General features: G+C 37.3%; 2 protein-coding genes, 1 long non-coding RNA gene and 5 other non-coding genes across 11 annotated transcripts; 1 reads left to right on the top strand and 7 right to left on the bottom strand.

The window, feature by feature from the left end:
- The first annotated feature begins 7,716 nt into the window (after window positions 1-7,716).
- Window positions 7,717-14,848, top strand: ddah2 (DDAH family member 2, ADMA-independent). 4 transcript variants are annotated; one of them, XM_067425404.1, is made up of 6 exons: window positions 7,717-7,829; window positions 9,136-9,649; window positions 9,718-9,906; window positions 12,053-12,172; window positions 12,287-12,430; window positions 14,477-14,848. In XM_067425404.1, the coding sequence occupies exons 2-6, from the start codon at window positions 9,359-9,361 to the stop codon at window positions 14,591-14,593; spliced, it is 861 nt and encodes a 286-aa protein (XP_067281505.1). In that variant the 5' UTR covers window positions 7,717-7,829; window positions 9,136-9,358; the 3' UTR covers window positions 14,594-14,848. The 4 variants fall into 4 exon arrangements, with proteins under 4 accessions (XP_067281505.1, XP_067281504.1, XP_067281502.1 ...); XM_067425403.1 differs by having other exon boundaries at window positions 7,777-7,932; XM_067425401.1 differs by lacking the exon at window positions 7,717-7,829 and adding an exon at window positions 7,932-8,020.
- Window positions 14,849-22,572: 7,724 nt separating this feature from the next.
- Window positions 22,573-38,010, bottom strand: LOC137047862 (uncharacterized). Its single transcript, XR_010899276.1, has 7 exons — window positions 37,928-38,010; window positions 36,171-36,376; window positions 35,821-35,901; window positions 28,595-28,658; window positions 25,114-25,172; window positions 24,737-24,827; window positions 22,573-22,943 (listed from the first exon to the last, which is right to left on the bottom strand). It is a non-coding gene; the product is annotated as an uncharacterized lncRNA (long non-coding RNA).
- LOC137048574 (small nucleolar RNA SNORA3/SNORA45 family) lies at window positions 23,019-23,148 on the bottom strand. The gene has a single exon (XR_010899459.1). It is a non-coding gene; the product is annotated as a small nucleolar RNA SNORA3/SNORA45 family (small nucleolar RNA).
- On the bottom strand, window positions 25,258-25,387 carry LOC137048578 (small nucleolar RNA SNORA3/SNORA45 family). Its single transcript, XR_010899463.1, has one exon. It is a non-coding gene; the product is annotated as a small nucleolar RNA SNORA3/SNORA45 family (small nucleolar RNA).
- On the bottom strand, window positions 32,984-33,113 carry LOC137048576 (small nucleolar RNA SNORA3/SNORA45 family). Its single transcript, XR_010899461.1, has one exon. It is a non-coding gene; the product is annotated as a small nucleolar RNA SNORA3/SNORA45 family (small nucleolar RNA).
- Window positions 35,984-36,113, bottom strand: LOC137048575 (small nucleolar RNA SNORA3/SNORA45 family). The gene has a single exon (XR_010899460.1). It is a non-coding gene; the product is annotated as a small nucleolar RNA SNORA3/SNORA45 family (small nucleolar RNA).
- On the bottom strand, window positions 36,625-36,754 carry LOC137048577 (small nucleolar RNA SNORA3/SNORA45 family). The gene has a single exon (XR_010899462.1). It is a non-coding gene; the product is annotated as a small nucleolar RNA SNORA3/SNORA45 family (small nucleolar RNA).
- A 3,912-nt stretch (window positions 38,011-41,922) lies between the features above and the next one.
- Window positions 41,923-60,651, bottom strand: ppt2b (palmitoyl-protein thioesterase 2b). Its single transcript, XM_067425765.1, has 8 exons — window positions 60,260-60,651; window positions 59,441-59,594; window positions 46,087-46,182; window positions 45,795-45,902; window positions 45,286-45,369; window positions 44,290-44,374; window positions 44,115-44,169; window positions 41,923-43,192 (listed from the first exon to the last, which is right to left on the bottom strand). Exons 1-8 carry the CDS (start codon window positions 60,392-60,394, stop codon window positions 43,049-43,051), a joined length of 861 nt encoding a protein of 286 aa, XP_067281866.1. The 5' UTR covers window positions 60,395-60,651; the 3' UTR covers window positions 41,923-43,048.
- Window positions 60,652-61,427: the final 776 nt, after the last annotated feature.

Below are 61,427 nucleotides of genomic sequence, written 5' to 3'. Positions count from 1 at the left end.
TAATAGGATAGTTAAGTGCAGTCTTTATTGGTCAGGTGGAAAAGATATGTCTTAAGATGTTTTTTGAAAATGGCTACAGACTCGGCTGCTTGAATTGAGATAGGGAGGTCGTTCCACCAGGTGGGAATGGTCCAGGAAAAGGCCAGTGAGAGTGATTTCATGCCTCTTTGGGATGGCAGCATGAGGTGTCGTTCACGTGGAGAACGCAAGCTTCTGGAGGGTGTGTAAGTCTGAACATTTGGAAAAGCAAATTGTGGTCTGCCGTTCACTGCCATCATAATGCTTGGATTAGCCAGGATATGTTTTAATATAACTTTTAAGAATTTTATATACATCTAGGATGGTGAGAAAATTATGGGATAATTTTCATTTTTGGGTGAACTATCCCTTTAAGAACTGAACTGAACTGAAAAAAGAATAGGAAAACATAATGTCTTCCTTTTTAAGACATAAGGCAAAGTAATATTTTAAGGCAAATAATATATTTCCATATTATTATAATTAGGGTGGTAATATGGTTTAACAAAGTGTGTGTTAACAAAGTGTGTGTTCTGTTAGAGAGAGCAGTGCTGCTGAAAAAACAAACAACATACAGCCTGTTTGCTCCAAATTACAGGCATGCAGAGGAGCAGGAAAATCAAATGACAGCAATCTTGTGACACAAGCGTGACACAGTCACGATAAACGGTTTACTAGTGATTATGCCACAGACACACAAACACACACTAATGCAAATCTCAGACACACGATAAACATATTTTATAATAGTGCGTTCGACTGATAATGCTCACTCACACATTGAATAAATAATGCACAAACATGTGGAGTGGAAAAGAAAATATATATATATATGTGTCACTTATGTGATTGTTTGGTGTTTTAGTGTGAGAAAAAAGCGGTGGACAGATGGTCTGTTGTTTAATCCTGTCTGTCCTCTGCTAGTCTATGTCTGTCTCTTTGTCTCAATCTCTTGCTCCATCCCCCAGTTGTCACATGTTTAGTTTCATCTGCTGCGTCCCAATTCAGAGGCTACATCCTCCGTAGGGCGCATTTGTAGGCCAATTACGTCACTGCGGTGCGACAAAGGCTGTCCTAATTTGAAGGCTCCTTCAAATGAGTCCTTTGTTTATAACATGAATATAACATATGGATTGCCGAATTACACTTTTAAACACAAGTACTAGGTTTTAATTTCAACTAGGTTTTCAATTAAATATCTAATGATACCAATACCAAAAATTAAAATAAATTAAATGCGGTTCAAATGTTTAATTATATCTTACTACGATATGATTATAGTTTATATTATTTATTATACACTGAAATGGACCATAGGGAATATATTTAGACTGACTGAAAACAAAAACTGTCACTCATCAATGCCAGGCATGCTAGGCGACAAGATCAGTGCTCTGTAGGCTAGACCATCATTTAAAGGAACTGTATGTAAGAAATGTATTTCAATGAATCATACAATGGCCCTAGACACTAAGAAACCATGTTAATTTCAAATACTTATATCACTAACAACAGTAGTCTGGCCAAGATATTGTTGTTACGTCACGGACACGAGGAAACAGGAAATTGGTGCGAGGACTCAAGTGCAGTGAGAAAATTATAATTTATTATAAAATAAAACAAACTCAACACAAAAACCCACAAGGGGGAAAAACACATAATCAGAACTGTAACATAACTCAAAAACATACCAACAGAGAAATCACGGGGAACCGGAAGACGCAGACATAACATACACAAGGATCCAACACAGACTGACAAACACAAGGAGATTATAAAGGGAACAAACAAGGCAGATAATGAGGGAGAACAGGTGGGGCAAATTAACCAATAATCAGATAATAAGGGGGAGGGAACTGACAGGGACACGAGCACATGCTCAACATAACAAAACCCACAAGTGCACACAAGACAGGACAGGCATGTGACATTACCCCCTCCTTAAGGAGCGGCTACCAGACGCTCCACTAGGGACGGGAGGGACAGACCCGGGCGGGACGGGAGGGACAGACCAGGGAGGGACGGGAGGGACAGACCAGGGAGGAACGGGAGGGACAGACCAGGGAGGAACGGGAGGGACAGACCAGGGAGGAACGGGAGGGACAGACCAGGGAGGAACGGGAGGGACAGACCAGGGAGGAACGGGAGGGACAGACCAAGGAGGGACGGGAGGGACAGACCAAGGAGGGACTGGAGGGACAGACCAGGGAGGGACGGGAGGGACAGACCAGGGAGGGACGGGAGGGACAGACCAGGGAGGGACGGGAGGGACAGACCAGGGAGGGACGGGAGGGACAGATCAGGGAGGGACGGGAGGGACAGACCAGGGAGGGACGGGAGGGACAGACCAGGGAGGGACGGGAGGGACAGACCAGGGGGGCACGGGAGGGACAGACAAAGAAGGTACAGACAAGGGAGGGGTAAACAAGGGAGGAACGAGGAAAACAAAAAGTTCAGGAGGCCATGGTGGCCCACAAAGTTCGAATGGCCAGGGCGGCCCACCGAGTTCGGGAGGCCCACCAAGTTCAAGCGGCCGGGGCGGCCCATAGAGTTCAGGCAGCCAGGGCAGTGCGGGTAGAGCAGGGCGCCAGGGAGGCGCGGTGAGAGCAGGGCGCCAGAGAGGCGCGGTGAGTGCAGGGGGCGCCAGGGAGGCGCGGTGAGAGCAGGACGCCTCAGCGGCGCGGTGAGAGCAGGACGCCTCAGCGGCGCGGTGAGAGCAGGACGCCTCAGCGGCGCGGTGAGAGCAGGACGCCTCAGCGGCGCGGTGAGAGCAGGACGCCTCAGCGGCGCGGTGAGAGCAGGACGCCTCAGCGGCGCGGTGAGAGCAGGACGCCTCAGCGGCGCGGTGAGAGCAGGACGCCTCAGCGGCGCGGTGAGAGCAGGACGCCTCAGCGGCGCGGTGAGAGCAGGACGCCTCAGCGGCGCGGTGAGAGCAGGACGCCTCAGCGGCGCGGTGAGAGCAGGACGCCTCAGCGGCGCGGTGAGAGCAGGACGCCTCAGCGGCGCGGTGAGAGCAGGACGCCTCAGCGGCGCGGTGAGAGCAGGACGCCTCAGCGGCGCGGTGAGAGCAGGACGCCTCAGCGGCGCGGTGAGAGCAGGACGCCTCAGCGGCGCGGTGAGAGCAGGACGCCTCAGCGGCGCGGTGAGAGCAGGACGCCTCAGCGGCGCGGTGAGAGCAGGACGCCTCAGCGGCGCGGTGAGAGCAGGACGCCTCAGCGGCGCGGTGAGAGCAGGACGCCTCAGCGGCGCACGGAGAGCAGGACGCCTCAGCGGCGCACGGAGAGCAGGACGCCTCAGCGGCGCACGGAGAGCAGGACGCCTCAGCGGCACAGGCCGGGCGTTGGGGAAACTTCTCCAGTCCAGCAGTATCCACCGGCACAGGGACCACCGGAACACGATCCACCGGCACAGGGACCACCGGAACACGATCCACCGGCACAGGGACCACCGGAACACGATCCACCGGCACAGGGACCACCGGAACACGATCCGCCGGAACTGAGACCACCGGCACACGATCCACCGGAACTGGGACCACCGGAACTGCCTCCGGGGCTTCGGATAAAGCCCTGTGCTCCTTCCACGCATGCAGGACTGCCACCACAAAGCATCCCATCACAGCCCTCCAGGCCGTTTCCGGACTCGGGACCACCGGAACGGAGTCCACCGGCACAGGGACCACCGGAACACGATCCACCGGCACAGGGACCACCGGAACACGATCCACCGGCACAGGGACCACCGGAACACGATCCACCGGCACAGGGACCACCGGAACACGATCCACCGGCACAGGGACCACCGGCGCACGATCCACCGGCACAGGGACCACCGGAGCACGATCCACCGGCACAGGGACCACCGGAGCACGATCCACCGGCACAGGGACCATCGGAGCATGATCCACTGGCACAGGGACCACCGGAGCACGATCCACCGGCACAGGGACCACCGGATCACGATCCACCGGCACAGGGACCACCGGAACATGATCCACCGGCACAGGGACCACCGGAGCACGATCCACCGGCACAGGGACCACCGGAGCACGATCCACCGGCACAGGGACCACCGGAACACGATCCATGGTTGGATCCTTCTGTCACGAACACACAAAGGAAATGGGTGCGAGGACTCAAGTGCAGAAAAGGATATATTTATTTATAACAAATAAAACAAACTCAAAACAAAACCCACGAGGGGGAAAAACACATAATAGAATAATAAAATATAAACTTAAACAAACCAACAGAATCACGGGGAGGACGGGAGACGCAGACATTACACACACAAGGATCCAACACAGACTGACAAACACAAGGAGATTATAAAGGGAACAAACAAGGCAGATAATGAGGGAGAACAGGTGGGGCAAATTAACCAATAATCAGATAATAAGGGGGAGGGAACTGACAGGGACACGAGCACATGCTCAACATAACAAAACCCACAAGTGCACACAAGACAGGACAGGCATGTGACAATTGTCAGTTAAAAGTTGTTGTTGCAGCCCTCAACTGATGTTGATGTTGACATGTTGTGTTTTGGCCTGAAGCGCCGCCCTCCACCTATCTACCAATCACAAAGTCAGTAGTGTTTCGGTATCCGGGTTCCCAGCTCTGCTTTAGTTACAGCTCATAGACCATAAAAACTTCAGCTACAAGCGTTCTTCTTGAATCCTGCAGCTTATCTGGCAACCTCGAGTCAGGGGGGAGGGGATACACCGCCTTAGAGTCATTTGAAAATGATTGCAGTACCAGTTTTGGCCACAATCACTTCCTTTAACACTGCTCAGCCCAACCTTTGCAGCCTTCGAAGGCATGGCCACTGAAGTCCCAATCCTTCGAAGGATGCAGCCATTGTGATTTGGTTTGGTTCTGTTTTTGTTCCCTGTCATTGTAAGTTGACCTAGTTCCCCAGTTTGTGCCAGTTTATTTCCATATGATTCGTTTCACCTGCATTTCATAGCGCCTTTTGTTTGCCCTGTGTATTTAAGCCTTTAGTTCCATTTTCAGATCTATGTTCAGTCTTGTTTAAGTTGGATGTGGTTATGTTTTGTTTCTCCTACGTGTTAGATTTGTGTTTAAAGACTGTGTGCTTGTATTCTCCATCGCCATGTACTTCATTACAGCCACATACATGTATCCTGTATGTTTGTATAATTTTTGAGCTGTTTAAGATATCAGTGGCCTCATGCCTATTGGCTAATAATAATCATGCTGCGATCTGATTATTGAATCTAAAGCTATGATCTAAAGTCATGCGTCACAGTTTCCGGTGTTATCAATCAACTTGAGATCATGCTAACTGGGGACATGCACATACACACAGATAAATTTAGCTGCTGTCCAGCAGATTTTATGGCGACAGATTCATATGTGCATACATTAAGAAACCTATTGTATATTGTTTATAAACATTGGTATAAATATTAGAACGCTTTAATTTCACTTTGTTCAAGTTTAACATGCTCTCCTGTCATGCTCACAAACCATGCATGCCCACATTAACATGGGACATTTGTTCTAAATTTTTCAGCACATTTTTGTAATTTCTTTGCAACACTGATATCTGTCTGTAATTTACTGTCATGTTCTAATCATAAATTAAAAATATATATATTTCATCCCTCACAAAATATATTTCAATCCCTCACAAAATGTAACAATGGTTTTATTATAGTAAAAATATAGTAATTCTATTGTAATTTTATCCCGGCTCGAGACAATAGGTAAATGGAAATGAATACTGTTATCCACATGGAGTACCAATCCCGAAAAGAAATGGACTGCCACACTGAGGGGAAGAGGCTGCTTAAATAAAGAGAGGGAAACCTGTGCGCCAGTCAGCTGTGGCTCATCTCTATGGGCAGAGCCCCACCAAAATATTCATCCAACCATTTATAGACCTCTATATATACTAAATTAATAATAAAGTGTAAATGTATTCAGAATTCTACAACAAATATTTTTAGTTTTTTCTAGATTAAGTTTTAAAGTGAGCAGGAAATATTAAAATTTCACGCATGGATTTGACAGGCATGTATTCATGATACTAGGTGGGGCAGCCGGTCTGTAAGGCCTCCATAGCTCTACAATGCCCCGCAAATTTCCAATGTAAATCTGTGGTGAAAAATGGAACTACAGCGCACTCTCGTAGAGAGCCATTGAGGCGGATTTCTGCCTGCCCCACCTGTTTTTACATGACCTCACGTAATAAACCTCATTCCAGACCAAGACGATATCCATCTGCTTCAGATGTGTCTGCATCTGTTCTTTCTATGTGGAGTGGTGTATCAAATTAATAAAAGTATAAATGCTTTATTTGAAATGTGCTCTTGTGAATACAATTTTACTCAAGTCGTATTGGAGTTAGTGACTTGTAATTTGTAATGGAGTCATTTTTGCTGTAAGGAATCTGTACTTTTACTCAAGTATGGTTTTCAGGTACTCTTTACACCTCTGCTGTGGCATGGATGAACTCACACTTTGCCAGGTTCACGGTGAGCTGAGCAACCACAAACAACTGAACAAACACAGAATCCATGTTAGATATTCATCCCACAAATCACATACACCCCCAAATCCTTCAAATAGACTGCAAATACTTCATTGGCTGCTGGAATGTGGCCAGAGCATTTTTTTTTAGGCTGACACTCACTCAATATAAAAATATACTCCAGAATTGTGTTTAGACATTTTATTGGCTGAAGCATTTAAAGCTTATAGTTTAAGTTTAAAATTTATAGTTTAAGCAGATACTTAACCTCAGGTTTCAGATGATTGTGTTTTTCCCACATACTTTATAAAAATTAAAAAAAACGTTGCGCATTGGGGTGGTCACCCGCATCAATATCATGTTGTAAAACATTACTTTAAATAGGAATGTCAGAAAATAAAAATGCATATGTATTAATGAAATGAATCAATTCCAAACATTTATCAATAGGAAGAGGTTCCAGGAATACAGGCAGATTATTCAGAATCTCAGAGATTATATACAATGAAAACAAAGCCTTCCTTGGGAGACATCACATTTAAAATGAACTATATGAATGCTTGTAAGACTAACAGAAAATCTCCTCTTTGACAAAAAAAAAAAAAAAAAAAAAAAAAGATTATTGTTGTCTGCAAAATCAAAAACAGAACAAAAATCTAAAAGCACTAAGGCCAAAATGTTAGCAGCATAATCGTTAGAATATCAGACCTTTAGGGGTGCAGACTTATGTGCTGTGTAAGGCTTTAAAACCAGACTAATAAAATTAATATTTAAATAATTGTGTAAATTAATAAGTACCCCCCCCCCCCCATTCCATTCTTTGTTTAGAAAAATCTAATCAGGCAAAAGATAATTGATAATTGATTTCATTTTCACCCAAAAATGAAAATTACCCCATTATTTGCACACCCTCAATTCATCCTAGGTGTACACTTGCAATTTTTACACTTTTAGAACTTTATCAGAATCTTGACTACATTTAGCCAACATACACATTTTTAAACCTGTTTCCAAGTCTATATTTCAACAAAATAGGCCTATCTACAAATACAATTGTAATCACAAATACATCAACAAAGAACTGTACAAAAGTTTTGTACCAGGGAGCAATGTCCATAATAACCACCACAGTCTCGCATGAGACAGGCCTACATTTCACAAATAATCTGCTATTTGATGAGAGAGTCACAGCTGAACTCGAGTCCCGACCTACATATTAAAAGAATAGGGAACAGCTTGAAGCATACAAAACAAACTAGGACTGGTTATGTGTCATAGCTCACAATTCACCAAACACGTCTTGTTTAGCCCGGGTAAGAACAGACAGCTACTTTGTTACCTTTAAATTTAGTCTAGCTATTCCTTAGAAGGGAGGAAATACAGCGCGTTGGAGGTGTGGCACTATCTCCCGGACGGGTAAGTGGAAAATCCTGAAATCGGGAATGCTTTTCATACGGATCAGAGTTAGGCAAATTTAAACAACTTCTTTGTCTTAGTCTCTGAGGTAAGTTAGGCATATTAAGCTCCTCTGGTTATCGGGTCTGTGCTGCGTTATAAGTAAATCCCCCTCACGCAGGCGAAAAGGGATTTCAGCAGGATGGATGGATTGAGGGGGAAGGGAAGCTGGACGTTATGATTAGGGAACGGGTTGTGTGTATGGCCGAGTGAGAGTCGATCAAAACATGCGCTGTATGCTAAAAGGAAACTGAGTAATAACGTGTTTCATTGTATTACAAGGTAGGATTTGTTTTACGACTTGTCTTATTCCACCAGGGCGTCAACTTTGGCAGCCGAGGCACTGTTGAACAAACTGGAACCGTTTATCAACGGTTTGCAAATAACGTTCAGTTTCTTCGAATCTTCTCGTGAAAGTCATCTAAAGTGGAATTAATTTATCTTTTAACTGCGTGTTTTTTTATTACTAGTTTTATGTTCGTTAATGTTTGGACCAGTACTTGTTTGTAAAGTCCGGCAGGCTAACTTGTTGTGACCTTACGTTACATCAAAACAGCCGATCCATCCTTGTTTGTTATAGGAGGCACTATATGTTTAGAAGCTTATGTTAGGTACTTGTTATTTTGATTGGTTTTGAAATTGTGGACTACACTTCTAGACTCGGCAGTTTGGCAGGGAAACTGAAAATACCATGCTCTTGCAAAAACATGCTAGAACTAAATACATTTTAGCTGCTTCTCAGTTATAGGTTATAAAGTATAAAGTAACACGTGTGTAAGTTGGCACTGTAATGAACCGTAACGTTTACTCCAAGCTCAAAGCGTTTCAAAACAAATAATGTGCTTTATCCACTGACAGGACTGTTCAAGATTCTGACGGATACGGAGATTGCTCAGTTATTAACACAATGGATTGAAGAAGCGGTGTTTTACCGTTGTGGCAGTGACCGCAAACTAATGTGAACTGATAAAATGACAACGCATCTCAAATCTGTCCTAAAGACTGCACTATGACAAATATACATCTACCTGGACTTAAAGTAGACTGAAACAAGACGATGCAAAGGCATTTTATATTTTGTTCAATTTATTTACTCAAAAAAAGAGGAAAAAAGATTTAACAGTTTGGTTGAAAGCTCATAATTGTTTTCTCTTTTTTTCTCAGGCAGTATTATTGGGGAAATCCCACTCTCAGGGGATTCAGGGATTCTAAGAATGATTTGCTGATCCAGTCGTTTGGAGATTCCTTTCACATTCAATCAAAGACTCTTTCATAGACTTAAACTTGACTTACAGTTTGTGAATCAGTCGCCCACAGACATACATACACCCATATACAGTCAAGCCCATAAAAACATTCAGCAGACACCTGTCATATACACGCCGTCATGGCCAATATTTATCCATACGGCTGCTTCACTCATGCTGTTGTCAGATGTATCCCAGAGTCTTTTGGGAAGTTGGCAGAGGGTGGCGAAGGGCTTCAGACGGACCTCGCCAAGGCCCAGCGTCAAATGGGGGTGCTGACAGGTGCACTGAGGCAAAAGGTGGGGCTGCAGTTGATTGAAATTCCAGCAGACTCTGAGCTGCCTGAGAGCTGGCGGATCGAAGACATTGCTGTGATCCAAGGCGACACAGCGCTCATCACACGACCCTTCAAACAGCAGAGACGCGTTGAGGTAAGGGGCACACACATGGCTATAGGAGATGTAGATGTTACTTGGCCTCATAAGTGAGTTTTCTTTAGGCAGATGCAGTGCGGCGAGTCCTAAATGAACTGAACCTGACAGTGGTGGAGATGGGCGATGAGGAGGGGAGGTCTGGTGGAGCTACTCTAGAAGGAAGTGATGTCCTCTTTACTGGAAAAGAGTTCTTTGTGGGCATTTCGAAACACACCAATCACAGAGGGGCAGAAGTTCTGGCTGACACCTTCAAGGCGAGTGGTGTGTTTCATTTGAATCGATTCTGTTAGCATTGGCTGATTAGAATACTGTAACATCGTGCCCTAACTACACACGACACAATAAGATTCCAGCGAAAAGCTTTTCTGTCCATACCAGACACGACACGACAACGAGATGCAACAAATCAATCAAAAAGAACAACCAATCAGAACAGCGTGTGGGCGGGCACTAGCGGCAAGTGCACAGCACCAAGGAGATTAATCTTGACAGCACTCGCAAGGAAATAAATAAGTGCATAATCAAATTCACAAATACTACACCATTTAAACTACCGTACAACAAATACGTACTGGGTTACTAAAACAATCGTTGTCATAGAATATACTTGTTTGTTCACAGTTCACAGTTGTTTAATTTCAATATCTAAGGTCAATTATCCGTTGCTGCTTTTAGAATGGGAGCGCTAAATGATATTTAAAGTAACATTACACACTTTTAACATTAAATAAAGCACATAAACACTACCTGAGTTAAAATTGCCATGTTTTGTGTTGTTGTTCCAGCTGCGACGTCGCACAAAAATAGAAACCGTTTCTTAAATAGATTAATCGCGTGTCGCGGCTGGTTAGGACAAAAAATCTAACTAACATGGAAAATATACCTTTTATCGCGTGACGCAGCGCGGCGCCGCGTGTAGTTCCGACACAGTGTAAGAATCATGCAAACAGATTTTATTAATGAATTTCATTTATCAAATCAAACTGAATTCTTGCTGTTGTGTCAGATAATCACAAGGTTATAAGCAGAGGTGGAAAGTAACGAATTACATTTACTCGCGTTACTGTAATTGAGTAGCTTTTCTGTGTACTTCTACTTTTTTAAGTAGTTTTAAAAATCTGTAATTTTACTTTTACTTAAGTACATTTTGATTAAAGTATTGTACTTTGCTACATTTTAAACCACATCCGTTACTGAGTAAAAATAAATCATTAATGCATTATGCAAAGAGGGGAGGGAAAAAAAACGCGATCCGGAAATGACTAATATTGAATAGAGGGCGCGGGAGAGAACATGCGCGCAAATTTCAGATGGAGACGAACAAGACAGACGTCAGTGACGCAGACCCAGGTCAAAGCGAAACGCCGTCGTGAACCCCTGGCTAGTATGGAAATACTTTGGATATAGAAAAAAATAATAATGTGGTGTTGTCCTGGAGGATATCAAATGTGCACAAAATGTGGATGCAAATGAAGAAACACATAGAACATGTTCGGGCACACATCCCTCTGTGCAAATAAAGGAATGTTTATAACTTAGGCTGATTGATTTCTGTGACGCAGAGGGAATCCCGGAATCCAGTCATGAACATTAACTTTACATTATAACGTAGAATTGGCGTAATACACGCAAACTGATGGATGAACGAAAAACTCGAATGTAGAGCTGCAGGCCTTAGAAATAAATCAAATCGCGACATGGTCTGTGAACATTAAAGCACAAAACATTGCTATATGAATATATGATCTGCTTGTTCTCTCTCTGTGAATGAGCTGCTCCGTCTACTACATATTGACTCTATTATTTTTAAACATTTTTACGAATTAATGATAAAAATAAGTTGTTAATCTAATTCATAATAATTTTAATTTTAATAATAATGTTTTATTGAAATTTTAATAAACAAAATAAACAAATGGTTTTAAGTTTGTTATAATAAAGCATTTGTTCAACCAAATAAAAAAAAAAGACCAATCTTCATCATTCATTTCACATCATTTTAACTAGTGATAATAACCATCATTTAATAATAGGTACAGTAAATGTTTAATTGATGTTTTCTGAGACAGTTGTCATATCGTGAAAATCTCATTCTATCACAACCCTACAGGGGAGAGTCCCCCACCCCCACTGTTAAAAAAGTAACTAAGTAACTTTTACTCTGAGTACATTTTAAATGACCTACTTTTTTACTTTTACTTGAGTAAATTTTTAGACCAGTAATTGTACTTGTACTTAAATAAAATTTCATTGAAGTAACAGTACTTTTACTTGAGTAGAATATTTTGTTACTCTTTCCTCCTCTGGTTATAAGCATCTGACTGTACAATCTTTGCCTGTGTAATTGCCAGCAAAAATAAAATAACAAAGGTTTGATTCTGCTTTGTGCTGTATGTTCAGGACTTTGCTGTGTCCACTGTGCCTGTGTGTGGAGGCTCTCGTCTGAAGAGCATCTGCTCCATGGGCGGCCCCGATACCATCATCATCAGTAACAGCGATGGAGCTAAAAAAACACTCAGAGTGAGTGTGCACAAGTTATATAAATGTATATAGATGTATGCATTTTTCTGAGGCGCACTATCAACTAATTAATCACATTATCAACAAGTATGTTGTTGTTTTTTTGTTTTGCAGGTGATGGAGCAGCTGACTGACCATCACTATGAGATCTTGTCAGTACCTGAGGAAGTTGCTGCTAACTGCATATACATCAGAGGTCCTGCAAAAGTGGACTACCTCCTGCATCCCACAGTGGAGGAGTGTCCCAACAGTATTCCTGTGAGTGAAGGAGGATGTGCAGTACATCAAAGAGAATAATCAACAACATAGGCTAATCCTGTAATGCTGTCAAAAGTACCGACTTCAGTACCAAATCGGTACCCAAAAAAGTTTGTTGGTTTCTTTTTAGTCTGCTTGTCAATCAGTGTTGTCAAAAGTACCGACTTCGATACTGAAATTTAAAAAATGTGAGCATTGTTGAGCGGAATCGTAAAGGCCTCTGATTGCCCATTGTGCTCACGCTCATTAAATATGTCTGTGATTGGCTACAATTTGGGATGTCACAAGTACCGGTACTTCTGTACCAAGTCGGTACTGAAATTAAAACAATGTGATGATACCAGCATTTATGTAATACCGGTAGTACAGACTCCTGTGGTTCCCGAAGTGAATATATACTAGTGTCTGTGAATATTCAATTGCAAAATACTATTTAAATAGTACTCCTGCATGTTCTGCGTCTCTGTGAATGAAGTTGGGCGCAGATGCGCGCACACACACACTGCCTGTCTTTGTTGTCGCTGCCATGTGTCAATATGGACACAAACATATAACTGTCTGTTAATGAGAATTTACGGTTTCATTTGAGAACACTTGTCATATCATAACCACAGACACTCAAAGCTCTTTTCACAGCAACCCATCAAAATAAAAGTGCGGTTTATTTATTTTTTAATTGACAGAATATATTAGGCTACTGTTGTACAGTATTTAGCCACGTCTCTATGTAATAATAATACTTTACTACTAATAATAATAATTATGCCTAGATGGTTGATTATTTTTCACTTGATCCTTTTTTTTTATAAAAGTATTTGTATATTTACTTTTAAACAGGATACAGCCTTTAAATGTTCGTATTATTTATTTATAATGATTATCATAAATAATAAACTTAATACATTTCTTCTTCTTTTTTAAATATAAAAAAAACCAACAAAAAAAAACTTTTAGCTGTGGTACCGAAATTGGTACAGAGTACCTTAAAATTGTATGGTATTGGTACCGACTGCTGGAATTGTGCACTGTGACATCACTGGTTACAATGATCAGCATTTCAAAAACATGTTGTAGTAGATATACATCAATGACACCAATTGCTTACACAGATTACACACAGGGTGTTTGAAAGCAGACCGGTCCACTAATAGTCGCCTGCTCGTGCTTTCAAACATCACTAAATATTTTTCAGGTTGGTCTTTGTAATTCGTGGAGAAAATAAAAAGATTATTCAAACTATCTTGTTAAAATTTCAATTGAATTTTGCACTTTCCTACATCTTGAATTCAGAGTAAACGCGCTGTAAAACCATGAACCAATAATCTGTGCATCACTGTCAAATGAGGAGATTCTGAAATGCCCACTTGTAAGCTAGATACTGCAGATGTAGGTCTGATGTAGACAGACAAACAACCATTTAATGTGTTCCAGTGACGTTTGCTAGAAATTAAATATTGAAATAATGAAATTCCTGGTTCCAACAGTGCCTTCAGAACTCCTTATTGCAGCTTTGATGTTGCATACTATTTGTAGTACATTTGTCTTATTGGCAGTATATTATACTACATGGGCTGGTTGATTTTGATTGTGAATTATATCACAATATCTTTACTGATGATATGAAATTGTGTATATTGCTATAATGTTAAACGTTTGGCTTTTTATCACTTTCTTTTTTTTTTTGTCTCATGACTGACAGCTGATTGGTACTGCTTTCAAAAGCTGCTGTTCATAATTTTGCAAGCTTTTGCAGCATTGTCAATCGCAATTTTAGTCAATCACAGACATGTCTATTGATCAAATTAACAAAATGGCCAATCAGGGAGATTGCACATTTTATATATAATTTTACTGCTTGGCATCACAGGATCATAATGCATCCTTGGGACTGGTGAATAGTGTACCTTTTAATGGTACTGCATCCATTTAAATTCTTCTGAATGTTTTAATTGTTTCAAAGTCAATAAAAAAAAAAAAAAGCAGATTACTCTATATGAAAGCATGGCAAAACTTGTTTTGACATATTTACTTAATTCTCATTTTCAGGCCTTCCAGCGTTTGACAGATTACACCTTACTGCCCACAGCCTGCAGTGAAGCCTCCAAACTTGGGGGATCACTGTCCTCCCACTGCCTTCTTATCAACAAGAAATCCAACTATTAAGACACTCCAGTACAATCTCAGCATAATCAGATTCTCATTTACCTTTTTACAGTGTGGTTTTAGGCACAGATATGTAGCCCAGTTAGAACTGGTTTGCTACCCAATTGTTTTCATGTTCATCCTATGTATTCATCCTTACCTCTAATCTGCTTAGATTCTTAGAATGGACACATTATGAGAGTATTATAAATTGGTTTGCAATAATCAATGGATTAACTGGTCACTTATTAAAGTTTAAAAAAAGTTATTTCATTATTTACTCACTCTCATGTCATTCTCAACCTGTTTTTGTTCTAATTCAGGGGTTCTCAATTCCAGCCCTTAAGATCCACTTTCCTGCACAATTTAGTTCCAACCTTGATCAAACTCAGCTGTAACTTTAGTAATCCTGAACACCTTAGGTGTTTCTCATTTCTTAATTATGCATCCTCATTTCCTCTTATCTGTGGCTTTCTTTGAATAGTTTCCAGGTTACCGGCTGGATGAGGGAGAAATGAGGAAGCATCAATTTGAGCATTGAGAAGCACCCCTTAATTAGTTTGTTCAGGGGCCATACCAGGAAGGTTGACAAACTCAGGTTTACAGGATTCATTTCAAGTTGACAACCAATCCAGTCCAGTAAGGCTTTGTTGGTAGTGTGACACTGATCATTATCTTTCTGTCAACTCAGACTTTGATCCTGACTTCATGAAAAACTGGTGTGCGTCCACATGAAGCATCAGTAGCGAAAAGCCAATCGCATGATGTATAAACAAAAACTGATTCACTTATTCAGTAATCCATTTATTTATTTTGCCAAAGAGAATTTAAATGCATTTACATAGCAAGAAAAAGAGTTGTCCGTACAAGAGAACAAATAAGAAAAATAGATGAAATGGATGAAAAAAAAAACATCTTTCTTTATCTCAGTACAAGTTTATAAATACTATAACCCCAAAATTTTGAAGTTAAGTAATGCAGTGTAAGTAAACAGAACTGGCACATTTTTAGTTGCTGAAAATTGAAATATTTGAGTAAGCTAATTAATACTTTTCATTTAAACATTTACAATGATCATAAAATCAGCTTACTGGTAATTATTTTTAGTAGACACATTTAACTAGCTGATTCAATAAATGCTAACTTGATAATTGTTAACAAATTTTTAGCATTATATAGCAATATTTTAACAATTGCTGAATGAGTACAGCAATATCAAACATTTAATAATAATTATACATTTTATTTGTCAACATTCCTGTTCTCAAACCAAGTGCATGCCCCCAAAACCCAACATAGCAGAAACTCTTCTAAATTAGCATGTGTTTTTAGTCTAGATTTAAACTGACAGAGTGTGTCTGCTTCCCGAAACAATGCTAGGCAGACTATTCCAGAGTTTAGGTGCTAAATAGGAAAAGGATCGACTGCCTGCAGTTGATTTAGTTATTCTAGATCATAGGCCGTAAAAAAATATGGACGACTCGACATCATCCATTTCCGCTTGCCATATTTGAAGCTTTTAGGCGGCCTGCACGGCGTGGACATCTTGGGGCCGAGTCTGCGCAGTAGCGATTTCGGGACTAGGACTGGCCCACACTCTTGCAGATGCAGAACAATTCATTATGTTGGTGTGAAATAAACAGTTATGGAAATGTAGAAATTAAAGCTAAAGCACCAATCTGCTCCCAAAAATTCCGAAAAAATTCACTCAGAGAAGACGTCAGTCTCAGCTGTCAATCATGACGTCACACCCCCTGTTTTTAAAGCGTCAGATAACTAACTAAAACTAAACTCATTTTAAAAACGAACACTTGAAATGAAATCATTGTGATGATAACTGCCTTCAATGACATAAACTAACTTTGGGGAAAAAATATTTGAAGTGTAATTTTATTGTTTAGTTTGTCTCGCATCCATTAGAAAACCCAGAGGGGTGGCTATACTGGGACCGGTCACCGGGGGGTGATCGAGGTGCGAAAGCTTCAGTAAATTAGAGGGAGACTGCAGGCTTGTTCTAGATATTATCAACTGGCCAGAGTTTTGAGACCACAATAGACGTGATGAAGTATACTGGGTTAAGAGCTCATTTAAGTACTGGGGAGTTAAACCATTTAGTGTTTTACAAGTAATAAGCAGGATTTTAAAATGTATGCGATTGTTTAATAGGGAGCCAGTGCAGTGTTGACAGAACTGGGCTAATATGATCATACTTCCTGGTTCTTGTAAGAACTCTAGCTGCTGCATTTTGGACTAGTTGGAGTTTGTTTATTAAGCGAGCAGGGCAGCCACCCAGTAGAGCGTTACAATAATCTAGCCTTGAGCTCATGAACGCATGTACTAACTGTTCAGCATTTTGCATTGAAAGCATGTGCCGTAATTTAGATATATTTTTAAGATGGTAGAATGCGGTTTTACAGATGCTAGAAACGTGGCTTTCAAATGAAAGATTGGTATCAAAGAGCACACCCAGGTTCCTCACTGACGACGAGGGCTTGACAGAGCAGTCATCAAGTGTTAGACAGTATTCTAGGTTACTACTTGTGGAGCTTTTCTGTCCAATAATTTAAAATCAGTTTTATCTGAATTAAGTTGCAGGAAATTACTATTCATCCAATTTTTTTATATCAGCTATGCCTTCCGTTAATCTTGTGAATTGGTCGGTTTCGTCAGGGCGTGAGGAAATATAGAGCTGAGTATCGTCAGCATAACAATGAAAACTAACGCCATGCTTCCTAATGTTATCTCCCAGTGGTAGCATATACAGGGTGAAGAGCAAAGGCCCTAACACTGAGCCTTGCAGTACCCTATACTGAACTTGTGTAACATCTCTTCATTTACTGCTACAAACTGATAACGGTCAAACAAGTACGATTTAAACCATGCCAATGCAGTTCCACTAATGCCAACATAATTTTCGAGTCTATTCAAAAGAATATTGTGATCGGTATTATCGAATGCAGGGCTAAGATCGAGTAACACTAATAGAGAGATACAACCACGATCAGATGATAAGAGTAAATCATTTGTAACTCTGATGAGAGCAGTCTCAGTACTATGATACGGTCTAAATCCTGACTGGAAATCCTCACATATACCATTTCTTTCTAAAAAGGAACATAATTGTGAAGACACAGCCTTTTCTACTATTTTAGACAGAAACAGTAGATTCGAGATTGGCCTGTAATTGACTAATTCTTTAGGATCAAGTTGCGCTTTTAATAAGTGGTTTAATTATAGCCAACTTAAAAGTTTCCGTTACATATCCTAATGTCAAAGATGAATTAATAATATTAAGCAGACGATCTATGACCTCTGGAAGTATCTCTTTTAATAGTCTTGAGTACCTATAGAGTAGTATTGCATCCTTCATATCTCCGAAAAGTCTTTAGTTTTATTATATTTATAAAAGAAGGTAGGCTGTACCGAGTCTTTCCGGAAAAAAAAAAAACAGAGCGCCTGGAGGCGTATCTTGTGGGCGGAGCTAAAGAATGACGAGTGTGCACAAAGCGGTGACGTCCTCAAGCGTGGAGAAGAAAACGCTACCCTAAATAAACCATGGCTATCAATCAGATTCAACTAATACATATATGATCCAGAATCAGATCCGGAGGCTGAAATAAATTGAACAGGAGAAGCAACAACAGCAGAACGTCCGTCTCTGTGGTATGTACTGTATTTAGTGGCCTGTCAACATTTGTGTGTGTTTACTTGCAGTTTATGAGGACATGATTTGGTTTATGGACTATTGTATGTGACTAAAACGTTTTTTGGATCTTTGATACTCGCGGGCAGATTAAATTTGCTGCCGCTAGGGTGCAGATTTCTAGACTATAGTTGACCAGCAAAAGCATGTGATGTTGCAGATCCTACAATAAAAACCTTAGTTTTGCTCTTTTATTTAATCGGAGAAAGTTATTTGAGAGCCAAAGCGTTATATCATTATAACAGAAAAACAGCACAAGATAAAGTTGAACATCAGAACAGTGACGGTGAAGGGGAAAAGGAATCACCACCATGTACCGGTAGGTTGTGATATGCTAGCAGGCTAGCAGCAGTAGCTAGATATGATAGTCTATCAAAATAATTAACTTCTTTTAAACTTAACAACTTAGTTAAGCTCCCAGTAGTTAACTAGCCACCACACTAGAGCTGTGGAATATATATATATATATATATATATATATTTTTTGGCAATGTTGATAGTATTCTGCACAGGCTACATGTAATTAAATAGGCCTTATCATACACGTTTCCTATAATCTTAAGGACATTTTGAGACGCCATGAATATGAACTAAAATGTGTTTTTAACATACTATCTCTGTATTTAAAATATATATATATTTGTACAGCACATTTTAGTTCCTATTCAATGGTGTCTTTAAGTACCTTATGGAAATGCACTTTTTTCAATTATATTTGTGTATTTTATATAACAGACCTATAGATTTGGATGTTTTTAAAATACCATTTATTCCCATAAAATAAACGGCTTTGTGATTAAAAAGATTGAATAAAATTGAGAATGATTCACTGACAAATGCATTTTTAACAGTCACTTGTTTCCACCTGGTGGGGTAAAAGGGGTGGGACCATAACTTTTAACGATTAATTAAGCAGGTCCAATGGATGAAGGGCCCCTCAAGAGGTAGAAGCCCAGGGGCCCCGTATAGTCTTAATGCGGCCCTGCCAATAAGGAATAAGCTGATATGCATGATATTATTTTTTTAATGTATATTTATACAAAAAGCTAATTTTGCTTTAACTTGTAAAGTATACAAACAACAATGGATAATATTTAAATGTATAAAATAAAATGTTGACTTCTGGCCTTATTATATAATTTAAATTCATATTCTTGCATATAGGGATTCAATAGAGAACACATTTTCCTTCACTTTTGCAATAATTCACTGTTGCAATTACTTATTTTGACAACTAATAGAAAGTCTTTCAGTCTTTACTTTTTTGGTAAAAAAGTCCTTATAGACTAACTCAGAACTGTTGAAGAGTTTATTTATTATATAAAATTCAATGAAGATTGAATAATTTCGGCTGTGTAGTTATCTGCATGTATCATCCATGAAAGATGCAACAATGGAGAACAAGCTAAGCTATTGGGTTTTTGAGAACCAGAACCGAGCTGACTGAACAAGTTAAACTTTAGCTATAATGTAAGCCCCTTGTCTGGAGGTGGGGAATTCATACAAAAGGATTCACCCTACCCAAGGGGGTCTTGCTGAGAACTACTGCTCTAGAGTTGGATGCAGCACTTCCATGCAGCAAACCCATTCCATGAAGCTCTCTATGCACTGTTCTTGAGCTAATCTGAAGGCCACATGAAGTTTGGAGGTCTGTAGCTATTGCAAAAAAATTGGCATGCGCTGACCCCTCTCTGTGAATTTACGTGGCCTACCGCTTCATGTATAAGTTGCTGTTGTTTCCAATTGCTTCCACTTTGTTATAATGCCACTAACAGTTGACCGTGGAATATTTAGCAGTGTGAAAATTGACAAAAACAGTGTGTCCATTTCACAAATGGACGTATTGCAGATAGCAATTCATCATTGTACCACTCAAAAGTCATTCTCATAAAGTTTGTGTATGATATTGATGACATCACCATAAGCACTGTTCACAAACTTGTTAATTAGACGCCACATAAAATGCTGGGATGATATAATCAGCATTAAAAAAAAGAAAAAAGGAAAGTGTAATGCTATGAAATCACTGAAAGGTTTGTTTGAAATGTGTTAATGTTGTTAAATGTGACAAAACTTAAAGGGTTACTTCAGCGATTTTGCATTAAGCTTTGTGCTGTGACACTTGCTTCGGTTCACTCAACAGACACATTCAGTTTTTAATTGTAGTGTCTGTTCTCTAACTGAACTAAATGGTTTTATCATGAAATTGGACAACGGAAGGGGCAGTGGGAAAAGAGATACAGTATACCAGTAGCGGTGGCGCAGTGAGTGGCCTCGTAGGGCAGTGAAGCAAGTGCATTCTGGGAGTTGTTGCTTTTCATCCACATGATCCAAAACTACATTTTTGCTTTTCTTAATCTAGAAGGCACCACATTCAAAAATAATTTTCACATTTCAACACATTGACAATTCACAAGTTTTAAATTTTGTTTTCATGAAGGCAATGGATTTATTTAAGTTGGGCCCGTTCTTCGTACATCGCTAACTCAGTTAGCTGAATTTGACTGTTGACGATTTGGCTAGATCTCTGATTGTTTGGTTCTTCGAAGCTCATCCAGGGGCCTGTACCATGATGGTGGTTTAACAAACTCAGGGTTACAGGGTTAGTTTTGAGTTGACAAAACCAAACCATTGTATACAGGCTCTGTTGGTCCCATGATGCTGATCATCAGCTTTATCTGTCAACTCAGGCTTTGATCCTGAGTTCAGGAGTTTAGCTGTGACATCAGCAGTGAACAGCCAATCACAGGCTGTTAAACTATGATTCACTTCTCGCGAGAGAAGCAGTGAGATTCATTTATCTCTTCAGTAGATTACATGATTAAAAAATATTAAGAATTAAAAAAATATACACACAGCAAGAAGAAAAGCTGTCTATGAAAGAGGACAAGAAAATTTTTTATACGTCAATGCACGTAAAAGTTATGAAGTTAGTTTAGTTGATATATAGAGAAAATGTAACATTTAAGCTCAGTAAGCTTATTTTTTTAATAGTTTTGTTTATTGATTTTAAAGCTTATTTATGACTTTATGTAGGCTATTTACCGGTATATTAATTTTAACAAAGTGCATATTAATGATTGATTAACTAAAATGATAAATGTGTAATTGATTATGGGTATAATAATTTTATAAATTTTATCTAAAAATAAGCATTGCTAAAAGCCAGACGCCTTAGTCTTAAAAACCATTTGCTATTCTGGTGACCTTTAATTTGGAGCAGAAACAGGGGGAGTGACTTTATTGCATCAGAGGTGTCACTTTACTCACAGCTGATTGGTCCAGTTTCAGTTTGAGTTCTCTTATCCAGAACATAACCTGTCCGGGAGCAGGTTAGCTGTGGAGCGTAAGTTACTATTGCAATGAACAGCTAAAAGCCAAACCACTTTAATGGTACCTAAAACCCAGGATTGGCACAAACTAAGCTTAAACAAATCTGGCTGGCCAGCTAAACCAGCTTCATGGTACAGGCCCCTGGACTTTGCTTTCATAGCAACAAGTCCGTAAGCTTAAATCTGCTCAGGAGCTTACTTCATGTAAACAGGATTAGATTGCATCTTGATGTGATACTTAAAATCTATCCCAGCCACTGCTACTTTATTACAAGACTTCATTACTAAACCAGGGGTAATAATTAAACTTTATTTGAAAATAGTATTTTAATGTTGTGTAAAATTTGCGTATAATTCTATAGACAGTCACTTGATTGAGATTTATCTGTGAGTTGTGATGGAATCATTTATATAGTTGTATTGGAGGTTTACACACAGTGTGCAGTTAATCTCCGTCGTGCATTCATTTGAGTGATGACGGAAAATATGGGAGTGGCTCGATGAGATGCAGATAATTTGATCTTGACTGTTAAGAAACAAATTAATAATGTCAAATAACATCTGCTTCAAATTGAATTAAAAATGAAATTACTTTGAAAAAAAAAAGTAAAGTGTGTACAAACATTATAAAATTGTGAATATAAATAATTGTGAATAATTTTCATCAAAACAGAGTACATTTAATTTAATTAACTTTTATGTTGGTCTGTTTCCTTATAAAGGTCCAGAAATGTATTTCTTTGATAAGTTTTGCCAGGTGGCCGTTTTAATTATATGTCATTACGTTGTCTTGACGCCAGCCAATCGCTGCATTGCTGATCGTGGTTTCAAGTATCCATGCATCTGCCCTCTTCAAGGAACACCGGCACGAGGAGTGATCTCAGAATTTAATCCAATCCGCAAATTTGTTTGAAGAACCAAATTAGCCAGAGATCAGTTATCACGATTAAAAGATCTGAGATCTGTCAAATCATCTTGGATGTATTAAGCAAGGTATGAATTACAGGCCCCATGTTAGCATCAGGGCTATTTACATGGCAAACAAGGTCAATAACACAATCCATGAAATTAACCGTTATAAAACATTTCAACTTGACATACGACAGAATATAAATCTGGGTGATATTCTGAAATATTCCACAAACATGTTTCCAAATAAAAGGTGTTTATAGCAGTATCATAAAAATGTATCCAACAGAACATGTTTAACATTCAAAGGAACTTGACACGAGACAAAGAGGGAACGTTGCTGATCAAAAACCAAGCAACAGATTTGAAAAACAGGTGGGCATCAATTTTCTTCAGGTCATCTTTCTTGATGGCAATTGATGATTCCCTAAGACAATACAGAACAGGTGTTACACATCTGATGCTATATTAAAAAATAAAAAAAATAAAAAAAGCTGACAAGGCATGTTTCTGAGCTGGTGATTGGCTGGGAAATGGAAAGCAGCAGCCAATGAATAAGCACAGAGTTACTCTGCGAGGACTATAGCACACCAGGACAAAAAAAAATATCAGGATGTGACTCTAGTCTCGCTTTGCATCAAAATATATAATGATACCAAACTTACAAATTAGAAATCAGCTGAAGACAAGCAATTAATTCTTAACACTACATTGTAACTGTAGTCTATGCCAGTGGTTTTCAAAATGTAGGTCACAGAATGGGTCCCGCAAAGTCAACTAACTGCATCTAAATTTGTGTTTTAGTGAATGACAAACAAACCTTTTAGTCTATAAATGTCATGTTTACTCCTGCACTTCCTGTCTTAACAGTTAGGAAATATACAGAAATGTAATAAAGTTATCAAAGTTATATGCAATCTGCACTGCAGAAACTATAAATTAAATAGTTAATCCTTATAAAAGCTACAAAAGTTATTTAGTCAAGAGCAGCGAGTCATTTTCTCTGTTCCCTTTGTTCTTTAACTTTACTGACAGGAAGCTTTATTGGCTGCTGTCCCTTTAAGAGCAGACAGACACGCGGATCTCACTGTTTATATACCGCGCCTCATTCTCTCACAACTCTTTTTGTTCATTTGTTCATAGACTTTATATAAATCATTTAATATTGCTCATATGAGGGCAGTCGTTGAAGATATGCCTTGAAGCAAGTCTAAAATAAAACGTAAGCCAGCCACTTCTGTTGAGCGCGCAGTGTTCTGAGATGCCGAACGACCACTGAATATGACGTCAGCATCAAACATACGTTGAGACCGAGACGAAAGATCTTGGATTATACGCTCAGAAATGCTAAAGCCCATATTTAAACGAACTACCGCGAACACAGATAGAATTTTAATCAGAATAGGACACCTGATAGTCTGAAAAAAATACCTAATTTGGAAAAAAATAATACCTCTGAGACGACATTTAACACTTTTAATGGCCTTAAATTTAACAATTTGGATTTATCACTTTTTAATTTAATTTCATTACAATGAAAGTTTTAAGTAGTAACCAATAAAAATAGGCTTTACAATCCACCCACCACTCTGGCTGGTATACAAGACAAAGCCAGGGTGCTAATTTCCCACCCTGCTGTTAAATTTAAAGGACTTGTGTAGTGAGGGGACTAAAATAAGGGAATTAAAATAGCCTATAGCTGTTTTTGTAAAATTCATGTTTGTAGTACATTACATTTCACAGTATTATTTCTGAATGCAATAAACTGTCACATACTGGACTTAGGCCTATCTGTTTTTTCCTTCTCTCAAAACTAAATATTTGTAGTGTTTTTACCATAGAGCACAATATTCATTGGTTAATCTTGCAGGTTAAAGGTTTACCAGTTAATTAGCATTCCAATATAAAGCTAAATCAAATTAGTGCAGAATCAACTCCACGCACACATGGATCAGCCAAGTGCATGTGCATCAAAAGCGGCTGTGTGGAAAAGTGCTGAGATGAATTTGTGCCATCTAGTGGTTTAATGAAGAACACCGTCGAATGGCCCATTGCGCAAGTATTCTTATTTTTCTCAACATTTTTGAATGTAAATGTTTTTATGTGGCAAAGAAAAAAAAAAGAAAAAGAAAAAGTTGTTCAACTAAAATGAAAACCACTGGTCTAGACATCACAGGATTATTTTGATCAGGATTTTTTTTCTGTAAAAACAAAACTCACTATGGCGGCACTGATGAGCTCATGGGCCAAATACTCAGCACGTTAGATCAACGTTCCAGAAAATGGCTTCTCTCATGCCAGTACAGATCAACTGAAAAAAACAAAAACAAACATATAATAAAATATCAGATTGCTTCATGAGTCTGTATAATTTTGACTGGAATAGGAATAATTTAAATGCAAAACCACAATATTGCCTACATATTTAAATTCTCTCTTGACCTATGATCACATTGTATTATATACAATAGCTTTGATGACTATTGTTCTTTCATTTAGCATCAAATAACCTGATACTGGTGATAGAATTAAACACTAAGAATTCACTGTATTTTTTTTTTAAATGGAAAAGGTATTCCATTTCTATGTAAGGGTACCTGGTCGACTCTGCAATGGGAAAACATCTACAGCCTGCCTCGTGACAAATATGGGGCATCTGAAGGTTGAGAGAGGAAACAAAATACACTTGATCAACTAGTGAACACAATTACAATGATAGCAAGGATTAAAACAATTGGGCTATTTGTACCGGAGCTGGTGATTGACTGGGCAATGGAAAGCAGCAGCCAATGAATAAGCACAGAGTTACTCTGCGAGGACTATAGCACACCAGGACAACAAACAACATCAGGATGTGACTCTAGTCTCGCTTTGCATCAAAATTTAGTATGATACCAAACATACAAATTAGAATCAGCTGAAGACAAGCAATTGTTTTCTTAACACTACATTAAAACTGTAGTCTATGCCAGTGGTTTTTAAACTGTGGTATTAGGAGTCCCAGGGAACCTGCGGAAGGTTCCAAGGGTAGGGTTGGGTGATGTCACCTAAATCGGCAGCTGACGATGTGTACAGTAAAACATTGCGATGGACGATATCGGTTAAAGGTGCTCTAGAATGATTTGAAACGATATGTTAAAATTGTCCAGATATTGTTTTATAGGTCCATATACAACCCTATAAATTGTCCCTAGGATGTAATGCTGTTTTTGCCTTATTTGAGAGTCATGAATATTAAATGTTGAGCTCTGCTCTGATTGGCTTATTTCAGCAGCTCACAGCAGTTCAGTGAAGCGGCTCGTGAGTCCTGACAGAACACAAGAGCTTGCGTTCGTGCAGTTGCCAGAATTCAGTCATTTAAATCCCCAAAACAGAGCTTTTCAGGAAAAAGAACATATCTGGTGTTTTACCTAAACATGTCCAATCTGGCAACCATATGCACGCGAGCACTCTCTCACGCACGGATGATCTGAAAACACCAAGAAACAAGTAAGCTGCATTTTATCAATCTCCATTTGCAATGTTTTGCTTAGTGTCATTCAGTCGGTCTGCGTTTAATTACATCCTTATATTTTTACTAAATGAATGGCTTTGTCAAATGACTGTCGTTTTAACTTGTATGGGGGAAAAGGTGACATTTGCTAGAAGTATGGAGTGAACATAGCCTGACAAGCCAGACCCACATCAAGATGTTTGGTCTGGAAACTCACCAGACAGGGCTCAATCTGAGGGGCGGGATAAACGGTTGTCTTTCAAACTCCCTCTGCACGCGATAGGATAGCGCTACCACCAACCAGAGCAACGAAGGTGAAAGAGCTTGTTGATAGATTAAACATTCACCGTAGCCGGTAAGCTAAACTCTAAACACATCTTTCCTTTTTAAGAATGACTTCAGTGCCGTTCTTTGTTCTTTTCTCAGAGAAAAGCTTAGTCTCCAAGCTTTTCCAACTCCAAGCCTTCCAGAATCGCAGTCCACCCGCCGACTCTATACATGATGTGATTGGCCCGTCCTGAGTGAGGGGAATACAGCTCAGAAGGGTATTGAGAGTTCCTAGACGACACTTGCGGGCAGATTTAATTTGCTGCCGCTAGGGTGCGTCTAGATTTCTAGGTTAGAGTGAACAATCTTTAAGCGACGTATCTAAGGTTGTATTTTGTAATACAAAACCTGTCATTAGACACACTATTTAGTTTTGTATGGTACTTGGAGTTTCCTATTGTTACTGTACTAGCATCTTGCAGCATCTAGACAATGCGGTCTCTCTAAGAAACTTTCAATTTAATCAGAAATTGTTTAAACAGCTAGTCAATAAGTGGATGAATCACTACTTACTGCTTGAAGGAATACAGTTGCCCCTTAAGACGCCGAGCGAAGCTTGATTGAAATGGGCCTAAAAAACGAACGATTTGTTGTGGTATCCGATTATAATAAACCTCAACCATGACTGTTGACATATGTCATGTTTAGGCTGTGCAGGGGACTTGTCATATGTCCTGAGAGTTGCCGTTTTTGCCATCCTCGAGTGAGTCCTGCATAGGCATGTGCCGTTATCAATTTTCATGTTGCGATTAATTGATGAAGTTATCACGATATACGATATCACGATATTGAAATAAGTTGCAAAAAAAAAGTGTTGCCATAGCATAACAGCTTTAATAACTATTTTTGTAAGAACAAAAATAACTGAATGTTTAAATACAATAATGCACCAAAAATATATACAGCTCTGGAAAAAAATTAAGAGACCCCTCATTGAGAAATCAATGTTAATTGGTCTCTTGATATTTTTCAGTGCTGTAAAAGTACAATTTTCAAACAGATTAAATTGCAAAAAAATTAGGCTATAAAGAACAACAGGTAGGCTTACAAATTACAATAAGGTCTCATTATTTAATGCATTAACTAAGATTGAGCAATAGCTACATTTGGTACAGAAAGTATAATGTTTTTGTTAATGTTAGTTAAGAAATACTGATCATAGGTCCATTAACAAAGTTATTTTGATTTTAATGTTATTAAACAGTAACTAAGAAATGAACATAGAATGATTAATTCTTTATAAGTATTTTCATCGTCAGTTTGGTTTGTATCATTGTCAGTTTGGTAATAATGAATTAACATGTTAACTAATGAAGTCGTATGTGAACAATAACAAATAATTAGAACAGTTCTAATCATTAGGGCATGTTGTAGTCCAGATTAAAACAAAAATGTTTAAGTTTGAAAATAAATAGCCTATTAAGTGTTTAAGTATTAAGTATTTGGTGCTTTGATGAACAACATTGAGATTACAAAAACGAATGGATGTTTTAAAAACTACAAGTTTTTTTGTTTGTTTGCGGGTTCCCGGGGTAACAGCCGCATTCTGCAGTTCATCAGCGCCCTCTGCTGTCACTGAGCGGCACTTCAGCAGCGCGTCTCCTTCACCGGTTCAGTCATGTGCAAACGCATGTTGGGCTTGTTTATATCTGAGCGCGTGTCCCTTTGACGCAGAATACAGCAGTGTTGAGCATTTATACGGTTGATGGGCAAAGTATTCTTGGATGCATTATAAAAAAATTATAAATTGTTAATAAATTATTATTTACGATATTTTAAAGTGCCCACGATAACAATATCGTGCATATTCATTATCGTGATAAATCGCATTATCGAAAATCGGCACATGTCTAGTCCTGCAGTCCTGATGATTCGGCTCTGTGATGTCAAATCCACCGGACAATGCACATGTTTTGGACAGATGCAAATGTTGGGGGCGTGCATATAAATGATCCCCAACGTTTGCGTCACGGTTGGCCTTATGTAGAGAATCACTTTTTTCTGTGGTGTTTTGGATTAAGGAGATGTATGTGATGTCCATGTACTGAACTCTTATTTCACTATGGCATGGTTATTTAAATTTCATTCTAGGGCACCTTTAAACGGTCAATATGAGCATCGCTAATAGATGGATTTTAGAAAGAGAGTCCATCATAAAAGGTTCATATTATTTGGGGTTCCTTAGCATCAAAGTTTAAAAACCCCTGGCGGTCTAGGCAAAACTGTTGTTTTTACAGAAAAAAATCCTGATCACTCACCTTGGCGGCACTGATCACACTAGACGTTCCTGAAAACGGTTCATCTCTCAGAAGTACACAGCAACTAAAAAAAAACAAAAAAAAAAAACAGGTTCATTCAGGTTGTTTCAGGAGTCTGTAAAATTTAGACCAGGGGCCGGTTGCATAAACCGCTTTTTCTCTTAAAGAGAAAAGTAATTTCTCTCTAAGATTCCTAACTTAAAGGTCCTAACTTTTTAAAATCAGTTACATAAAATGGTAGATTGTTTTAATTTTATTTAGAAAAGTAAGACTGATTACATTTTGACTAATTGTTAGTTGGACAAATTAGTGCTTAGGACACGGTCTTAACATAGTGGTTAAGTTTATGCAGCTAGCCCCTGAATAGAAGCGCAAAACCACAATAATGCCGTCATGGGCCACATTTCCACCGAAGTTTCCACTTTCCTCAGAAACTAGGGACTATGGGATGGTACTGCGTTTCGACCACAGTAACTGAGGTCTAAAAGTTACGGGTAATTTCCAATTCAAAACGGCCCTGCTTGCAAGGTAGTACTTTTTCAAAGTACATGAACTTTTGGGGGTGGTACTTCAGAACTGAACATGCTGATTGGTTGAGCTCACCCAGCATTTTATTTCAACCTAAAAGTCAGTTGTGGTGTGCAGTAAGAGTTGTTTGCTATTCGAATCAACAATGAAGTTAATATGAAGATGGCCTTACGACGAACTTGAAGTGTATTGCGGAAGACAAAATCCAGTTGGGCTCTAAGGCTGGGCGATATATCAACGATGTCTCGCAAATATCTCGATAACAGTCAGTGTTATCAGACGATAATCGACAGTATAATAAAATCACGAAAAACTCACAGGACATTGCGTTGCCAAATACATTATAAATAGTAGTCACCATGCACTCATGTGTTAAAGCAAAACATTAAATTATGGATAAGACTAGGGTTGGGCATCGTTTTGATTTGAACGATTCTGATTCCGATTCCAATTCTTACTTTCGATTCCGGTTCTTTTCGATTCTCGATTCCGATTCTTTGAGGGGTGGAGTCAAAACATGTCACATCGATATTCAATGTTATTTTCAATACAACGGGGGAAAAACGCTGCATATACTGTCAATTAGATAATTTTTTTTGTCTGTCTTTTGAAAGTCTAGGCAATCAAAAATTTCTTCTGAAGAGATCACTTTATATGATAAAGCTTTTAAGCTTTTTCTCATATATAAACATTGATCAATGACTATTAAAATTATCTCACAAATATTTGTTAACTCAATGTATTTTTTACAACGGGGTAATTGTGTTGCAATAGTTTACACACAGCACAAGTAAGCTTGATTTTGAATGTTAAATTGAATAAACAAAGATACATATTACACAAAATAGCACAAATAAATACAATAGAATAAAAGATATAAATGAAATAGACAGCTTTATTTTTTCAGGTAGGTCTAACATTCAGGTAAGAAACTGAAAAAAACGCAAAGTGGCTAAATAAATTTAAAATAACATTGGATAATGTTTTTTGCAAAAAATTAAATAGTTTCATATAAAACCATTAAAGTTACACAAGTTGATCAGTCAAGAGCAGTGTGATCGTTTGTCATTTTGTAGTTTGACTTTGAATAACAAATGACTGCGGTCCCTTTAAGAACTGCCGCACTCATGGATCCTGAACACTGTTCCTGTTACTCTTTCTTCATTTCTACCTGAATTGTTTAAGACTGTGTTTACATACTCTTCAAAATGTGCACTGAGAATTTGTTTGAGTGTATTTGACCAATAATAAGCAGGAAAAAGAAGCACATATTTGCACTTGTATGTCAGAGGGGGCTTTATTACGGTGTGTGTGTGTGTGTGTGTGCGCGCTTCAGATGTGAGTTTGAAATCTACAGGGAATTCGTAGAATTATGTGCAATCCCGCGCGAAATTCAGACCGATCACACACACTAACACGCTGTCGTGAGGTAAAGTCCAGCAGAACGCGCGTCCGTCGTGTTCAGAGGTTAACCGGCTGAATGAGAATGTGCGGCTGCGCGTCAACTCGCTGTCGGTCGGAGAGGAGAGGAGAGGAGAGCAGCTGGGATCGATTGTGTAGGCTGAGCAGGCTATCGTATCTTTACAGATATTTCAGTATCGATATTTTTGACAACACTAGTTGCACTGTGCCGACCCAGGCTTTTAAAAGTGAAATAAATCCACACTTCAGAGCCGCTTACCGGGCTTCCATGACTAAAAGAACAAGCGGGCGCGCAAGCTCCGGAAATCACGTGGCCATGGAAACCAAAACTTGCGCGCTTGGAACCGAAGATCGGAACCGAAAATAAATTTTCTAAACGATTCCAATGGAATCGTTATTTTTTAAACGGTTCCAAGTTAGAACCGGTTCTCGATGCCCAACCCTAGATAAGACATTGTTGGTTGCGTTCTCATTATACATGCGCAAAGAGAAGCACGTTGGCGTGGCTAAATGTTTTAAACCGCTCTAAAAATATTATTGGCTGGCTATTAGACTAAATTATAAATATAATAGCCTATTAATAATACAAACATTAATCAAACATGGAAACCTTAAAATAGCCTACTAACGCTAAAAATAAAACGAGAGAGAAACCTTTGGGGGGAAAAATTTGCTCAACCTTAAACGGTTGAAAATGTATAGCTAACCATAGGCCTGTATTTTAAATAATATTAAATGAAGGTGTCAGAATAAAATTATTATAAAATAAAAAAAATGAAAGAAAAATATACATTATAGCTTATATTATAAACATATTTCCTCAAATAATAGTTAGTCCACAGTCAGAACGTTAAGGTATTGTTGTATGGTACCACTTCAACAACTCGTGTCCAGAAATTAACCATAGAGTGTAAAAAATAATGAACGCGTTTCTCATGTATGAAAAATGCACACGAGCGGCAAAAATCGCACGAAAAGCTTGTCGTGTACTGAAAATTGCTAACAAATCATCCAATATTATTTTTATGTTTTAGAATAAATGTATCAAAACATCCATAAAATACTTCTCAGATATTTTTTTTAGAATAAAGTTGCATCAAAATTGTATTTAACAATTGTATGGATTTGAAATAGAGATGCGTTCTGTTTTAATGTACTCAGTTGTACCTAAAATAAAGTCTAATATACAGGTTTGTGGCTCTTCATTTCTTTTTAATTACCCACTTATGTTCACTGTTCTTTTTTATAGATACCTATAGTATTTGTATTAAATCTATATTCATTTGAGTTAAATCGAGAATCGAAATCTAATCGATTTGAGGGATTGTGAATCGAAATCGAATTAGAACATCTGAATCGATACCCAGCCCTAGCGCTTTGCTTAATTAAATACTTTCGTTTTGAATGGTTTCATTTAAAAGTAGACATTAAGCTTTCTATACACATATTTCTCATGTCTGTGAGGCAATTAGCCTGCTGCGTTTCGGTTCATTTATGAGACGCGCTCCAGTTCACGAGCAATGAAAGCGATCACTCTGGCGACTTAGTCACGATTAATGTCTGCCATTTGCTTATTATTTATTAAACCCAGGCAATTGGCCAAAGAAACCTTTATTAAAATTAAGAAACAATTTAAACAAAAGAATGATTATTACAAAACAAAACTTAATATTAAACTAAACCACCAAAATCATTTCTGACTCACATCTTTGCACTTATAATCAGATGAAATGTAAAAATATTTATAATAGGCCTATTCAAACATATGCAAAAAGAAAGAAAAAACATTGTTTAATGGCTACAACAAAGTGAGCTACAGATAAATGTCTGAGCTGGATTTGATAATTTTACCGGCGATTGGTTCATGAGCGCGCCAGCGGATTATTGAGCCGAGTCAAGTCAGCTTTATTTATACACTCAATCAAACGTCTAACTTAGTTTTTGAAACTGTTCTATGTTTAGGATGGGAATCCAGTCTTTAACAGTGTAAAAAGCTCAGTATGCATGAAACACCATTTCAAACGTTAGTATATATTTAGTACATAAACATTATAATATTTTGTAAAAAATACAGTTCTTATTAGTTATTAGTGTACTAATTACCTAATAAAGTGTCAAAGAACAAACTAATAATTGTGGTATAAGATGAAGTAAGAGGTGGGAGATGCATTCATATAACGGTTTTTAAGTTCGGTTTGAATGTCATTACACAACTACTGAATTTCCTGTATTTTTAAAAGTAAAAAGGCATTCCATTTCTACGCAATAGTTGTTTATACCGGGTTGATTCTGCAAAGGGAAGACATCTACAGCCTGCCTCCTTACCAATACAGGGGATGCTATTAATGATCACATTCACCAGAATCTGCAGGTTGAGGTGCAACACCACACTACACTTGATCAACTGCAATAAGTAACAATTATCAAAACAATTGGGGTATTTGTATCTGAGCTGGTGATTGGCTGGGCAATGGAAAGCAGAAGCCAATGAATAAGCACAGAGTTACTCTGCGAGGACTATAGCACACCAGGACAACAAAAAATATCAGGATGTGACTCTAGTCTCGCTTCGCATCAAAATAAAGTATGATACCAAACATACAAATTAGAATTAGCTTAAGACAAGCAACTCATTATTTAACACTACATTGTAACTAGTCTAGGCCAGTGGTTTTCAAACTGTGGGTCACAGAGTGGGTCCCGCAAAGTCACCTAACTGCATCTAAATTTGTGTTCTAGTGAATGACACACCTAGTCTAGGGCTGCATGACATACCAACATTAATTTGAAATTGCAATATTGCTTGGTGCAATTATTATATAAATGTGTTGGATTTTTTAAAGTGCATACGTGCAACTAGTAACAATGGGGAGGGTCTCGGATAGGGCTGGGTGATACGGAGCAACAAATATATCTCGATATCTTTACAGGAAAAATAACCCCCCAAAAACAACAGCAAAAACAAATATGCCAAATATCAGTCTTTTTTATTTTATTGAAGTGCAAAGAGGTAGTCAGTTCATGTAGGAAAAAAGTGATTGACATTTAAAAAAAAAAACTCCCTGATTACATACATAATTTAACTGTAAAATAAAATAAAAATACATATAGCCTTTTCATTCATTTCATGCTTTCAAAAGATGAATCAAAGACTCCCCTTTTTACAGTTGAAGTAAACAGTAAGCATTTTGCAGAAAGCTGGGGGCATGAAAGATATAAATAAGCTGATTGTCATAACATTACTTCCTGTTAAATTTGTATCAAAATTCAAACAGTAGGCTAGATGTCGCGCTCTTTACTAAAGCGTGACCGCCTCAATGCGGATCATGTAGGCTACACATGAGGCAAGCTTCCCTTATTTTCCAGTTACAGAACGAAATATGAACGTCAGAAGGTAGGCTATATGATACAGTACAACTTACAGAAGAGCACTGTCTCAGGACACCCGTTTCCCTGTTGGTTAAAACATGAATAGACCTATTCATCCCGTGATAAAGCTGACAAAATTATGATATTGCAATCACTTAAATGTTTTCAAATAATATGCAATCATTTTGACATTTGAACCGAAAACCATGCGATCAGTTAGACAAATCATAAACTGAAATGATTGCGACTGCGTCTCGCACCAATAGTGTCAATCACCTGACTGTGGGTGAAACTCAAACTTGGGATTTGAACTATGATGAACATTAATATTTCTTTATGAATTTTAGCAAGCAGTTGTGTCAGAAGGAAAATCGTGGTCTCTAAACTAAGTCTTAAACAACGCACACGCTTGTCCACATGATAAATAATCCTAAACTGGTTGCGGACGCTGCCGTGTTCAATGAGACAACATGCGAGGGGAGGGGGGACAAAAGCAAGGACGCGGGAGGCGCGCGAGCACAGCACAGAGAAGGCAAACAAGCAAAGTGGCGGAATCAGAATTAAATATTAACAATATATCGATATGTACGATGTCAAAATCCATATAGAGTTAAAAAAAATAGAGATATATTTTAAATATCGTCAACCCCTACTCTCTGAGCAACTTGAGACAAGAGAGACAAAAAGTAAGTATTGGTTTTATTTCTTCACTTGTATTTGGATACCTACCAACACATAAGGAAAGTCTGTAAAATGCATTTCACATGTACACACAAGGGTGTGTGTGTACATGTGAAATGTACACACACTTCGTGGTGGCTGACCAGACATGGTCATCCACACACACACGCATATACGCGCACACACACACACCAACAGTAAAAGTACCTACCCGTGTGATCCGTGAGCCCAATACTGACAATAAATGTAAAATAAATGCAATTTTTCTCATTTTGCTGAATTAGATGATGACCTCATCTAATTTTGATATCTTATGTATGATGTCTTGATGTTTGTTTCTTTAGTTCCTGGTTTTTACACAGTTTGCATGGTTTACCGAATATATTTATTTTGGCAACAATTATTAAAAAGTAGCATTAAAAATTTAATAAATAGTCTAATTCTCTACCATATACAATTTAATAAAACTATTGGCTATCAACAACTTGTGTTGTTTTGGTAATTTACTACACATAAATGCTCAAAATAAAAACATGAAAATACTGTGGATTATTAAGACCCCTTTTGTTTAATGGGTTAAGCACTTTTCTCATATTTATTAAAATAACTCGCATTGTGTTCATTAGAAAAGTCATATACACCTAGGATGTAGGGATGCATGATAATGGTTATACTGATAATCAATTATTTTGCTCAATTCTAATAACGATTATTAATCACAAATTCTATTAAAAAAGGTAATGTAGTTATGGCCATTTTGCATGTTCTTTACTAACCTACACTACCAAAAATGCCTGGTCATTTTAACCAACTATGATAACTTTGCTAGATGGTAAATCAATACAAAACATGGTTTTGGTGAACACTTTGTAACTGTATTCACATTAGATTTTTAAAGTAACAATTTGTTTGCAAATGAGACAAATCACAGGGACAAAATTCTAAACTGCTTAATGTGAAAACCGCTTAATGCACTAAGACAGTAATATTAAAAGAACAAACTCCGTAAACATCATAAACCATAATGTACAGCAAAGTGTAAAACCATATTTAAAATGAAAACATTTAAATTCACTCTCGAAGTATCACTACACACTTTATTCTGGATCGGTCTTTAATTTAGCAGCAAACCACCTGGTACTGGTGACAGAATTAAACACTAAGAATTCCCTGTATTGCTGTATTCTTTAAAAGGCATTTCATTTCTAAGTAATGGTTGTTTATACCTGGATGATTCTGCAAAGAGAAGACACATCTACACCCTGCCTCCTGACCAATATAGGGGATGCCATCACATTCACCAGCATCTGCAGGTTAAGAGAGGAAGCAAGACATTAGACTTGATCAACCAGTGAATAAAACTGTAACAATGATCAAAACAATTGGGGTATTTGTATCTGAGCTGGTGATTGGCTGAGCAATGGAAAGCAACAGCCAATGAATAAGCACAGAGTTACTCTGCGAGTACTATAGCACACCAGGACAACAAATAATATCAGAATGTGACTCTAGTCTCGCTCTTTAGACAGAACTTTTCTAAAAGCAAGTTTAGTTAATATCTGTAATGTCAACATACCCATCTCTCCTGTAAGGAACTGGATGATCTGGAAAGCGTGCTTGATGTGTACAGTCAACGGCAATCGTTATTAGGGGTACACATCATCCAAGTCAGTCATGTTGCCCACAATGGGACACCAGGCAAACACGGAAACGTTTGCATGTGAATAGTGACAGCCAAAATGGGGAAAGTACTCTGCATACTTCTTTTACAGTGAGGTAATCCTAAATGGAGAAGAAATAACTTTGGCAGTCAGTACAAAAACAAGAAAGCAAGGCTCAGGAAAATATGGAGAAACTTAAGTGTCCTAACCAGGTGATTTGTGAAATTTGAGTGAAAACATTTTCAAAGCTAGTATTTTTTCTATGTAATTAAGGTTGTAAAAAGGGTGCTGCTAAAAACTTGCATCACAACTGCTGAGAAGTTAAATTCTGAGAAACTTTGTACAAAACGAAGGAAAAAGGACCATTGACCATGTTTCTGTGCTGGTGATTGGCTGGGCAATGGAAAGCAGTAGCCAATGAATAAGCAGAGAGTTACTCTGCGAGTACTATAGCACACCAGGACAACAAACAATATCAGGATGTGACTCTAGTCTCGCTTCTTATAGAAAAAAAGAAAAAAAATGATTTTACTAGTACTGAAGACAGACACTGAGTGGACATCTGGGAAATGTCTCTTGAACTGAAGAGATCATTGAAAATTGTCTGTATAAAAAGCTAGACCTCAAAGTTCCCTGCCATAATTGGAGATGGGCATTTTAAGCAAAAATAATATTTTGAAGATTAATGGGATTTAAAAAATAAAATCCTCCCCCGCATGCATGCATGCATGGGCTACACACAAACCGCTTGAGTCCCTTACAATCTTACTCATCTAACATTAAATAATTACAGCTTCTGCCAGACCTTTTGTGTATACATCAGATATTGTACTTTTTAGTACATGTCATAACTAATGTAATAGAGGACTGCAACTAATGATTAATTTAATAATGAATTAACCTGACAATAAAGTTTTTGCTTTTTAAAATCAAGTTAAAATGAAGTCACTAATAAATAATTTCATATTCTGCCCAATTTTGTTCAACAATGTTCAATCAATGGGGGAAAAGTCAATATATATTGACATCTTGGACCCAATTTTTTTTTTAAATAATGGCTAAAATCTACTATATTCACTACATTGCGGTCACATGGCTGGAGGATGATCTCGCTAACGTTACATGTGAACAGAGGGCATCCCGCCATCCTTATTTTGTGATTTGCTGACGAGTCTGACTGCAACAGGGCCCAGAGAAATCCAATACAGCGTAACGTTAATGTTTACGTAATCAATTATTACCGTATTTACTTTGATTTTATAAAGTAATCTATTGTTAATGTTTCAGAGCAGTCCGCAGTCCATGAGATCACAGTTGTGATATTCATGAACTGCGAACTGCTTTGAAACCTCGAGCCTGTAACGTACGTTAGTAATTTACGCACAACAGTTTAACAATTCCAATAAAAAAGTGAAAGCACAACAGCGCCGCATTTTAATTTTAAAACGCACAAAGCTCACATGTATTTACTTAAATCATAACGTCTGGAAGTTTAATAAACACATTAGGCACGTGTTCCAAAATCTAAGAGCACTTGAAACGATAATTAAGAGTTTGAACACATCGCGTTCGATTAATGTTTGCGCAATATTCTCTGAGAAGTGTGTTAAGCATGGACATGGTCATTTAGACCTACATTTTCCGAACAAAACAAGCGTTATTTCTCACTTACTTCTCTCTGCTTCCGACCACCTCACCGCTGCGAGGCGAAAAGGAACGTCTTCTTCTTCTTCAATGGTTTTTAACGGCCGCGTGCATCCTTTATGTTGCACTACTGCCCTCTTCTGGAGTTAACTAACTTCACACAACAACATGTCAGATACTCACTAATTCCCAGCTAATTCCACACACAACATGTCTGATCCTCACAGTTTGCCTTGTATTTATTAGAAAGCAGCACATATTGTTTTATTATTTTACAGATATTTCCTTCCTTGTTTTATTATTCCACTACAATAGGCTAATTTGTCCGTGCCCACTTAGTCCTATGCTTTTCCATTTTTTTTAATCATGTCCCCTCTCTGTTTCAGTTTCTGCAAACCAATCACATGCTGTTTCTGGGGTTTGACACTGCTCACAGAATCCATTTGGGTGTTTACCCATAATAGAGTGTACTTAATTAGCATTTTACTGTTATTCATAAGTGTAATTCATGTATTTTGAAACTGCAGCTTCATGTTAACGCAAAGTAAATATGATCTGTATTCTGCTGACTTCAATTTTCTGCATTTACTCTTTTGACATTTCTTTCCCCAAAATATGGCCATCATATGTCTGATGAAGGTTAATGAGACCGAAACATTGTTAATAAAAAAGTTTCTAATTTTTGTGAGTATTTATAGTGTGTGGGATTTCCTTTTGTTTGATTAGGCTATTGATATTTTTAGATCCGGGTATCCTTTGTACTACGCACCTATATAAATGATCCCCAATGATTGCGGCACGGTTGGCGTTATGTTAAGAATCACTTATTTTTCCGTGGTGTTTTTCATTCACAAGATTTACATATGAAAGAGGAGGCAATGGTGTTTGAGACTCACAGTATGTGATGTCCATATACTGAACTCTTATTATTTTACTATGGCAAGGTTAATTCAATTTTTTACTCTAGGGCACCTTTTAAAAAAAAATGCTATAAAAGTTGTGTCCTTTGCATCAGGATTTTTTTATAATTCTGAATAAATTACACACTGTCGAGGAAAGTTTTAACTCTGAAGAGCACTTATTGTTTTCGGATCATATTCCTGATCACATTAGGACACATAGTCCTGGAAGTTATAGATTTTTTTTTATATTTCAAAAAACAATATTGATGTCTTTGTGGTCACAGCCTTAACATGTCAACTCTATCATCAAAGTGTAAACGTTTCTGTAAATAGCTGTGGGGTGAATTTTGCCGTTTTGCTATGTTTAGCTACAATTGCCTTACAAACAAACAGCAACAACAAAAATTGCTCCACTGTGCAATGTGGTTAAGGTGGAAAAAAAACACACAGTTTGTCCATCAGGTTTTATGAATTATGGTTGACAATTGCTCTCAAAAAACTGTATAATGTGATCCCCCTTTTTTTCATATGAGGAATTCTTCTAATGCTGTTTTTATTATTCTGTTTGCAAATACTGTATATTTGGCAATAGCTAGACTTTTGATAACACTGTCAATATTTGTCAACTCCATCTGTATTTTGCACTCCACACAGTATTTTGTCAGGTGAAGGTGTTCATCAATTTTGAAAGAAATGTCTAATTCTATATTAAATATTAATCAATCAATCAATCAACTTTATTTAAATAGCACTTTTACAATGACGATTGTGTCAAAGCAGCTTCACAGTGTTAAACAGGACAATTTTGCAACAAAATTAGATTTGGCTATACAGTCGTTCTGGAGAAAACAGTGATGTTATCAGCTTATTTTAATTTATCATAAATGTGACAATGTTGGCAGATCAGTATTATAGAATTTAATAAGACCTAATAAATTAATTTTATTTGTATATTTAGTTGAATAACTTAGATCATAACTTTAGTGTCCCCAACTGAGCAAGCCAAGCCAAAGGCGACAGTGGCAAGGAACCAAAACTCCATCAGGGCATGATGGAGAAAAATAAACCTTGGGAGAAACAAGGCTCAGTCAGGGTGCCAGTTTTCCTCTGGCCTATTAACAAATAGTGTATGATTATTATTCTGGCAACCTTACAGGTCAGAAATCATCAACAGGTTAAAACATCAATGGAACATGTGTCTTAATTACCTAAGAATATTGGTGATATATGTTTAATATAAAAAGGAGGTAGGATAATTAAGAAGTTTAGAAACTAGGTTGTTCATAATAGTGGGAGAAAAAAACTTGCATTTTATGACTTAGCTCCTTTATTGAACACCAGTATTACATAACTAAGGATGACATGGTTTTTGGATTGATTCAATCAGCAAGTTATGGAGTGAATAAATGTTACTTTTTATAGAAAAATAGTTAGATATACAGTAGGGCAAAAAAAGTATTAAGTCAGCCACCAATTGTGCAAGTTCTCCCACTTAAAAAGATGAGAGGCATGTTATTTTCATAGCTACACTTCAACTATGAGACACAGAATGAGAAAGTAAAAAAAAAAATCCAGAAAAATCACATTGTCTGATTTTTAAAGAATTTATTTGCAATTTATTTATTTATTTATTTTCTGTAAGTCGCCACAAGGTTTTCACACACTATTGCTGGTAGTTTGGCCCATTCCTCTATGCAGATCTCCTCTAGAGCAGTGATGTTTGGGGGCTGTTGCTGGGCAACATGGATTTTCATCTCCCTCCAAAGATTTTTTATGGGGTTGAGATCTATAGGCCACTCCAGGACCTTGAAATGCTTGAAGCCACTCATTGAAAGTCAAGTTTGAGCCAATTAAAAATGATTAAATCAGGCAACAATATCTAGAACGTAATTGAATGAACGTAAAAAATCTGTGGAACTAGTTGCTAAATAATAATTAGTTGAAAGCACTAGAAAAGTGCAGGTCCCCCCATGTGGTTCTGGGATTTTTGCTCACCGTTCTTGTGATCATTTTGACCCCATGGGGTGAGATTTTGCATTGAGCCACAGATCGAGGGAGATTATCAGTCTTGTATGTCTGATGTCTTTTATGAGATTATCTTGTATGTCTTCCATTTTCTAACTATTGCCCCAACAGTTGATTTCTTCACACCAAGCTGCTTACCTATTACAGATTCAGTCTTCCCAGCCTGGTGCAGGTCTACAATTTTCTTTCTGACGTCCTTTGACAGCTCTTTGGTCTTAGCCATAGTGGAGTTGGGCGTCTGACTGTTTGAGGTTGTGGACAGGTGTCTTTTATACTAAATTTCAAAAAGGTGCCATTAATACAGATAACGAGTGGAGGATAGGAGCCTCTTAAGTTACAGGTCTGTGAAAGACAGAAATCGTGCTTTTTTTTGTAGGTGAGCATAAACTTATTTTCTACAATAAAATGCTAATTATAATGAATATAGTTACTGAAACACTAAAGCAACCATTTACAAAATCTACAGTGTAAAAAAAATAATTTTAATTGATAAGAACTGTCTGTCATACAGTCAGCAAGCTGTGCGCCTAAACTGTCAGTAGCTTGCATAATGAGGGTCTTGCATTTTTGTATCATTGTGAATGGATAAATGCATTCCTGATTTTCTTTTTAAAGTCAGGCGTTTCTATTTGAGCATGCATTTTGTAAGTGGTTTCATCAAAATTTAACTTACAGAATCATAAGTTTCAAAATATTTTTGCAGTAAAAAACAAACAAAAAATACACGATGTATTGGAGTTCATAACCCGTTGGCTACATTCATATGGCTTTTTCATCTAATTGGACGGTTCTTGAACAAAGCAAGCATACTTAAAAACGCTACACTTAATATTTATGCCATATAAAGATGAGGGCAGATTACCCAAAAATGTATACATAATTTACACAGAGATACATGTAATGCCACAGTTATATTTAGTTATTATTCAATCTCACAAACTGCTCTTTTAAATATATATTATATATATATATATATATATATATATATATATATATATATATATATATATATATATATATATATATATATATATATATATATATATATATTAAGAACTGCATGGGCAACTTTCAACAAATGACAACACTACTGACATCAAAAATGAAAATTTTATTCTGAACTTAAGTAAAAACAGTAAAGCACACTGGTATGCAGCTTAAGTCACTTACAAAATTTACATCTGAAGATGCTTCATGGTGCTAAACGTGAAATATTAAACAAAATCAGTTTAAGCTGAAAAGTGTACTTTAATGGTCAAGACTTCTCTACTTCTCTACTAAACAATATACTTTTGTTAAACTATCCATTGACCCACAATTGTAATCGTTTAAAAAACAGTTAAAACATTCTAAAACATAAAAAATACACATAACACTGGTATGATATTAATAAATATGGCAAAATATGTTTTGTATCTGTATAGCACACCTTTTAATGCATTATCAAATTGTGCTTAAAAATATCAAACCCTTTTAGTCATTCTAACTGTTAAAGTGAATACTATGTGAATAGAACACCTTTTTAAAGCAAGGTTATCTTCAAGCATGAAATAACAGTAAAATATTCTAACACAGACATTTAATATAAATTAAATGTTCAGAGACAAATCCCTTTATGGTGAACAAACAATGTTGTGACTGAGGATTGAAAGATGGGAAGTGAGTGGCAATGTTATATACAGAAAATGCAACAGCAATTCCATGAGTTACCTTTCGTATTTCCTGTACACTATCCCTTTTTGTCCTCCCTTCTCTCCCTCCCTCATTTTCTCCTTTCTCATTGCACTATGTGCAGTTTCAGACAAAGACAGAGCAAAGTATGTCCAAAATATTAAATGTAAGGCATGAATGTTCCTGCAGCAGCACAGCCCACATCAAACACATTAGATAAATCACAAGAGGAATTAAAAACAAATTTACACACACTAAACAGTTAATATCCAAACCCTTTTTGCAAAATGAGAAATGTATCCCTCAGGCACTGATGGTTATTCCTTATATTTTGTATTTACCTTTTTATGTGTATATTTTAACATATAATCAAAACTGAGTTTCAACTGTCTCTATTGTAGAGATATTCAATGGGCACAGTAACAGAAATTAATGTTCTGATGCACTGCCTTAGCATACTGTAACAAAATGTGCAAGGATATGTACAAATGAATAAGAGATGAATGATCCATAGTGATCATCTGTAAATCTTTGTGTGAGTGTGTCAGTACCTATGTAAGCCATTTATCAATGCAGGTTTTATACACAGTTTCATTGGAGTGCCAGAAGATATGTGCAACACCTGCAATCGAACAAAGAGCCAGATCTCCTCGAGCATACAGCGTCTTCAGCCCAAAAAAGTCCATCAAAAACACCTGCAAAACATGCCAGAGTCATGAAAAAAGCTAATAAATATGACCTAAGTTATAGGTCAAAATAGCAGTTCTATATATTGTGAATACAGGCACATTTAAGAATGGGATAAACAATGGCTAGCTATGCATTAAACAATTTTAATGCACGACATGGAGGCAAAAAAAAAAAAAAAAACGGCACAAAGCGGACTAAATTCAAAGCGTTAATACATAGCTAGCCGTGGGCTTCAGAAAAGTATATTGAAAATCTCTTATACCAAGTTTATTTGCCAGTACTGACAACTTAAAGCTGTTAATTATGTTTGCAGCACAATATTTGACCGGAAGACTGAAAATTATTAGTTATTATATTATACATTATACAGTTATTTTCATCAGTTAAGGCTCATCAGATCTGCGATGTTACCCCTGTTGCAGAAATGAAGTAGAAGGGCAGCTTTGATAAGTTCATGGGTTCCTGAATGTTTCTGTGTGTCAATGTGTGTGAGAGATGTATAGAGCGCATTAATATAGAATGGTGATTATACTGAATTAGAAATACCTGGGGATTAAACAGTTTAATTGCACACCTTCCAGCCAATCAAAATCGAGTATTATTCAGACAGACTATTGTATATAAAGTTATAATTAAACACAATACTATATTTGCAATGCAGCACAGCCTTTACTTAATAAAAGTATTAAGGCATTAAAATATCTAAATAATTTCTGAATAGACTGTATTTCCTAACAAGGTAAAAAGTTATCTTATATGGGTAAAGTAATGTTACATTGACCAATCGATGTCTAGGACTGCAACCATGTTTAGAAGCAAGAAAATATAAATACATACATGCAATTAATTTTAACACTTAACAATGTTGTCGTCAGAGGACATATCACTCCAGAATTATATAAAAAGGCTAAATAAAATTATGCTTACTTTCTGGTTTTTCATCTCAACGACCGTCTCATTATCATCATAGAAACCAAACTGACTGAAAAATAAGAAAATGAGACATCATAAAAATCCCTTGAGAATAAATAGTATTAAATGACCATCATGTTTCAAGCTTCTGAAAATCTGAGCTATAAGTTAAAAGACTGATTTAAGCAACCTTGACTGCCATGGTGTAATGACCCCATCATCAGGACCACCAATCAGCACCAGTTTCTTAATGCGTAGAAAATTTTGTTTCCAAGCTGTGCAAGGAGAATATTACATCAGAATCCAGTAATAAACACTGTAAACAATAAAAGTCATTGACAAAATTAAATCTGGCATTTAAAAGGTTAGTTCACCCAAAAATGAAAATTATTTAATTAATTACTCACCCTCATGTCATTGGACACCTGTAAGACCTTTTTTCATCTTTGGAACACAAAAGAAGATATGTTTGTTGAAAGCTTATGGTTAAGAAAGGCTTCAGATAGACCTCCATTGGCATACAGTACATTCCCACTTACAAGACCCATAAAGGCACTAAAAACTTCGATACAAAGTCCATCTCAATACAATGGTTGTACAACAATGTTACAATGCAACAAAAATAGTTATTGTGCGCAAAAAAATCAAAATAATGACTTTATCCACCAAGTTATTGACGTGAACTCGACGCATGCGCGAGAATATGACGCAGAGACGCCATTCAGATACATGACCCGGGAGAGCGAAGAAGAGCGCTGCTATTGCGTGAGTTCACGTCCGAGACCTACACGGAAGACAATAACTTGGCGGATAAAGTCATTATTTTGATTTTTTTTTTGCGCACAATAACTATTTTCGTCGCATTGTAAAATTATTGTATAGCCACTGTAGTGAGATGGACTTTGTATCGATGTTTTTAGTGTCTTTATGGGTCTTGCACTGAATGCCAATGGAGGCCTATCTGAAGCCTTTCTGAGCCATCAGCTTTCAACAAAAATATCTTCATTTGTGTTCCGAAGATGAACGAAGGTCTTACGGGTGTCCAACAAAATTAGGATGAGAAATTAATGAAATAATTTTCATTTTCAAAAATTTTCATTTGTGGGTGAACTAACCCTTTAAAACCACAGAAAATCACAATAACCATCCTTGTAACTCAAGATGTACTTTTTTTTTGTGGCCTTACTAGTAGAGTTGGGATTTGGTCTATCATTGTTCAGTAATGCCAGATAGTCACTGCTGTTGATGTACATATCTCTGTGATGAGGGTCTGAAGAAAAAAAACACTGAAACATCACCATATGTCTTAAAGAGATACTAGAATTTTTCAACATAATATCATTGCTGTAAACATAAATGACCACTCAGTGCTTGATTAGTGTTGCTAGTTACTATGGTGTTCTGAGTGCTTTTAGTATGATTTCATTCATTCAATGTTCATAGTACAAATTATGCGGGTTAGTTCTGTACTCGACTTTTTTACTGTTTTTACTCAAACCAAATGTAGGAGCAATAGTAACAGTGGTGTAAGCACCATAAATAATGTAAAATAATGGTGAATTGTCATTAACTTATTCCTTAGATCTTTAAGATCATTGATCAATCATTTGATTTGGCAAGGCAATATTACCCCCCCCCCCCCATTTTGACTGATGCATAAATTGTGTGTATCTTCTGATTCTTTCATTCACTTACCATTCCAATAGTTACAGATTGAGATTTTTTGCCCCACTGCAGTATAGCAAACATGATACAAATTGGATTTGACAAACTGAGGAAAGAGGTACTTCAGATAGTCGGTGTCTATAAAAGAGAAAATATCACTTATAAATAAGAAAAACACAGAAACATTTCTCTCAAAAGAAGTTCCAAATATGGAATGACTTTTACACGACACTCAATGAGCCAAAGCTCTTCAATTCACTGTTTTACCAAGTCAGAAAATCTGTAAATGTGTTTCTCAACAGAACTAAAGAAAGTGCATTACCTCCATACTGACCCGCCTGCGGAGAAGACAGAGATATGAAAGAGTGCACATTATGGTCTGGAAGAGTGGACAGGATTCCCCGACATACAAGGCCACCTGCAGAAGATTAAGACATACACTTGCTTTTATGTGTATACAAGTAAAGATGACACATAAATAAATTAAATATATAACATCAAGAACATGTTCAGAAATTGTATATTTTTCCTAATCCTTTGGTGTACCTAACTTGTTATGGGTCATACCATGAGTATAAAATGTTTCAATGATATGAGTATACTTATTTTTTAAGTAATAATTCAGATTTGTATTATTCTAAATAATATTTATGCAACAACTATGAACTATCCATTTCCAGTTTAAATATATAAATACCTTTTGTAAATCATTTTTAATTTAATTAATAAAATTATTTAATTATTTTTAAAACGCAGTATTTAAAAGTCAGTATGAAATAAAAGTTGGAATTGTCTTCCCTATTGTGACATTTATCCATGTGAAATGGCTTCTCGAATGAGAAAAAAACAACAACCTTGGGTTGGGTTGATTTTGTCCATCTGTAACTGATTGGATCATTGTGGTTTGATATTGTTGTGATCTTATGTGGTGACAGGTTGTCCTGCCCTCTCGCTGGTAAACAACTTCAGAGTCAAGTCAACTTTATTTTTATAGCACTTTATACAATACAGCTTGTTTCAAAAAAGCTTTACATGAATAAACAGGAAAATAATGATTCAATGATGTAACAGTTCAAGTCAGTTCAGTGTTAATTCAGTTCCACTGAAAAGATTATATTTTAGTTAAATTCGGCAATAAAGCAGCTCTACAGAAAACGGAGACATCATCGTCCAGCTCAGTTCAGTTCTCATCCAATAGTGTCAGTGCAGTCAAATCAGTAAAATTGTTCATTATTAAGTATCCCCAACCAAGCAAGCTGGAGGTGAAAGTAACGAGGAACCCAGACTCCATTAAGTGGAGACAATGAAAAAACCACTTGTGAGAAACCAGGCTCAGTGATAATGATTAAGGCTGCATCACAGAATAGAAATGTCGCTGCAAAGCCTGCATGTGTCTATTTTTCACTCTATTTTAACCATTGCTGTGTGCTTTTTTTCCTGCATTGTGGCTGAAATATTGATTTTATTTCACACAATTATTTTCACACTTACAAAAAGTGCAGATGTGACCATTTTTTTAGTTCACATTTGGCAAAAGTAACTAAGTTTCATACCATTCCAAAGTAGTGACAAAAGATGAGGAGCACCAGAGGGTTAAACAATATGAATACCATTTAAAAAAAAAAATTTTTTTTTGCATTGTGACATCATTTTCCTGACAATTAAGCACAATTGCCAAAGAGCTCATTACTTTAATATAAAAATGCTTTAGTATTAAATACTACCACATATGTATAAATACATATTTACATACCATACAACCACAGTGTACAAATATACATACTATACTACCATGGCTGGATTAAGCCTGGTCCTGTTGTGGACAGCTGATTCACAAAGATATAGTCTATGCAGTGGCATACAGTATAGGACACAGTATAGGACCAATCAAATGAAATAATTATCAACAAAATCCATCTTTGCAGTGCAGAGGAGACACAGACGCGGCATAAGAAGTGTTAAATGTTTGTTTTTCTTCAACATTTAAATATAAAATAATTTCACATTTTAACTTTTGAATGAAAAAGTTACTTTAAATATGAAAAAAAAAATTGCCAACATGTCACTGTCTTAATGAGTGAGTCATTCATTGACCGATTTATTCAACAGCTGATTCGTTCAGGAATGAAGTGACTGTCTTTATTAAAGGGGTCAGTCATTGAATCATTAAAGTGCCCCTATTATGTTTTTTTAAACATTCCCTTTTATGCAGTGTGAGATATAGCTGTTGTATAATATGTGATACAAGTCGAAATTGCAATATAAATAAAGTTATTGCCTCCCAAAAAAAAGAATCGACTCAGAACTGCCTAAACGAGTCGTTTGTAATTCGAATCCCACTGCATAGCGGTACTACGTCACTAGAAACACAAAATTTGCATAATACCCGTCTATGTTGTCCATCCCGGTACTTGTCCCACCTTCAAACATGTCATTTTACTGATGATTGCTTGATTAATTATGATTAGTCATTGATGTATATATTTAAAAATACTGAAATAGTTCTGCAAATCAGCTGTTGGGCCACTATTACCTAAAACCGTGTCTATTAACGCAGATTGTCTGTTGCTCTTACTACTTTAAGTAAAGATAAAGGATAGAGCAAGATTTGCTTTGCAAACTTTAATGTTACATCAGTCATTCACATTAATGCTGGGCCAACGTATGTTATTGATGCAGTTAAAACAATAACAGTTTCCCACATGTTCACTGCAATAAATTTGAAATATACACATTGGTTTGTTGATGGAAGTAAATGCGGATGGGGAGGAATTACAGAAAAATCTCATAATGTACCTCAAAATGAGTAGTGTACCACTAAGAAATGTCCTGCTCAAGTCATCCTTGCGATGGAGGTTCAAGTTGAGTAAATGGTTCCAATGTTTTAGCATCGGAATGTTTAGCATCAAGCATCGGAAAAAAACAAAATTGTCAGACATCCATTTAATGCATGTTTACAGAGGAAACCTACTGAAAACAGCTCTGGTTGTTCTTTTTACTATGTTTCTTTTCCTGAATGAGAAATATCTTCAGATGATTCAGCGAGAAAGAAGTCCAAATAAATTCAAGTAGATTCAGGCCGTATGTTTTGCAAACCCGTTTGACCTATTTATAATTTAGAACGTGATTTAAGGGTCAAAATGTGTTTTTTTCTTTAAATATCCACATAAACAACAAATTGTTTGTCATTATAACAACAGTACACCCCGTTAATATATCCCTGGGCCCCGCACATCTTGTCCGCACAGGGCTTCATACCCCCTTGTGACGGGCATGCATACAACTGCTGAGCTTTAGGAACTGCAAGCACTGCAAGCGTGGCGTTTCTGTTGCGTGTTAGCCGCGAGACGGCTGCCTGCCGTTTTCTCCTTCTTTGCACACCAGAAGCGTGTCTGACGCGGCGCTGCTGCTGGTATTGATTTACAGGGAAGCCCTATACTTCATGTTAAATATAAATATATTGCCTATTGATACAGCAAAGACAATGTTAGCAGTAGCCTACTGACCATACATATCTATGGTATTGACGGCAAAATAGGCTATTTCGTTCTGTATTGACAGGATTAATATTTCAAAATCGATAATTATGTCGTTTTTTTTATTATTCTAATTAGGCCTATATCTGCATTTATGTTAACCTACAGACTTTCAAACATGAAAATGTCATATATTAATATGTATTCGTGTCAAAATGGCATATGAACATCTTTTCCTATGCTATTTTGCCTAGAAACGCTTCGAACACGCTCGCGTGTCGCGTGAAAAATAGGCGTCTCTTCTATTTGAAGCATGCGCGCGTTTTCCGTGCGGCTCGGACCGCGCATGTGACGCAGGCAGTATGCAAGCTCTAACCGGTTAACATGGGAGCCGAAATAAAAACGGACACGCCACGCAGCAGAGACGCTCACGGCACGCTTGCAGTGTGTCCCCGGCCTAAGTTTAATGGCCGTTTTGTTTCCGACAGGCGCTGTAAGCAGTAGGCCGATTCCAACAGACTGGGTCATCTGGACAGTTAGAGCATTATAATCATAGACAATACATATCGCCAACACCTAAGCACATTATATTGAGGGGGGGGGGGGATGCATTGTCTATGATGATATTGTAATTATTGTTTTAAGGAAAGAACATTTTGTAAGGACATATCATTCATGTCTGTGAGGCCAGTATTTTAAGCTGTTTTACACTTGAAATGAAACATGAAATGAACAGCATGAATGGAGTTTACACATGCATCACCGTCATTGTGATGTGTATTGTGAAATGTTTAATGGGACTTTGTATATACTTGATATCTCCGAGATACAACATTAAAATGTTCTCAAAGCTAAGCGCAACAAATAGCAGAACAAGCTGTAATAACTGTTGTGCATGCATGATGCGCAGAGCTCCTGCTTTCAAAACTGCTTGCTTTAATTTATTTGCATAATTTAATAATCTCATTTAATAATCTGGTGTGATTTTAAACCGTCTCCGGCATGATGCCTCCGATCCTTCGAATATTCATATTTAATAATTGTTTAATCGACGCGTCATCCTCAATAAACCCTGTAAATGTAACTTTCAAAATATTCCGATCTAATATGATTTCTGACCTGTAAGCTTGCCAGAATAATAATCATACACTGTTTGTTATTAGGCCAGAGGAGAACTGGGACCCCGACTGAGCCTTATTTCTCCCAAGGTTTTATTTTTCTCCATCATGCCCTGGTGGAGTTTTGGTTCCTAGCCACTATCGCCTTTGGCTTGGCCTGCTTAGATGGGGACACTAAAATTTGATCTAAGTTTTCAACTAAATATCCAAAAAAATTACTACAAACCACCAATTTAAATTACTAAATTAACTATATAATCTATATCATTGAGCTGCCCACATTGTGGCTATATGATAAATGTGAAATTGATAAAGCTGATCAATTGATAAACCGTTTTCTCCAGGGCAACTGTACAGCCGAATCAAATTTTGTTGCAATATTTTCCTGTTTAACACTGTGAAGCTGGTTTGAAACAATCATCATTGTAAAAGCGCTATATAAATAATGCTGACTTGTCTAATCATATTTACAGCTCCTAACTTAATAAAACCTGTTGTGTTACTATGAAGTAGCTCAAAATGTAGATCTGTAGGTATAAGATACTTTATCTGAATTAAATACAAACACATCTCTCGCTTTTAATCACATTCCAGCAATTACTCCTTCGTGTGCTGTATAGGCTGTCAACCCTGATTTAGTGTATTTAAGAAATGTAATTTCGGCAAAGAATACTTTTAAAGCAACCTACTTCAGTGTAGCTAATATGTTACTATAGCATCCCATTTAAAACTGAGAATTTTAATAATTGTAATGTGATGATCGAGTGTGGATACCTAAATCAGAGAAAATCATGTGCGGGTGGACGGCTTATTTTAAAAAGCGGATTTGGTGATGTAAGAGCTGATCTGCGCATCTCTAGTATGCCCATCTCTACTCTTGTTCTTGTTCCAAGTTACCTTCCTGTCCAATATGTTTTGCTTCTTACAAAAGCCACAAAGCCTTCCAAGAAGACAGTAAAGGCTTGTGTCATTGCCTAAGCTGAAACTTGAAAGTTAAATTGCACAATATAAATGCAATGTTTAGGCCTTATTATTATTCATATTACTGTTATTTTAATGTATAGGTTGTTGGTGTAGTTTTAGGTTGTACTATGCTTACATTTTTAAAGTAATTTGAAATCGATTTTTATTTTTATATATTTGTATTTGCATTTTGAATATAATATGGCAATTGAATGCAGGTTTAGTTCACAGATATTAATGTATGCAATTTTAGCAATAAAACAAAACATTTCTAAAAAGGAAACAAATTAGTTGTTAATTATAATTTCTTATTTTCTAGTGTATATTTAGTATTACTCTTTAATAAAGAAATAGTACTTATCAGATTACTCGATTAATCAATGGAATAACTGGTAGAATACTCGAATACTAAAACAATCGATTGTTAGCTGCAGTCCTAAAGAAGATTAAAGAAAATAGTACAATCCCTGCGGTACAATTAAAACACTCCGCAGGCCCTTAAAACAGCAGCCAGAAAAATGGAAGAAAACTAATCTGGATGTTTTGGCATGATTGCGGACAGAAAGGCCGTAAAAACGGCTAGATCTGCATATTTCTCAACTCAGTTAGAAGAAAACAAACAAAACCCTAGGTAAAATTAACAAAAAAATAATAAAATAAATAAAACAATAATTCTGACATCTGAAAACAGAATAGCAGTAATGACTTTATGAACTTCTTTACATGCAAGATTGATAATATTAAGGAGAAAATTAAAACTATGCAATAAGCTTGCTACAATAGTCAGTGCCGGGGTTACTGGTGTTCAGACTCAACACTGGTTACATCATTTGCATACCGTGGCACCACCCCAACAGTTGTTTTAATTTTGTTAGTAATAAAATTAAAATTAAATAACTTAGTTCAGTTAGAGAACAGACTGTACAAACAAAAACTAAATGTGTCTGCTTAATAAAGTATGATCTGAATGAGAGTCTGTGCACAAACACAGCAGGAATCAGATCTCATTCATCACGAGAGTGAAGAGCTGACAGATAAGATGATCGCTGAAGATTTGCTTTTAAAGCAAAATGTAAAAGTGCCTATTTTAAGGGTGTTTGTCATTGTACTGTGCTGTTGTTTTGTTTTTCATTAAGAATAATAGGCTAATGAACCCACAATTCAAGCAACCCACCCCCAAATTGGCGCTAATTCTAAACAAACTAAAATGAGCGCGGCCTCAAAGAACGCGCATTCACAGACAAACTGTCATTCACAGTGTGTGCACACTAGTGCGTTTTCAGTTCATACATATGGAACTAACTTTCATAGGAATTTATTGAAACCACTCGCTTTGATCCACTGCGTTATTAATGCCCGGGCGGCCCAGTTCACATGTTACTTTTGGTTAGATTGAATTAGTGATTTAAAAGCCCAGTCGGTGATAGCAGTATTACCGGTGTTGATTACCAGTCCAATAACTTTGGGAAAATGTCCTCAATTTCACATCCCTAGTATGCAGCCATCTACTACAGTATCAGATCAGACTAAACTTAATTCATCTAAATCAACAACATGTATGCTCAACCCCATACCAACTAAGCTCTGAAAGAGATGCTTCCAGAGGTCATAGAACCTCTTCTTAAATGGTAAATGGACTGCATTTATATAGCGCTTTTAACAGACCCTATGGCCATCCAAAGCGCTTTAGATTTTGCCTCACATTCACCCATTCATACACCGACGGCGATGTCAGCCATGTGAGGCACCATCCAGCTCGTCAGGAGCAGCTGGGGTTAGGTGTCTTGCTCATGGACACTTCAATACTTAGTCAGGTGGAACCAGGGAATGAACCACCAACCTTTCGGTTTGTAGACAACCTACATGAACCACTGAGCCACTGCCGCACGCAAAGCGTTAATTTATCTTAATATCATTAATGTATCCTTGTAATGACAAGACCAAATAAATAATCTGATCTTGTACCGAAAACCTTTAAGCTGGCTATTATTAAACCTCTTATTTAAAAAAAAAAAAACGATTCTACAGAATTAGTCAATTACAGGCCAATCTCAAATCTACCCTTTCGGCAAAAATACTAGAAAGGGCAATGTCCTTACAACTATGCTCTTTTTTGTTTTTTAAAGAAATGGTGTCTGTGAGGATTTCAAATCAGGATTTACAGTATCATAATACAGAGACTGCTCACATTAGAGTTACAAATGATTTGCTCTTATCATCCGATCATGGTTGTATCGCTATAAGTGGTACTTGATCTTAGCGCTGCATTCAATATTATCGACCACAAAATCCTTTAAACAGACTTTCAAATTATTTTGGCATTACTGGAATTGCATTGGAATGGTTTAAATACATACTTATCTGACCATCATCAGTTTGCAGCAGTAATGAAGAGATGTCACACCGATCACAAGTTCAGTATGGAGTACTGCAAGGCTCAGTGCTAGGACCTTTGCTTTTCACTCATGCTAACCTTGGAAGATATCATTAGGAAGCATGGTGTTAGTTTTCATTGTTATGCTTACAATTCTCAGCTCTAGATTTCTTTGTGACCTGACGAAATTTACCAATCCACAAGAACGGAATGCATAGCTGATAAAAAAAAATAGATTTTTGTTTAAAGGTCCCATGGCATGAAATTTTCATTTTATGAGGTTTTTCAAAATGAATATGAGTTCCACTGTCCTGAATATTGCCCTAGAGTTTTTGATCTGTGTAAACAGAGTTCTGGCTGATTCGACAGCACCACCACAAACAGTGAGTAACAATGTTCATTAATGCCTGATCTGGGATCAGTGATTTCTGACGTGTAGCTAATCATTCAACATCACACAGACTTTCTTTCTAAATCGTTTACTACTGTCAGTCCTGCCGCTGGCCGTCTTGATGTCCTAAGCATAATGCATCAGTGAATGAAGTCAGGGACTTGATTCAAATGAAACAAATCTGTTATTTAAATGATTAAACTACAAACAGCATTCAAAAAACATCCTTTATAATGTTCCGATCTGTCAATCAAACGTATATCTGCATTGCACACTTGTCCAAACTGCAGTTATAATGAATGGTGCTGTTATGCTCAAAAGAAGCTCTTCCTGTATTCATATCAATGGCGTGTTTGCGGTTAGCTGTGGTGAAAGCATTTTGCGAGAGAAATAAGATTGCAAAGTTCTCTTGTGTTTATTGAGCTTTCATACAAACAAAATAAACTTGCGCTCTCAACAACTCGGTACAATAACACTTTCTCAGCACTCTTTCCCCAGCTCCGTCTCTCTCGACTGGCAGTGCTGCTGCTGCTCGTGCCTCACTAAACCACACCCTCTCCGTACGCAATCTCATTTAAAATGCAAAGATGTCAGCCAATCACAACAGTGGGTGTTTTCACTGACGTCTCACAGCAGACACGCCCCTTGAAACAGAGCATTCAAGCCAGAGGGCATATATCAGTATAGAAAAACTGCCTTTTATTTCTAAATTATGAATTTCTTTTATGTAAAAACCATACTAACAATATAAGTACACCTCAGGAAACATTATAAAAAATAAATAAAATAAATATATATATATATAAATTACTGCACACACTTTCAATGCAAAATGCTGAACAGTTAGTTCATGCATTCATGACCTCAAGGCAAGATACTGTAATGCTCTACTGGGTGGTTGCCCTGCTCGCTTAATAAATAAGCTGCAGCAGCTCGAATTCTTACTATAACCAGGAGGTATGACCATATTAGCCAGGTTCTGGAACACAGCACTGGCTCCCTATTTAAATAGTTTGCATACATTTTAAAATCTTGCTAATTACTTATAAACCACTAAATGGTTTAGCTCCTCAGTACTTGCACAAGCTCTTAAAGCATTATAATCAAGTCTATTGCGGTCTCTCAATTCTGGCCAGTTGATAATGCAGACAGTTGATCCTTTTCCTATTTAGCACTTAAACTCTGGAATAGTCTTCCTAGCAATGTTCGGGAAGCAGACACACTAGACTCTCCCCTGTGAAGGCCTCCTCGACATGACATCCAGTGGCACTGATCCTCAACCAACCTATCTCCTGAGTGATGACTCATACCTTCAACTGGACAAATATTCTGAATATTTCGAATCTGACTTCTGACCTGTAATGTTTGCCTGAATTATAATCACACACTATTTGTTAGTTGGCCAGAGGAGAACCTGCACTCCGACTAAGCCTGGTCTCTCCCAAGGTTTTCTCTCTATTCTGTCACCTGATGGAGTTTTGATTCCTTGCCACTGTTTCCTCTGTTGCTTTTGGCTTGCTTAGTTGGGGACACTAAACATGTAAGGGATAATCCATGGCTAGCCATGCATTACAGGATTTTAATGCACAATGTAGAGGCGAAGAACCACCCAACGCGAAGCCTCTAGGTTGTTTCCCTAAGCTACAGCTTGTTAGTTAAGTAGAGCCATCGAAATGTTTTTATATGAACGAATTATCACATTCATTTAAATTAATTATTAAAAGAGAGAGAGAGAGAGAGAGAGAGAGAGAGAGAGAGAGAGAGAGAGAGAGAGAGACTTTTAAACACACCTTTATTTATATTTACACTATAAGACATTTTTCAGAAGAAAAAACTTTTGTTTCATTAGGTCCATTGGTAAATACACACATATATCCATTCTAAGAAACCATACAGTCACATAATCAAAAGTAAAAATTACAAAATCTCATTAATTTTTTTTTTTTTTTTTTTTTTTTTTTTTTTAAATACACAGTCACATAACCTCATAGATTTAAAACCAGCTCATTTTCATAATCCACAGAGCACAAAACATCATTCAAAGCCCAAATTTCAATAAATCTGTCCACATTATTCATTAGTTTAAAGTATGCAAACTCTGCCTTGATTCTGGTTGCTATAAGAGCTTTTAAGACCACCTCAGGACCTATCTCCCCCTCTCCTTTCATTTTTCTCTTCCGGGTTAACCAGATTGCCATCTTTGCTCCACCAATCACAAAATTAAATAACGAGATCTTTTTTCTGTCTGATGCAACATATTTTGGTCCAAAAATAAAAAATTCGTTATTAAAACCTACATCCCAATCTCTAAACCACCTATCTAAGACCTGAAACAATTCGCTTAGCCTTAAACAATGTAAAAACAAATGATCTACCGATTCTTCATCGCCACAGAAAAGACATTCTTTCCCTACAGTGGGGTCAATGTGTGCCACGTGTCTGTTTGTAGCTACCGCCCAGTGTACAACCCTCCATTGGAGATCCGCAGTGCGTTTCTCTATGGGGGGTTTGTACAGGGACCTCCAGCATCCTCTAGGGGACGAGTCTGGCCCAAACACATCTGACCACTTAGTCTCTTTGCAGTCTTTGAGCACGTTATAATGGGACACCTTCACGCAAATATTATACAGGGCCTTTTTTGAAACAGTCTCAATCCCTGAGAGAGAGAGAGAGAGAGAGAGAGAGAGAGAGAGAGAGAGAGAGAGAGAGAGAGAGAGAGAGAGAGAGAGAGAGAGAGAGAGAGAGAGAGAGAGAGAGGTGCATGCATGCGTGCGCGAGCGATCTCTTCTTTTTGTATGTTTGAAGATCCTCTTAGGCTTGGAGGTGAAATTATGTTTCACTATGTTTCGCTTCACGCAAAAATAATGCTTTACAGTAACGGACACGACTGTTAATGCGTTATTCGTAGTGACCCATTAAAAAGATTTATTTTCCTAGAATGGGTGACGTAGGCTATTACAAAACATTCAGTGGCACATGCCGATCAAATACAGAAGTGACACAAATAACATGTTTGAAAAAAATATTAGTGACTTTAATGCGTTTTATTGACATCTAAAATACAACAAAATTAGGTTATTTATTAGGATTTTGGCTCACGAGTGAAGAAGAAATTGCTCGCATTTGTGCCTTGCCGAATTGTAAAAATTTGCAGTGAACACTTGACTAGCTTACAAAGACACAACACAGCCGGGCCAGTAGAAGAAAAATGCCATTCCGTGGCTAAAGATGGGTGCAGCCACTGTGGAGGTAATGTAATCTTTATTTATCCTTCCATTTGGGCACAAAGGGCTTGAGGAAAGATGTCCAGTAATGAAATAATAAAGCTTTACACACACAACGCTCTTCCCCACTGGATCTGCCTTTTTTCCACTACCGCTGCGTTCCCACGGGACTTCAGCGCGAGATAGAGCTAGCCGTCTAAAACAGGTGAATTTAAACATGGCTAAGTGGCTATAAACGCATCTTGTCGCGTGAGGGACCTGTTCTTTTTGGACAGACATTTTAATTGCATTTTGTGTCTGTTAAGAGGCACAAAGACACCCTTTACGTGCATGCCCCCAAAGCTGCCGTTTTAGCTGAGGGGGGGGGCTCTGGGCATTAACTGTAATAACTCTGTGTTGCAAGCACCAATCCGGTTCGCTTTTTTTTTCTATACTTTTCTATGTTATTAAAGGTCAACTCGCCAGAGTTGTCCTTTAATAACATAGGCCTTACGTTATACGTATACATATCTATGGTTGATACTATCACTGTCACTCTGTTTGCAAGCATAACTGTTTTACTATGGTTACCAATGTTTATAGTGGTGGATTCATTTCGAACTGTAATCAAACTGACTGGAACTACCTGTGCATTAAACGGTTTTTACTGCACACCTTCCAGCCAATCAGAATCTGAAGTTGGCAGTTTGATACATGCAAGTTAATTCTTCAGTTCAATCTTTGATTGCTAAAAGGGCACATAAGTTCCTGTAGAGAGAGAGAGAGAGCAATACACAATCTCCATTTTTTGCCAAATAAATGAAAAGAATGTCATCAATGTCTTTCTTCTCTCTTGCTGTATGAACATCTCACCTAGCTTTACTCAGAGATGGTCAAGTTCAGTTTGTGCATGATATAAAAATTTTTTTTAATGCTGTGTCCTAAATTGTGGATAATTAAGCTATATATCATATGCTGAAGTAAATATCTGGAGTGTTAACAATTAAAAGAAAAAATAACAACAACAACCGTACAGAACCAAAAACCGTGATACGAACCAAACCGTGTTTTTTTTAAAAACCGTGCCATCCCTAATATGCACCCAAATCACAATCATCCATTGTAGTTTTCATCCATTTTATTTATTGTTTTTGGTATTTATTCAAGTGCATTTTTTGTTAACAGACTGAATGTCCATTACTTTTATTGTTTTTGGTTGTTTTGTTCATTTATTGTGGATATTTAAAATGTTTTCCATTTTCAGTGTTAAATAGTCTTTAGAAATACAAGTTTATTGATCTTTGAAAAGGTGTACCTGCATTATTATGCCATTATCATTATTTTAGATGAAAATGGTCTCAGAACGACAATATTATCGTTTATCGCAATAACTTCTTGGCCAATTTATCGACTGTCAACACTGCATATTTTTTGTTATTTTGACCAGTTGTTGCTTTAGGCAAATACATGCTCTAAATTACAATATTTTTATTTGGAATTTGGGAAAAACGTTGTCAGTAGTTTATAGAATAAAAAAATATATGTTAAATTGAACCCAGAGAAACTGATAATTTTGCAGTGGTCTCTTGATTTTTTTTCAGAGCTGTATATGGACGTATCCAACTGTGGGGGGTACAGTGAATAAGCTGAAGTCCCCAAAAAATGACGTGTTTCTTTAAAATCAATAATACAAGTAAAAAATCTAATTGAATAATACTTCAAACCTTTTAAGGAGCCGCAGGAACCCTGAGAAATTTTTATTAGCAATTATTTAATAATTTTGCTAAAATAATGTCACAACACAAATAATCTTTACAGGCTTTTTTAAAATATCAAATTATTTCCTTCTAATTTGGGGGTGAAATATGGCCCAGACATGTTTTTAAGAGATTTGACCATCCAACATACAAGTTAAAAAATGAAAAGTTATGTCGCTGCCTTTTGATAGTTTAATACAGCATTCCAGCCAAGCTTAAAATTGCAGAACAGGAACATATATAATAGGATGAAAAAGTGTTTCTTATCGCCACACAGCAAACCACGGAGGACTGTTATCTTGTTGTAATGCAACATGTGATGCACTGACCTTAGGCAAATCTATATTCACAATCTTCATTTAATTCTTAACACACTATTGTTTTGGTTACAGACCTTGTGAGTAGCAGATGAGGTGGACGCCATCAGCTGCATTCTGCATGATGGGATATATGGCTTCTGCAAAGCCCTCCACTTGCTTCCAGAGTGGCTGCAGGCTGGCACTACGGTCAAACAGATCTAGGACAGTCACATTAGTGCCTGGATGAGACTGTAACCAGATAAAACAAACACAAATGAATAGCTTACTAACTACCACTGCCTTCATATTCAATCGGAATTATCATAAATACGAGTTCCCTATAAAGAAAATTAGACATGAATGCCGTCTTAAGTTGTTTACCACTGGGAAGCTCTGGGATAATTTTGACACCCAAGTCACGGAGTTGGGCAGTCCATAAACTTTAAACAGGAAAACAACGATTGCTGCTATGATTGGTATTTATTTCCACAACAGCTACATACTCTTGTTAATATATTTACATGAATAACCATTTGACACACACACATATATACATATACACACAAATAAATATATACCAGAAATTCGTGAATCATCAGCAAGCTGACTATCTAGACAGTGCAGTGAATGTAGGTTGTCAATAAATGGGATGCTGTGGGGACCACATTTTGGCATATTGGAGTTACATGTATGGAACGTTTAATATGGCAATTCAAAACGAATGTTATATAATTGTATATTCTCACTGTAACATGGTACCACCACAAAACTTTTTGTCCTTATTATACGTTTTTGTTACAGAGTTATTGTGCGTATATTGACTCTGCAAATTTACAGACTTGATACTCTTCAACAGCTCTTAACAGTAAAAACAGAGTAAACGATAGGTAACACATATCACATTAATGGTTTACCAGGTTGATGAATCGGCGTAGGTTGATAAAGTCAGCAGAGCTGTCGAAGAGCCCGTGAACGACGATCACCGGTTTATACGCGACACACACACACACAACACATACAGCAATCAGCGGCCACACAATCTTCATCATCACAATAACAATAAAGATAAAACACAAAGTCTTATATATAAATATAGGTAAAATAATGTCTAAAACACTACAATAAATTTAAAACTCTGAAAATCAGAAGTAATTCCATAGGAAGCTAGGTATTTATGTTACTGCAAACGCAGTTGAGCTATAATCGTACACCTCCGTCTATCATATTACAGTAAATGTATCTGTTTGTGATGCTTCCGGTTAGTGCATCAACAACACAAGTGTTCGCTACGTCACTTCCGGGCACAGTTGCCTTCCCCGGAATGAAGCGGAATTCGAAATATACCTTCATAACCTGGTCAATGCAATATGCAAAAATAACATTTTTTAAGCTATTTATGGTTAACATTTATTACTGATAACATGTTTCATTTAGTGAGTGCCAGCCAGCTGTAATATCATTAATACATTAATATTTAAAATAGTTGTAATAAAACGGCCAAATTCCATCAAATACTGGTTTCCAGTAAAACAGTAATATACTGTAGAAAATAATTAATTCTTGGCAGTTTTGGGACCTAGCAAGCAATAATTGGTCAACCGTCCAATTAAAAAAGCAACCATTTCACCATCTCTGTTTTAGACCCGATAGTCCTGCTATGAGTAACCCACTTCTAGCCAAAATAACCTTGAAGTTGGAAACAAATTATGTTGTTTAAGCTAAAATAGATTTATGATATCCCCTTGTGTAAGCAAAGTCAGTGATTAGGTGTTTCAATTATTTCACATGTTCATGTTGCATTATTGAGCTGGTTAGACATAGGCTATGTGTCTATTCAGCCCAAATTTTGACTGGTTTTAGCCTAGATCCCAGGGCTGTATTTGGACAGCTATTAAATGAAAAATTGCTTGCTGGGGAAGGTTACATAAAAATATTGTTGGTTTAACTAAAAAAAAAAAAAAAAAAGTAAGTCACACTCAAAAAAATGATTTGTTGAATTTACTTAAAAAATATGTGGTAAGCGGTACACAACTATATTGAGCAATTTTTTACAAATAACAATTTAGTTATATGAACAAAAAA

Source organism: Pseudorasbora parva, chromosome 19 (assembly GCF_024679245.1).
Source record: "Pseudorasbora parva isolate DD20220531a chromosome 19, ASM2467924v1, whole genome shotgun sequence".
NCBI classification, from domain to species: Eukaryota; Metazoa; Chordata; class Actinopteri; order Cypriniformes; family Gobionidae; genus Pseudorasbora; species Pseudorasbora parva.
This window is presented reverse-complemented; position numbering and strand designations above follow the sequence as displayed.

Coding starts and splice junctions, on each gene's coding strand:
- ddah2 (XM_067425404.1), top strand. CDS start 9,359: ATGGCCAATATTTATCCATACGGCTGCTTCACTCATGCTGTTGTCAGA. Junction 12,173..12,286: donor GAGCTAAAAAAACACTCAGA/GTGAGTGTGCAC, acceptor TTTGTTTTGCAG/GTGATGGAGCAGCTGACTGA. Junction 12,431..14,476: donor AGTGTCCCAACAGTATTCCT/GTGAGTGAAGGA, acceptor TCTCATTTTCAG/GCCTTCCAGCGTTTGACAGA.
- ppt2b (XM_067425765.1), bottom strand. CDS start 60,394: ATGATGAAGATTGTGTGGCCGCTGATTGCTGTATGTGTTGTGTGTGTG. Junction 46,183..59,440: donor CCTCATCTGCTACTCACAAG/GTCTGTAACCAA, acceptor AATCTTCTGCAG/GTGGCCTTGTATGTCGGGGA. Junction 45,370..45,794: donor AATCTGTAACTATTGGAATG/GTAAGTGAATGA, acceptor TTTTTTCTTCAG/ACCCTCATCACAGAGATATG.